The 65,138-nt window shown below is 38.6% G+C and overlaps 2 protein-coding genes across 4 annotated transcripts; both read right to left on the bottom strand.

Annotated features, from left to right (window-relative positions):
* Positions 1-15,040: 15,040 nt before the first annotated feature.
* Positions 15,041-22,944, bottom strand: LOC127639483 (uncharacterized). Its single transcript, XM_052121534.1, has 4 exons — positions 22,650-22,944; positions 17,309-17,587; positions 16,768-17,033; positions 15,041-15,346 (listed from the first exon to the last, which is right to left on the bottom strand). The coding sequence occupies exons 1-4, from the start codon at positions 22,942-22,944 to the stop codon at positions 15,041-15,043; spliced, it is 1,146 nt and encodes a 381-aa protein (XP_051977494.1).
* A 6,612-nt stretch (positions 22,945-29,556) lies between these two features.
* Positions 29,557-59,144, bottom strand: LOC127639579 (hepatocyte cell adhesion molecule-like). 3 transcript variants are annotated; one of them, XM_052121662.1, is made up of 8 exons: positions 59,073-59,144; positions 55,361-55,441; positions 53,100-53,182; positions 38,508-38,846; positions 35,014-35,322; positions 34,508-34,636; positions 34,320-34,387; positions 29,557-30,195 (listed from the first exon to the last, which is right to left on the bottom strand). In XM_052121662.1, exons 4-8 carry the CDS (start codon positions 38,800-38,802, stop codon positions 30,145-30,147), a joined length of 852 nt encoding a protein of 283 aa, XP_051977622.1. In that variant the 5' UTR covers positions 38,803-38,846; positions 53,100-53,182; positions 55,361-55,441; positions 59,073-59,144; the 3' UTR covers positions 29,557-30,144. The 3 variants fall into 3 exon arrangements, with proteins under 3 accessions (XP_051977622.1, XP_051977621.1, XP_051977620.1); XM_052121661.1 differs by lacking the exons at positions 53,100-53,182; positions 55,361-55,441; positions 59,073-59,144 and adding an exon at positions 56,649-56,665; XM_052121660.1 differs by lacking the exons at positions 53,100-53,182; positions 55,361-55,441; positions 59,073-59,144 and adding an exon at positions 51,711-51,988.
* Between the last annotated feature and the right edge of the window lie 5,994 nt (positions 59,145-65,138).

Here is a 65,138-nt window from a genome sequence, read left to right as displayed (position 1 = left end):
GTATACTATTCTGATTTTAGTGAAACTTTGTAGTATGGCACTTTTCGTACCACTGTCTCCTTAAGATGATTCGCTGATGTTTTCCTCTTTTGTAAGTCGCTTTGGATAAAAGCGTCTGCCAAATGAATAAATGCAAATGTGTTTTTAAAGCTAAGCTAAAATAAATTTGAATGACTCCAAAACAAACTAAAACAACTCGTCAGTAAGTCAGACAAAATCCTTCCATAACTTGCAGATTCACAAGATCAACAGACATCAGGATTTTATAATGAACAATTACTTAAATATCCAGTTGACTTTGTCACACCCAAACCTGTTGTATGGCTTCAGAAGACTTGGAATATGACACAAAAACTGCAAAGACCACTTTACTGATACTTTTGATGTTTTCAATGCTTCAAATACCATCCTCCACTGCCGTTGTGTGCAAAGATTCTCATTAAAACATCTTATTTTGTGTTCCGCATTAGAAAGAAAGTCATACGGGTTTGTAACAACACGAGTGCGAGTACATTTTCACAGTTTGGGTCGACTATCCCTTTAAATTAGCAGTAAAAATGTCAAACAAAATATTCAGAAAAATGAGAAACACTGATTACACTACAAAAGAGTGAAATGAAACATTTATAAATTGAAAATAAAATAGAGATTATATCTAAATAAAAAGTACAAAACTTTAATAACCTTGTTGTTAGAATCTCCCGCCAAAACTGACAAACCTGGAACACAGACAGACAAGGTGATCGACAGCAAACCATTCAAAAACAAATGCTTATACAGTCATGACTACTACAACATTACTATAGTATGTGTTACATAAAGCATACATAGTTACTATATACAGTTAAAAGCAGGAGAAGTTATTTCATTCAGTTTTGGATGAAAACAGACCAAATTTGTCTTCACAGCAGTCTCATGATTTCAAGTGTAATTAGACTTTCTGTAGCGCCATCTAGCGATCTGTGCATGTGTCAAGCACTAGGAAGTGTAAATGAGTTTGAAGGTGCCTAGAGACTGTAATGGCAAGATGTAAAGTGAAAAGGGAGTAATATTTTTGGTCTGTTCTCATCTGAAACTGGATCGCTTCAGAAGACATTGATTAAATCACTGGAGTCGTATGGGTTATTTTTATGCTGCCTTTATGTGCTTTTTGGAGCTTCAAAGTTCTGGTCTCCATTCACTTGCATTGTATGGACCTACAGAGCTGAAATATTCTTCTAAAAATCTTCATTTGTGTTCTGCAGACGAATTAAAGGCATACACATCTGGGATGGCATGAAGGTGAGGAAATAATGAGAGACTTTTCCATTTTATATGAACTTTCCCTTTAAATAACACCAAACAGAATAACAACTTTTAATGACAATTTGATGCATCGCTACAGCATTAAAACTGCGTTAAACATGTTAGATTAAATTAAACATTAGCCCAGACATCTGTGGATACATCAAATCATCCCTTGATGAAATTCTGGAATATAATAAACTTTAAAATAAATGTTTAATCCATGTTCGTCCATTTGAAAAAGTTACTCAGAGGTCCTTAGAGGACAAAATGTCTGTGTCAAAAAACTGCCATAATAATATTATATATTAACATTATTTTCCACTTCCAATAAGTTAATATTTAAACCAACATCAGTCCTGATCATAACTACCAAATATTCATTCATTTTCAGGATTTTAACCCTTTAAATGCCAGTTTGTTTATATAATGCCACTTTTTTTTTTACACTTATTATACTAAACCACACCAACGCACACACACACACACACACACACACACACACCACACACACACACACACACACACACACACACACACACACATTTTAGCTGCATCATTTATTCAGTTGTCCTGCAGTGCTCTATAATACAGCAAACAGATAACACAATTTATAAAATGGCGCCATCTGGTGGAAAATATAGATATTTATATATTTTATTGTATTTATTGTATTTATTTATTTATTTATTTACGTCAGGGCTCCAGAATGAAAGCATAATATCATATAATACATGATCTTACCATTTAATGGTACTGGGATCAAATATTGCAGTTTTAATGGGTTTCAATGGGGATATTTTTGTCCTGAAGGTCCCGAGTGTAACTATTTTCTGTACACAGTGTATTAAAGATGTATTACAGGAACTGAGGTTGAAATATCAAAATTCCCCAAAAATATTCACCTTTGGCAAAACTTTTGCTGTTGGCATTAACACAAGGGTTAAATGTTACATGTGTAATTTAGTAAATATTAATACCGAAACTAAAACTAAAAGGTCCAAATAACCTTTGTAAATTATTTACCAGAAGAAGCTTAAAAATATTATGTGATTTGATCTAGAGCTGCTTAACCTTTTCAAGACAGGTGATAACAACCAATATACACATTTTACAAGTTATAATACAAATGCTGAAACAGTTGAACTGAAACAATTTAAATTAAAGGGGTACTTTACCATCAGTGAGCCATAACAACAGAAAAAGCCACAGAAATGAGCATCCCATGTTCTTCAACAGTTTGACTAAATATGAGAATGCTCTCAATGAATAAATAATAAGTGATAGCGAACCGTGTTGTCTCAATAATTTTCTACAGTCTCTTTGGAAATAGAGGAAAACTGTGGACTAAAGCAGGTAGTGCAAGTGAAACAATCTGTCACGAGTCATCGGATTACCACATCTCTTGGATTACCACATCCGATAAGGCCAGAGGGCACAGACAAGGAAAATTATTCAATATCAGTTCCCCTTCTGTCACTCACTCGACGTTGTGTCGAATGAAGTGACACAAGGGGTCTTCCTGGGACGCCAAACGTATGTCAGCCAGCGTTCTCCCTTGAGCCCCCGGAATTGGATGATGATATCGTCGCTGCATCGGAGAACGTCACAGCGGCGTCTGATGCTGATGACTCGTCTGGGCTGCCACCTTCGAGTCTGCTCGCCCAGTCTGAGGCTGACGCGCAAATGTCCGCTATGCTTTCCCGGGCCGCCATGAGTGCGAGGCTGGACTGGAAACCTCCGTCCCCCCCTCACGGCTACTCGATCGGTTCCTTGGGTCAGGGCGCCGCTCATAGCCACGGCCCTCCTGATTGCGTTAGCCTCCATCAAGCGTTGGGGGACCTGCATGCGTTCTCTGTCAGCAACACCTGCCTGGAGTTCGGTCCGGCACATTCTCACGTTATCCTGAGGCCGCGACCGGGCTACGTGCCCAAGGTTCCTACGACCCCCTTCAGGGACCAGGTCGTGAGCCTGCAAGCAAGCTGCCCCGGGAGGAGGTAGACCCAGCCTTCTTGTTGCTGTGTCCGGTACGTGCCCTGCTGCCCCAGTCGCCGTGCTTGTAGAGTCCCCCCTCATTAGCCTGGACGTACCACCGCGCCATTTCCCACGTACGGCTTCACAACCCTCATGGTGTATTTGCCACATTACCTCCCCCTAGACTGGGCAGGATGTGGCCTACGTAGGGACTTTTCCCACTGAAAGAATACGACCGGGAAAGACCGCCTTCCCCGACGCATTTCATAGCGTTAAGATAGCCCCAGCCGCTTCACGTCCTATGTGAGAGACATAGTGAGAGAAAAGGCGTGGCTGCCAGGCTTGCTCCCATGCTAGTCATGTAGCGCCTCAGGGGTGTGGGCAACCTAAGGTCTGTATGTGACACCTCTTTGGGAGCATTGGGGAGGGCTACGTGCAGCCGACACAGTCGCCTCAAAGCATGCAGTAGCCTGCTTGAACCTGTCTCTGCAGTTCACGTAACACGGTCAGTGCGTGGCGTTTTTATATGGGACCCATTGTGTCACTTCACTCCACACAACGTCGAGTGAGAGACAGAAGGGGAACGTCATGGTTACTGTCATAACCTCCGTTGCCCGAGGGAAGGAACGAGACGTTGTGTCCCTCCTGCCACCGCACTAGACTTACCACTGTAAACGGCCGTACCTTATTTTCGGCTCCCCAGTGCAAAATCCTGACTGGCTCTCGCTGCCCCGTTTCCCTTTATACCCGTATGTCCAGGGCGGGGCATGCAAAATCTGTCTGCCAACTTCACATCGGCTTTTTCTCAGGTTCAGAGGTACATTTGGCATCCCAGGAAGACCCCTTGTGTCACTTCATTTGACACAATGTCTCGTTCCTTCCCTCGGGGAACGGAGGTTACAACAGTAACCATGACGTTAAAAACTAGCGGAGCTAACACACACTCTTTGGCGGAGAAGACCACCAGTTAATTAATTAATACATACTGGTTCATTAAGTTATGGTCAGCTAATCTTAAAAATGTGAGTTTATTAACCTTAGTTTTACTTTAAAGTTTTAAAATCCAACTTTAATTGATAAGTTTGTTCAACTAATTTGCCTCAAGTTGAATAAACAGCAGCAAGTGTCCTTATAGTTTTAAATTAAATGAACAGATTTATATTTAGTGCATGTTGTCAGCAGTACAGCCTGTGTTAATGGAAAAGCGCTGCAGCTAATGAAAGTAAAACTGTTTCTGTTAGTCACGAGGCAAACAGAGAATCTGTGACCACAACATTTTTACCCATATAGTTTTTTTTATATAACTATATGCTGTTTGTCCTTCACAATGTAATTGTTTTACTGTTCCAGTCATTCTCTCACACAAGCTAATTTCATCATCAATAATCAATACATCAAAAGGTTGATTTAGAGATCTGTTAAAACCTTTTAGATCCAGATTTGATCCAGACTAAATTTTAATAATGTCCCCTGATAATCCTGCCATGCATCAAAGTTCTTGCATCTCATTCGTGCTTTTATATATTCAAACATGAGGCCTCGAGATGCATCATACCACGATTGACACCATTGGTTTTCTCATGTCTTATGTTGCACACTTAAAACAGACTCCGTCTTTTCTTTTGCAACTTTATTTTGCCAGTTCTGTTGGAATGAGCTTTTTTGCACGAAGCAACACAACATCTTCTAACCTCAGCGATATAGCCTACGTTCACTTTACTCTGCTCCGCTCTCGACACCGCTACTGCGCAGGCTTATGACATCATCGTAACTGAACTTTCACCTTTCAGTAACATAAATCAGAATAATATCCAGAATATTTATCAAATGAAATTACAATGAAATTATAGTGATTTCCTTACAGAATTCTAAACATATTCCTATTCTAGGAAATTATGAAATTATAAAATAATACTTCTAGGTCGCAACACCTACAACCGAATGAGATGCGCCAATTTAATTAATACATAAAAACAATAATTAAAAAATACATAGGAATGTTCACCTACAGAACTTCCTGATCTGTGCTACCAAAAAGTAAATGTTATCATGAGCTCCCTCTAATGCTATGTATGTAAACTCCCCACTATATGCAGAAATGGAGGTAAACACACTCTTGTTGAAGCTAAAGACATTTTTAAAGATGTAAACCATGAACTGGAGATCTGGGACGTGAAGATAAAAGACACGTGATGCTCTTCCTACAGGAGAAACATCCACCTATTCACACTGATACTTTATACAGACTACATGTGACCATATTGTGTTGATCATTTCATGAAAAACTGTGAACATTTAAATTGAAATTATAATCAAATTGAGAATAAAACGCCCATGATATTTGTTTCAAACCAGAAGAAAAGAAAGCCATTAAAGAGAAAATGAAATACAAAGTAAAAGTAAAAATATGACGTGCAAATACCGTATTCAAATGACCAAAATTAATATTGGTGTAGTGTAACTAACATGTTGCCATTTTATTTTCATGTGACACAAAATACAGAAAACTGAGAATCCTCATGACTGTCAATGCCCATGCTAATCATGCTAGACTGAATTTGGTAATCATATTTATACAGTAGCACCCACCACCCACCCAGATAATAAAGGCACACTTTTAAACATGATTTGCTTGCTGTATTGACATTTGTTTTCAATTAAACAATGATAACATGAGTATATTTAAGTATGTCCAGCAGACAATAGAGATACAATGACAAAAGGTAATAACAGCTACTAAACAAAATGCAAGCGATTGACAAAATATTGGGAGCATATTGCACATTTTCATAATTTGATTTATTGATGAAGCACAGTACAAGATCCATATCTTTGGCATTTAAAAGAACACTGAGGATAATTCGTGACATATTATATAATCATTAAAGGGATATTTCAACCAAAAATGAAAATTCTGTCAATGTTAATTCATCTGCTATCCCATTAAGGAATTGTACCGTCCTTTCACACTGAATCACTCACCAAATCTTGCTGTTACAATTGAGTCCACTAGGAGGTGCTGTGGATGTGTGTCGTCAAGGTGTTGCATGAGAGAAGGAGATAGCGTGGCGTCTTTGCTATGTATGTTTACTGTATTGATATTCGGTTCTTGTTAGGGTCATACATACCATCTGATACAGATCTGCTTTTATGTGGACAAATAAATGTGAAGCGGTACAAGAAACCCTGAAGTTTATCATACTAGTATATGTGTGTGTGCATTATATGTCTGAACACAGACACAGAGCATTTTATAAAAAGCCAACTTTCACCACCAAAATGATGTGATAGCCTTTATATAGACTCCGAGTTTAAATATACGACCCTGTGCATACTCTTTATCCCTTCTGTTATGTTTAAAAATAATAACATCTGCAATGTCGGGGTCTAAAGTTACCCATATAGAGTTCAGTACACTGTAAAAAATGTCAGTAATTTTAACAGTGAAATTGTGTAAAAATGCTACAGAAATAAAATGGTAATTGATTAACAAATATTAACTGTAAAATATACAGTAAAATGTTTTAATATAGTTTAAAAGTCAATACAGTAGTTTTTACAATAAAATTATGTAAAAATTAAATAATTTAAATGTAAAAAGTATGATTTTCCTGTATAATTAATGGTAAAAAAAACAAGAGATTACATGTACTTTTTTTTTTTACAGTAAATTATTGTTAAAATTACTGTAAAAAACAGTAATCGGGCATTCCCACAATTCCCTGCATGACCCATTACATTTCATTATATTTTATGGGAATAGTTGTTTCTTCTTGTTTTTAATATCAGTTATGTACACTGGGGTGTTCTGTGTTATATATGATGTAGTTTAGTTCATGTTTACTGCATTATTTAAATCTCACATGTGTTACCATGACGGTGTTCAGTGTTTGTGTGAGTGATGTTGAGAGCTGTCACAACATGTTTATTGGTCATTGCTCCTGGAAGAGCCACTACTGATGACTTTCATGTAAACTTGTGCCCTTCTGTAGTTACTACGGTGATACCTCATAAAACAAATTCTTCATAAAGTAAACAACAGATTTTTACAGTTTAAGAAAGCATGTTCATTTTTATTTTCTTTTACTGTAAATTTAACAGAATATATATATATATATATATATTTTTATTTATTTATTTATTTTTTTACAGTGCCAGCATGTAAATAACAACCATTTTAAACTGTAAAATGTACAGGTTGTTATGTAAAGTGGTTTACATTTAACTGTGTTTTTAACTGATTTTCTTTTTCCTTACAATTGTTTACTAAGTGTACTATTTCTACTTTTACCCCGTAAGAAACACAGTATTAATATTATCAACGATGGAAAATCCTTTATCATCCTCTGCAATTACATTTGGTATAATTTGTGCCAATTTAAGTCCTTTATTAACAAAATACCCATTAAATGCATTGGTTATCCCATTCACATACATCGTTGTATTATAATTTTTTACAAAATAATTGGAATAAGCTAATTTCCCTATATTATTATTCATTACATTATTACTTTCTATGTCCCTTTCATATTATTTCTATTATAATTTTCTATAATATTTTCTATGACTGCTCCGGCCTTTCTGTGTGGAGTTTGCATGTTCTCTCCATGTCTGCGTGGGTTCTCTCCGGGTACTCCGGCTTCCTCCCACCATCCAAAAGACATGCAGGCTAGGTTAATTGGTGTCTCCAAAAAAATTGCCCTAGGTGTGGATGTGGATGTGGAGGTGAGTGTGAGTGAGTGTCTGTCTATGTGTGGCCCTGCGATGGACTGGCAACCTGTCCAGGGTGTCCCCCGCCTTTCGCCCAATGTTAGCTGGGATAGGCTCCAGCCCCCTGCGACCCTGTACACAGGATAAGCGGTTGACGATGGATGGATGGATTTTCTATGACTTCTAATTATACTTGATTTATATATATATATAATATTTTCTGCTGTTTTTGTTCTTTATTTTAAGAATTATTATATAAAATATTTTTCTTTTTTACAAGCATTTTGAAGACCTTTTGTCATCCATAATTATTTTCATATTTATATTTCTGACTATCATTAATTCTATTAATCTAACCATAAATTAATGATATGCCTTATTAACATAATTAATGTATCCCTCATCCCAGTCCTCTTTAAATGCATCAATGGCTTTCTTTGATCTATTATTATTATTCTTTTTATTCTTACTTCTATATTAAAGTTTATTATTCAACAGGTATTCAACAAGACAGCAGACTATGAAGAGTAAATATAATATGGTATAACATTTCTCTCACACTTTTTTTATTCATCTCTAAAATTGCTAGTTTTGCTTTCTATATTTTATTGCCATCTCATGCCATCTGTTCCGTTTGCTTTTGTCTTGGTGTTATTTTGTTGTTGCCCTGTTTGCATATTGTCTATAAAGAAGTTTTCTGGAATTTACTCGGTCTGCGTTTTGGTTCCTCGTTCAAACCCTGACCGTGTTCATGAGTGCATGAGAGAAGCATGTTTATATGGGATGCACATTCATGTGATCGGTGTTTTTAGTGCTGAACTACACAAGTTCTGGAGTGAACACTTGAGCCACATGATGTAGACTTTCTCATACCAAAACCAATCAATGACTTCAGAACAACTGGATTAAAAAACATTATGACAGAATTTTCAGTTTTTGGTGAACTGACCCTTTAAAGTTGACCACTAATGTGGTCCATGTAACAGAAGGTCTTTGCATTTTATTGGCTGAACAATTGAGGTAAATGTATGGATCCCTGTGAGGCAACTGTCGGTGAGATTAAAGGTTCCTCAACATCATCGTTAGTTCTGTTGTCTGAGGTATTCTCTCCGGATGTCCCTGTTACATAAAACACATCATTTTAAATGTCCAGTTATGATGATGTCATTTGACTTGTGCTAAGTTACAGCAGTCAGGCCTGGTCACTGCATAGTACGTCAACATCTTCCATTGTATTAAATAAGACAAGAAGGATGGTCTCAGTCACCATTCATTTTCATTGTATGGAAAGAGAATTCAAGAAAAGTGAATAGTGACTGGGATTGAACATTCTGCTGAAAATCTTTTATGTTCCACTGAAGATATATATATATAAATGAATATGGGTTTTGAACAACAACAGGGTGGGTAAATGATGATAGTTGTCATTCATGGCTGATCAATTCTCTCAATAGTGATGTGATGTATGTAACAGAAGGTCTGTGTGTAACCATTGGTGTTACTTTAGTTTAGTTTGAAAAGTATTTAAAAAGAAAAAAACTATATAGAAATGAATTTCAAGTGTATAATATAAAGTAGGGTGACATAATCTGCCATGCCAAAAAAGTCCCCACTATCCCCAATGTAAGTGACGCCTGTGAATAACACATTGGCAGTAAAGTTGGGAATGCTGTAGGGAATCTGTGGAAGAGAATGGAAAATCAAACCTGCCTTTTCCTCTTGATTGGAGCTGTTATTTAGGATGCCATTACTAGATCCCCCTAATACACACACAAAAAACATATTTATTCTTTCAGAATTCCAGTTATGATGATGTCATTAGTCAACATATGTTGAATGGTTTACACAAGAAAAATGTTTGAGATATATTAGAGTACTATTTCCCACTTTTTACCGACTAATGTAGGAGTTTCACTGGCCTCAGCTTGACTCCCCCCGGCATCTGAAATAACAAATGTAAGGTTATTATCAAACTGTTTAAGATCTTCCACTGTTTCACTACCCTTCTATTTGCTAATCAGCTGTGCTACAATCACAAAGTATGAGACTTCATGAACAGTTTTTAAAAAGTAAATAATGATGTGGACCAAATATGCCAAAACACTCCTGTATTTTATAGTTTATTCAGTAATACTTTATAGTAAGGTTGTATTTGTTAAAATGAGTTACCTACATAAGATAACATGAACAATGAACAATACATTTATTCATTATAAATGGGTTAATGTTGATTTTTCCATATATTAATTCAATTTTTTTTACATTGAAGGTGTTTATAATATTAATGCAATATGAACTGACATAAACTAACAACAAAAGTATTTTGATAAATTAACATTAACCAAGATAAATAATGTTTTTAAAAGTATTTGTTCATATTTCATGAAATCTAATGCATTTACTAAAGTTAACAAATAGAATCGTACTGTAAATTATGACGGTTTATTTATGTCTTTTTTTGTATTTAGTTTTTCTCATTCGAATTCAGTACTTTTCCATTGGTGTTATTTGTAACTGGGATGTCACTTAATAATATCACAATGCACATACAAATAAAAATAAACATGAACAGAAAGACTACATATTCCCCCTCCACTTGTGCAATAAATAAAACAGATATTAATTTGAGCAGCCGGTTTAACAGAAAGCAATAGAATATCTTCTTTTGTTATGAATACTAGATTATGTGAACAAACTATTGCATCTTCATAAATGTGTGCTTTAATAATAATCTCACTCACATTTTTACTTATAAAAAGTGTACTTGCAATGTAATTACATTAATATAATATAATATTAACATAAAAATACATTTTTATGAGTATGAAACTTTGATTATAAATATATTTTGGTAGTTTTTAACACTATTTTTGCACAAACGTCTCATACTATATCAGCTATAAGAGATACACTGCAAAAAACTAGAATTAAAGAAACGTAATTCTATTGTGGATATCAGTTCCACACACCGAAAATGTATTTGATTAATGAGAAAAGGAGTACTTACTTATGCTTCCATAACAGCGTAAAGATCTTTGTCTGAACCATATGATATGCTCTTCTCTTTCTCCATTTGAACATTTCTGAGGATCTGGGAGAGGGTGGAAAAGGCAAAAACAAATAATAAAATTCAAGATGAAAACGTAATGTTTTGGCAAAGCGTCAATGGTGTCTTATGACTGTTTGTAATTCCTGAACATGCTGAATGTTTATACATTATGCTACAGTATAGTGATACAGGGCTCAAAACAATACAAATTATTTAATATTCTGTCCAATGTAATGTATTTTCTTGTCTTAATAAGTCACTGATTAATTCTAGGACTATGAAATGGCGATTAAAGGGATAGTTCACGCAAACATTTTAATTCTGTCCTCATTTACTCACCCTCTTCTACCCCATGTGACATATTGGAGGAGATTTTAGGCTGTTAGCCTCAGTCACCGTTCATTTTTTTTTCTTTTTTTTTTCTCCATACAATAAAATCTTGCCAAATATTTTCTTTTGTGTTCCACAGAAAAAAGTCATATGGGGTTGGAACAACACGAGGGTGAGTAAATTATGACAGAATTGAACTTTAAAGTGAACTATTCCTTTGAAAAGACATTTTGGACACTGTATATTTTTGAAGAAACAACACAGATTGTTTTTAACAAAAACATCACACATTTAGCATATGTCAGCTGTCTGTTTTGGTTTGCTCGCCTACATTTCCAGCGGCGATATAATATCACTCCTCCAGCAGTCAAAATCAACAGAATAGCACAACCACTAAATATCCACACTTTATTATGGCCAAACCGGCTCTGATCTGTAACAAACAAATATAAACAGTAAAAAGTGTAAATGACTTCTGGCAGCATGATTTCAACCAAGACTGAGAGGAATTTACTAAAAAGTACCTCGATATTTACATACATTTCAGGATTCTGAAAAAAATGTGAATCTGTGGGAAACTCGGCACAACAATGTTAGGGTTACTAAGGTGTTCTGAGTGTTTTTTATTGTGTTGTTAGGCAGTTACATACATGTATAAGTATGTAGGGAGTTGACCGCATGGCACCGATCTCAGCTGAGTTTGTCTTTGTGAGAAACCAACAAAATTACATCTGGTAAGAAACCTCATTAGATTTTTACATTGAAATCTGTCACATCGGGGTCTAATGCTGATGACTCGTCTGGGTCTGCTCGCCCAGTCTGAGGCTGACGCGCAGATGTCCGCTATGCTTTCTCGGGCCACCATGAGCGCGAAGCTGGGCTGTAGGCGGCCCACAGGTACACGGAGATAGGGTGGTTGCATTCCACCTGCTCTCCGAGAAACCCTATAGCGCCACTGGACAGGACGCCTCCGCCCTGCATGCCATGGCCCTCCTGCAAGTACACCAAGCCAAGGCACTTAAAGATCTGCACTTGGGTATTCCTGATCCCGACATGCCGCAGGAACTGCGTTCTGCGCACTGCCACTTCGAGCCACGAAGAATCACAGCGCAGGCACTCGGGCAGGAGATGGCCACCCTCGTCGTCCAGGAACGTCACCTATGGTTGAACGTGGTCGAGATGCATGACGTTGACAAGGCATGCTTTCTCAATGCCCCATCTGCCTGCTGAGGGCGTCCCCCTGTGTCCAAGCAACAGGCAGCTCTGCCTCAACCAGGGCCCAGCTCTCAGCCCCAGCGCCGAGCAATTTGCAGGCGGCGCATGCCCCCCGTCTCCAGGACTTCCTCTAGGACTACTAAGCACTCCTGAGACGGAAGTCAAACGTTCACTCCGGAGCTGGTACCAAGACCACTCTGTTCCCCAGTGGAGGGCCAGCAGGAAAATCCTTGTTTTTCCACATTGTTAATAAAAGAGTGATTTCCCCACTTCCTGGGTCATCCAGCCAGTGCGTGCCTTTCTCACAGCACCCCGGCTCCAAAATCCTACAGTCCCGGCACACAAGCCTCGGGACGTGCTTTTGCCTCCCGACATGCTATTACCTGCTCTCAAACCCACGAAGCCCAACCCGGTATGTCAAAAACAATCATCCCTCTATTGCCCCTAGTGCGGAGTCTGGACGCATGGCTTTCACTATCCAACCCGTTGCATTGGTTGACCAGGACCATCCGACTCGGCTACGCGATTCAATTCCCCCAGCTCCCACCTCGTTTCAACAGTATTCGTTTCACCTCCGTACGTGGCTAAAAAGACAGCACTTTATGGGAAGAGATCACGACTCTGCTTCTCAGGATCGATAAATCCTGTCTGACCAGCCAAGATGAAGAAGGGTTTCTATAGCACTTACTTCATCGTACCCAAGAAAGTGGGTTGCGACAAATCTTGGACTTGCGAGTTCTGGCTCATTCTAGCTCACTCTCGAGAGTTACTATGCAGTCAAAAGGACCAGCCGTCTAGGGCTTCAGGTCAACTAGGAAAAGAGCAAGCTCGCCCCGGTTCAGAGCATTTCTTTTCTCGGCATGGAGTTAGACTCAGTCTCAATGACAGCATGCCCCATGAGTGCGCGCATGCAGTCAGTGCTCAGGTACCTCGGCACGGCAGTTCCTCTAAAACAATTCCAGAGGCTCCTGGGGCATATAGTCATCCTCAGCCGTGCTCACGCTGCTCAGATTGATGCGTATGAGACCACTTCAGCACTGGCTTCAGGCTCGAGTCCCAAGATGGGCATGGTGCCGCTGCACATACCTTGTGTTAATCACCTCCTCCTGCTGTCGGACTTTCAAGCCTTGGACAGACCTCTGTTTTCTGCAGACCGGAGTCTTCCTTGCCCTGCGGAGATTTCTCCCGATGATCCAGGGCAAGCACGTCTTGACAGCATTGCGACGGTAGCGCACATAAATCGCCAAGGTGGCGTGTCATATGTCACAACTTGCCTTCCATCTCCTCCTATGGAGTCAGCAGCGACACAAATCACTGCGTGCCACTCATATGCCGGGCAACTGCAACACGACAGTGGACATGCTGTTGCTAAAGGTTTCACTAAGCGGAGAGTGGAAGCTCCACCCCCAGGTGGTCCAGCTGATTTTGGACCAATTCGGCATGGCACAAGTAGATATCTTTGTCTCCCAGGACAACACTCACTGCCTGCTCTGGTTCTCCCTGACAGAAGCCCCTCTCGGGACAGACACATTGGCACACAGCTAGCCCTGGGGCTGCACAAATACGCATTCCCCCCAGTGAGCCTTCTTGCCCTGGTGCTGTGCAAGATCAGGGAGGATCAGGAACAAGTCACCTTAGTGGCTCCTTACTGGCCCACTCGGACTTGGTCCTCAGATCTCATGCTCCTCGCGCCAGCACCTCCCTGGCAAATTCCCCTGAGGAAAGACCTTCTTTCTCAGGGATGGGGGAAACCCTCTGGCATTTGTGCCCAGACCTCTGGAACCTCCACGTCTGTCCCCTGGATGGGACGCAGAAGATCTGAGTGACCTACCACTTGCAGTTGTAGACACGATCAACCAAGCCAGAGCTCCCTCCACCAGGCAACTTTACGCCCTGAAGTGGCGCTTGTTCATGAATTGAAGGGTTAGGGACCTGCAAGCATTCTCTGTCAGTGACACTTGCCTGGAGTTTGGTCTGGCACATACTCACGTTATCCTGAGACCGCGACCGGGCTATGTGCCCAAGGTTCCTACGACCCCCTTCAGGGAAGCAAGCAAGCTACCCCGGGAGGAGGCAGACCCAGCCTTTTGTTGCTGTGTCCGGTACGTTGATTTGCGTATCTAATTGGACGCAGAGCTCTAGATGTTCTGAGCAGCTCTTTGTCTGCTTTGGCAGACGGCAGAAAGGGAATGCTGTCTCCAAACTGAGGCTGCCCTCTGGGTCGTTGAGGCCATTTCCTTGGCCTTCCAGACTTAGGCTGTGAGACATACATTTTAAGGAAAACTATTTGCTCTTGAATGATTTTTTTTGTTTATTTGGTGCTACTAGTTACAAATCAAAAAGGAAATGGAAAATGCATATAGCAGTCGAGTCTCAGGAGGATATACAGGCACAACACATTTATTGTGGATAACATTTATGATGATTATTTACTAAGAGATCTTATGTGGAAAAAAATGCTTAATAAATAAACACTAATCATGCTACTGTCATACCTGAACATTTCTGACAGACTTCAGTAATGTTGATATGTTGAGCCTGGTTGGTGTATAAACTGGACACCACACAGCTGTAGGTGTTGTTCTCCTGATATTCCACCTCCAGAGGTAGAGAGAGACTGCTGTTGAGATCAGACACACTGATGGAGGACAATAAACTGTTTCCTTTGTACCAGGAGAGAGTCACATGTGTCACATTCACCACTGAACACAGCAACACACATTTAGAGCTTGAAGAACATTGAGACAGAGACTCTGATGATGATGGGAATGGAGGACAAAGGATCTAGAAAATACATGACAAAAAATATTAGTATTATGCATGTATTACATCAATAAATATCAGTAAGAAAAGATAAAGATAGTCTCGACTAGGCAGACTATTTGCAGTGTTGCCAACTTTTCTGCATGGGAAAATGGGACACTAGAGCTTCAGTGCGCTTCTATATGGGAACTTTCACCTTCAGATTGGGGTGGGGGGGTACCAAGTGATCATCAGAATGTCCTGTCACTCGTTGCGATCACTACTGTTTGGGACACAAACTTGAAATAACATTTAACACCTCATACTACCGATCACTATAATGTTATTCGTTGGTTATACAACTGGCAATAGATTTTGTAAATCTGATCACATAAGATAGGATATAGGGCTGTCGATTTAACATGTTAATTTAGAACTATTTACATTTTACTACATGTAAAAACTAAAATTAATAGAATGAATCATGCCCCCAACCTGTACATTAAATCCGTAATAAGGATTGTTTCTACTGTCAGATTAATTCAAACCTGATGTATTAACATGATTCAGTAGTGGGCAGTCAGTGCAACACCAGCTGTACAGGCAGCACAACAAAGTGCAGGGAAACTGCACTCTTTAAACTACGTTTAACTTGACACAGCATCCTAAAAACACAGCTCCTGTGACTGGAAGCACTGTAAAGTAATGAGATGTGACAAACCAAAGTTAGATACTCTAAACGCCCATCTGATGCATAAATACATAGACCAACAATAAAAACAGAGGGAAGTAGGTCAATAATAGGGCTATATTCAATTATATAGAAATATTTCTAGCATAATTTTGACTTTTAAAGTGGATTTTTGTTCAGTCTGAATGCTTTAATTTTCTGCTCCCACAATATTATGTTACATATTTGAAAAATCTTAATTGTAATTACTAGCCCTTTATATAATTTTCATTAATAAGAAACTCAGAAGTATTATAACACTTCACTTGACACTAATTGTTAACTACAAGTTGACTGACTGGTCGCACAGATGTTGTAACGAGTGCTAACAAAAATACAACCTGCACATTTCCGCTTTAAACTCTAGACTTCCAAGAGTAAGTGCATTACTATAAACACAATTTTTGTTTGGTTTTACAAATTGCTGGACGAGCTGAACTTTATTTTCTCTGGTATGCCAAAAATGTGAAGGCAACTGAACTTGTCAGAACATTCCCTTAGTAACACTTCTGGATGAACAAATCATTCCATCTAGCAGCATTACTGGATACTTCCTGCCTGCTGCTATCAAGCAGTACAATGCCTTGTGCCCTCAAATATATTGTTTTTAAAAATGTGTGTACCAACACCATTGCCAGATAAGATTCAAATGCTGTACATATGAACATGATTCAGTTTACCCACCATTGACAGTTACATCAAAATTCCAGCATTTTGCATTTCTTGGCAGTACTCGTTTGTAGAGTCCTGCATGTACTTTGCTGATGTTGTTGATAGTGAGTGATCCAGTCTGACTGTCCAGAAGCGTGTCTCTGAATATCCCTCCTTCATGGTCACATTTGAAGCTATAATTGGTACTTTTTATTATGTCAGCTATACACTCCTCTTCATGTCCAAATGTCCACCTTATGTGATTCTCTGTTTTTATGTCAAAAACATCCGCTTGAAGAGTGATGGTTTCTCCCTCATTCACTGACACTGTCTTCATTCCAACTACCTCTGCATTGTATAAAAAAAATTCCCCAGACACAAAATTAATCTAAATTTCAGATTGAATTTAAATTTGTGTGTTGAATGCATCCTTGCTTATAAATTTACATTTACTTTTTACAGTCACTCAAACAGAACAAAAACAGATGGGAATAAATAATTTGCCTGAACAGAATGTCAACAGACAAGTAAACACAGTTAGGCATGAACAAGTCTGATATAATCATTACACAGAATGCAAGTCACATTAGCAGATAGAAATAATATCATCAATGCAGACATACCTTTACAGTAAGTACAGGGATTGTTAATGTCAAGATGTTTAGTCTGGTTGCTGATTGTATGGGACACTATACATCTGTAGGTGTTTCTAAGTTGATATTCATCCTCAAGAAGAAGATGGAGGTTCCTGCTAAAATCATAGTTAATGACGGAGGAGAATAAACTGTTTCCTTTATACCAGGAGAGAGTCACCTGTGTCACATTCTCCACTGAACACTCCAACACACATTTAGTGCTTAATGCAGAAGAGTGTCTGGTAATTTTAAGAACAGGCAGTGGATCTGGAAAATGATAAGTAAAAACAACACTAAAAACTATTCAATTTGAATGTAATCATATTTGAAACAGAAGATAATATACCAGGGTAAAGCTGTAGTAATCTAAACATGATAACTGCAAATATACAGTATAACTGGTTTAAATAAACTTAGCAAAGTCAGATCATAAACACACAACTTTACTTTCAACTCTACACTTCACAAAGCAGCAAGGTTATTGAGAAATTCATCAAGGTAGATTATCAGTGTCAGGATTTCTGGTTGATCTGATGGTGAGTCATTCTGTTTTGTCATACTTCCTGTTTCCCCAATAGTTTCTGTGTGTTTGTTTACAAGCGCCATGTGCTCGTCGGCGCTGCAGGATTTCCTTGCAGGGCTGACGAGCTTGTTATTCTGAACAACCAAACCTGTGCCCCATTTTCCATTCCTTTTATAATGCCCTTGTTTTTGCTGTCTTGTGCCAGATTGTCTTGGGACTCTTCCTAGTAACCAGTCTTGGTCTTCTTTCAGTCGGTTCATGCTGTGTCTGTTCCTGTGAGTGTGTGTCTCATCATTGCCAAACTCACTCTGTTCCCTGCAGTCATTACATCACTCACCTACCTGTCTTGGAGTTACCAGTTCCTTCGGCTCACCTCCTCAATCTCGCCACTCTGCACTGACATTGCCTGGATGGATTTTCCCCTCTGCCACGTGCTTTAGGGCCGGCTGTTCTGTCTTCCTGAGTTGGTTTCATTTTGATTGTTTGACTTTATTACTTGCTTATGTCCATAAAAAGCACTAGAATTTTTGCTGTTGGTCTCTGGGTCCATCTTGAATGGTCCTGACACTACAATCTGGCCAGGATGGACCACTCAGAGCAACCAGAAGCCCTACTGGGCCACCATGAGAAGCAACTGTTTTCCACCAACCAGGTTCTTGAGGCTATGGCACATCAGCTCTCCGAGCTTACTGAGCAGATGTGGCAGCTGCGGAGCATGGCTGAATCTGCCCTTTCCGTTGCGTCACCTCCATTTGTGCCTCTGCCTAACACCTGCTTCTGTGACCAGTGGAGATCTGAATCTCGACTCAATCCGTCTCCTTCGTATGACGGTGATTCCAAGTGCATAGAAACCCTTTCTATCTTAATGTTCCATGATCTTCTCACTTCAGCCGTCTGCCTTCCCCAATGCTACTTCGAAGATTGCCTACATTATCACCCACCTAATTGGATGGGTACAAGAGTGGGGAACAGCTGTCTGGGAAGTTCAGTCCGGCTGTTGTTCCAGCTATGGGGAGATTGCTTTCGAGATAAAGAAGGTCTTTGATCAGTCTCTGCCATTGAGAGAGGTGACCCATCAGCTGTGTGATCTCCGCCAGGGGGAGCAATCGGTAATGGACTATTCAATTGAGTTCCGCACCCTCACCGCTGCCAGTGGTTGGATTGAGGAGGCACATTGGGATCGCTTCCTGCATGGACTCAGGGATCGCACTCCAGCAGCATTCTGCGGCACCTCATCTGAGCCTCCTGAAGCTGAACCCATGCAAGTGGGTCAGATTTGGCTAACCGCAGAGGAGAGGCGACGGTGAATCTCACAAGGAATTGGCTTGTACTGTGCTAAGCCAGGAAACTTTCCAATGAGTGACCATTAAAGCTGCCGCTCACCCATAGATGTGGCATACTGGTGAGCGCTATGTCTGTTTACCCTGCCCCTGTTCGTCGCACTCTCCTCCCTGCCATGCTCCGCTGGAGGAAAGGCCAACATCATTTCTTGGTGTTCATCCACTCTGGGGCTGAGGTGAACTTCATTGATTCCGCCTTAGCCGCCCAGAGGAGATCAATGGAAAATGGCTTTCAACACCTCTATGGGGCATTTTCAACGCCCTTCGGCATGACCACTGCCCAACCCATCTTCCAGACCTTGGTGAATAGTATGCTGTGTGACATGGTGAATCAGTTTGTCTTTGTGAACCTGGATGACATAATGATTTTCTCCCAGTCTCTCCAGGACCACACCCAGCATGTCTGCCAGGTTATCCAGAGGCTCCTTGAGAACCAGCTGTTTGTTAAGGCAGATAAGTGTGTTTCACACGTGGCCAGTTCTGTTCCTGGAGTTTGTAGCCTCCTCTGAGGGAATTGGTGTGGATCTTGGCAAGGAGAAGGATAAGGAGAGTGTTTCCTAGACCCAAGGAGGAGATTGAGCTTAACTTAATCAGGTCACCCTTTGCTCCTGTAGTCTTGGGGCATCCTTGGTTGATGAAGCTCAATCCTCAGGTTTGTTGGGCTAAGATCTCCATCTCTTCCTGGTGCTCCTATTGCCCTGAGCATTGTCTAGGAGCTGCATCCTCTCCTCTCTAGTCTTTTCCTGTGTTTAAGGTCGAACTGGTGAATCTTACGGGGGTTCCGGCCGATTACCATGACCTGGCAGGGTGTGTTCAGCAAGTCTCAGTCCACATCTCTTCCTGCGCATCGCTTGTATGACATTGCAGCGGATCTGCTGCCAGGAACTTCTCTGCCACATGGTTGTCTGTACTCTCTGCCCAGTCCCGAGAGGGAGGCCAAGGATCAGTACATTGAGGATTTCACCTCATCCATGGCTGGCGCAGGGTTCTTCTTTTTGGGGAAAAGGACGGTTTGCCCTGCCCCGACATTGATTATCGTGAGCTGAATGACATCACCATCAAGAACAGGTATCCTTTACCGTTTATGTCTTCAGCCTCTTCATGTCTTCAGGGGCCAACCATCTTTACTAAGTTGGACATGCGCAACAGCTACCACCATGTGTGGAAGAGGGAGGGGATCAATGGAAAACAGCATTCAACACCCCTATGGGGCATTTTGAATACTTAGTCATGCCCTTCGGCTTGACCAATAGCCAAAACACCTTCCAGACCTTGGTCAACGATGTGCTGCGTGACATGGTGAATCTGTTTGTCTTTGTGTACCTGGATGATATATTGATCTTCTCCAAGTCTCTCCAAGACCACACCCAGCATGTTCGTAAGATTCTCCAGAGGCTCCTCGAGAACCAGCTGTATGTTAAGGCGGAGAAGTTTCAGTTCCACATGTGGTCAGATCCGGTCCTGGAGATTGAAGTCTCCTCTGAGGGGATTAGTTTGGATCCTGGCAAGGTAAGGGCTGTATACAGTTAACCAATCCCTGAATCCTGCAAAGCCCTGCAGAAGTTTCTGGGATTTGCAAAATTTTACAGATGCTTTATCAAGAACTACAGTCAAGTTGCTCCTCCTCTGACGGATTTGACCTCTATCAAGAAGCCGTTTCTGTAGTCGGCCCAGAACCAGGTGGCCTTTGATAAACTTAAATCTCTATTTACCTCAGCATTCATTCTTATTTTCCCTAACCCGTCTTGTCATTTCATGGTGGTGGTAGATGCTTCAGAGGTAGGCATCGGAATATTCCTTTCACAACAGTCCCCTTCAGATGGTTTGATTTACCCCTGTGCCTTTTTCTCCTATCCTGTCATCCAAGAGTCAAGCGCACACTGGCGTTTGTGCGTCAGAGGTTCTGGTAGCCAACGATGTTGAGAGATGTCCATCGGTTTGTGGTGGCCTGCCTGGTCTGTGCTCAAAATAAATCTTCCAATTGACAACCTGCGGCCTCCCCTACCCATCCCCTCCTGTCCTTGTTCTCACATTGCCCTTGATTTTGTGACCGGTCTCCCTCCATCCCTGGATAATACAGTGGTGTTAATGGTGGTGGATGGTTTCTCCAAGGCTGCCCATTTTATTTCCCTTCCCAAACTTCCTTCTGCCCGGGAGACAGCGACTGCTGTCATAGACCATGTCTTCCTTATCCAGAAGTGGTGGATATGGTCTCCGACAGGGGCCCGCAGTTCATCTCTCATATTTGGAGAGAGTTTTTCCAGCAGTTAGGGGCCTCCGTTTGTCTGTCATTTGGGTTCCATCCACAGACTAATGGCCAGACAGAGTGGGCCAACCAGGATTTGGCTCTCAGAATCCTGCCTCCTGGAGTCGCCATCTATCCTGGATAGAGTATGGCCACAATTCTTTGTTGATGACATTTATGGGTATGTCGTCTTTTCAGTCGTGTCTGGGGTACCAGTCGTGTCTGTCCCTTCTGCCATGGCACTTGTCAGATGCCACTGCAGAACCCCTCTTGTTGATTACTTTTATCTGATTACATAACTTTGTTGAAAAATTATTTAGAGGGCTCTCGTTGATTACTGTAGCTTCAAGCCATCAACAAAATGTGCATGCTTGTGCTTCCCTGCACACTCTCACACTATGATACACAGGGCTATGGTGCTGAGGAGAGTTGTTGGGTCCCAGCCCAGGACATTTTGAATCCATCCCTCATCGACGATTTCCACCCTTGTTGTAAGTCGACTCATCAGGGAACGTCTGGAGGAGCTCCTGATGGGGGAGGTAATGTCGTGATTTCTGGTTGTTCTGACGGTGAGGCGTTCTGTTGTGTCATCCTTCCTGTTTCCCCAATAGTTTATGTGTGTGTTCATAGGCGATATGTGTTCATCGGCACTGTAGGGTTTCTCGCAGAGCTGATGAGCTTGTTAATCCGATCAGCTGCACCTGTGCTCCATTTTCTCTTCCCTTTATACAGCTCTCGTGTTTGATGTCTTGTGCCAGATTGTACTGGGACACTTCCCAGTTACCAGTCTTGGTCTCCTGCCGGTTGGTTCTTGTTGTGTCTGTACCTGTGTGTGTTTGTTCAGCTCCCAGCCTCTTCCTTCTCATCATTGTCATACTCACCCAGTTCCCTTCAGTGATTACATTGCTCACCTACCTGTCTTGGAGTTTGCGGTTCCTTCGCCCTTGCCATCAGCCACGGCTCACCTCCTCACTTGTCACTGACATTGCCTGGATGGATATTCCCCTCAGCCCCATGCTTCAGCTGCTGGCTGTTCTCCCTTCTTATTTGGTTTCATTTTGACTGTTTGACTCTATTACTTAATTGTGTTCATAAAAATGTATTTATGCTGTTGGTCACTGTCAGCAGTTTTACACTTTACTTTAGCATTTTATTAGCTCTTTAGCCTATAGCAAATTAATATTGTCAATGCAACATGTGCTGACAAAATATAACACATACCAAAGACTATAACGCTGAAACTCTTGTATGCAATATCTTCCTTAATGATCTGTAGTTTATAAAGTCCAGAATCTGTTGTGGTGGTGTTCATGATAGTGAGAGATCCAGTCTTATTGTCCAGCTGTAGCCTACCTCTGAATTTACTGTTATCAAAAAATATTGTCTGCTCATAGATTACAGCTATTCGAGTCTGTCGAGGTCCAAACATCCACAGTATCTGATCATCTCTCTGTATTTCAGTAACATCAGTTTGTAGAGTGACAGAATCTCCCTCCATCACTGACACTGAAGTCATTTCTTCAGTCTCTGCAAAAACACAGAACAAACAATACTCTTTTACAAAACTGCACATAATTACTACAGATTAATAGTTTCAAACTATTAGATAGTCCAAGTGATTTAATCTGAAGACTGTTGCATGAAGAGAATAGCTGTAGTATAAGAAACATTTAGCACATTTTAATAAAATACTGAAACAATTGAAGCAAAATGTAAAAATACAGGCACAATTTACCACCGATGAGCCATAAAAATGGCAAAAGCCAAAAAAATGAGCGCCCCATGTTCTTCTACAGTGAAATAATACACTCTACACTTTGGTCCACACAATGGATTTGTTCAGACCGAACACGTTCTTGCTTTGATAAAATGCAGAGAAATGTACACATGTCTCAAGATACTTTGTTAACAGCTTAACAAAGTGCGTAATGGTCAAAGACGTCAGTCCAGTTTTCACATAGAAAAACAGATGTAGGGCGTGTCAATGGTCCCTTAATCACAAGCTAAGCATTTTTAGTGAAAGTGAAACAGTATCTTGCCATCATGCATAGCCATTGTGTCTGTTAGTCATGAGTTACAAACCCACTGAGAAAATACATTTCTTTTTACTGGTTTTACTATTCTTTTTAATGTAAAAGTCCCCCCCATTTGTCAACGAATGCAAATACTTTTGAGACAGCAGTTTGCTTTGTGAGAAGCTAATGAATTCAAAATAACCACAAAAGGGTGCATAACTTCTCATTCATTTCAATCACTTTTTAATTACATGAAGTACCCCTTGATCTTTTAAGTAATGTTAATCTTTTTTAATATAATTGCTTGGACATCTTTGCACTTCATTTTTCTTCTTATTTCAATGAACCTTAATTAAAAACCAATTCTTATAATAGTTCTACATTTTAGTTCATTTAATACATCATTGACATTACTAACCCAGTCCGAGATTGCACTACATATAATAATTGTCGGTCACGGTAGTAAAATTTACATCAAAATGTTAAACAGTGCCAATTTTAACCTTAGCGGTTACCAAAGCACTTTACACTGTAACTCATTCACCCACACCAATGACGGAAGAGCTGCTATGCAAGGTGCTAGCCTGCCATTGGGAGCAACTTGGGGTTCAGTGTCTTGCCCAAGGACACTTCGGCATGTGGAGTCATGTGGGCCAGGAATCGAACCACTAACCCTGCGATTAGCGGCCGATCCGCTCTACCACCTGAGACACAGCAGCTTTGTTCACACCAAACAGAAATTGCAATATTTTCAAAATGGCGCATTCAAACAGGACTTCTAAACAGGAAATTGCAGGTAATTTTCAGGAAAGGGCTGCATGTGTGAAAGTGATGTATGTCAGTGCAATGTAATTTGGTATGTTGCTGCAATGAATATGGTCAGGTCTGTTTACGTCATCACAACATAACTAGCTGGGTCGCCAATGACAAGTTTAATATTTGGAGTTAGGGGTTTGCTCAAAATGTTAACCCCATGTATGAGCAGTAATAATGATGCTTGCCTTTGCAAATTACACTACTTACAATAACACACTACAAATTGGAAAACATGTTATGTTTGAATGCATCCTTACGGATAAATGAAAGACTCAAAAATAGAACGGAACAGACAGGAACAAAGTGAGCAGAGATCAAGATATCCAGATACAGTAAACAAAGCAAACATGTAATGTAATACAAAAGCCAAAGGTATGTGGTGCGATGGGATCATGGGAATATTTGGGATATAGGTTTAAAAGTGAGCTACATTGGATATCTGTAACGGTAGCCAGCTGCCCCTTTAACAATGAAACATAATGAAACTTTAAAAAGTATGTTCAGTTTTTCAAATGTTTCAAAGCCAAAATGTTACTGAAGTGTAGGAATGATCCATTTGTTTTTATTAATATATGCATTTATATTTATATGTTTATTAATTATATATAGGATGAAGGTCATATGGTCATAGCTATTTTTTATTTTTTTTTGCTATAAATTGAGATTAACAATTTAGATAATCAATTTAGAATGACATTGTAAGATACTTATAAACCAAGTCTTTTCTTTTTCTAGATTGTGTCCGGTTCATCTTCCATCCTGAGGGGGTGACCCCTTCACTGGTTCATGCTCGGACGGGTGCTGCTGTCATTGCATTTCTGGTTTTTCACTTCAGATCTAGAGGGTTTTCAGAGAAGACAAGAACTCTCTGGAAGAAAAAAAAAGCTTTGAACACTAGGTGAGGATGTTGTTTAAAACAAAATCACTGCAATGAAATAAAACTGTAGATGATTCACCAGCTTTACTGTAAAAATAGAAAAACATATTGCTAAATATAGATAAAGAAGTAGCATATATATGATAGCATCACATGAGTGAAGTGTTAATATATATGCACTATTTGCTGCTCAAAACACACTAATGTCATGGATAAAATCGCCAAAGCCATTAATTAACCAAAATAACACAAGAAGACTAAACAACAATGTGAGCAGAAACAAGTAAAAGTGAAAGACATTATTTGTGTTTTAATGATGTTTGTAATGTGAGACATGAAAACTGAAAGTGCTCTTCTATCAAACAGGACAGACGAGTAACGACTGCAGAGAGAGACATGAAAACACAATATCCAGTGATATTACTGTGTTGTTTGTGATGTAAAGATCAGACTTGGTCTTTTTCACAATGAGCTTGTGCTCAAACTTTAATGTATATGAACCAACATTATCAACACCAAACTAACGTCTAGCTCCTCTTGCTCGTCTCTGCGCTACCCCTGGTCATCTCACCAGACCGCTCCCTCTGCTGGACACATTAGGTATTACAGTTGATTCATTACATATCAACACAATTACAATGACCTTGAGAAACAGTATCATAAGATTTGAGGTCATGCTAGTGTACTCCTAAACATTGACAACATGTACTATATGATTACGCATTTAAAATCTATCAGTAAAAATATGGACAGATAATATTGATTATTCATACAGCATTCACACATGTGACCAGCCACATAAGTGATAGTCAGACACAATATGATTGATAAAGTGATTGCGAATTTAATGTATACTATGTCCATTACCCTTCATATGAGCTGACAATCTCTGTATATTCACATCTGAATGAATCTCATTGTCATAAACTGGACCTCTCCCTGGCTCCAAACCTGTCAGGTAAATCAAATAAAAACCCTTGTGCAACTTACACTGAAAATTTTGATTGTATTATTACAACAGAAGAGTTCAGGTGTGACCACAAACAGACAAAACGAAAAATCAAATAAACTTCAGGTTGTTAAATCTTTATACACATTAATAATGTATAATAAGATGTTTATCTTGTGCCTTAACCTAACCGTACAGACATACACAAAACATTTTCTGTTTGTTGTAAGTGCATTATGGGAACCCAAACTGGTAAAACCACTAACTGTAACTGACTGATCAAGGTTTAACTGTAAAATAATGCAGGAACAGGTTAGACAAGGGATTTCTCTTTCTTTCTTCTGTTTGATGATAAAAACTTCTTCTAATCTGCTTGTTATCTGAAATGTAAATATTTTTTTCGAACATGATACAGAAAGATATTTTTGACCTGCTCCTTTATGACTCACATCATAATGCACATATGCTCAGAATTGAACCTAAAAAGGAGAAAAAAATAATTTGGGATTATGTTAATATCAGCTACAGAAAGCAAGGTGGAGATTTGTGTCAATCTCGGTTAACACTTTAACACATGGTGGTCAATAGAGTGGACAGCTATTCAATAGTCATGTTCTTTAACGGGTTTCAATGGTGTAACTGCATATCAGCCACTACACTGGACACTACTGTATCAGCCACTACACTGGACACTACTGTATCATACACTACACTGGACACTACTGTATCAGCCACTGCACTGAACACTACTGTATCAGCCACTACACTGGACACTACTGTATCATCCACTACACTGGACACTACTGTATCAGCCACTACACTGGACACTACTGTATCATACACTACACTGGACACTACTGTATCAGCCACTACACTGAACACTACTGTATCAGCCACTACACTGAACACTACTGTATCAGCCACTACACTGGACACTACTGTATCATCCACTACACTGGACACTACTGTATCAGCCACTACACTGAACACTACTGTATCATCCACTGCACTGGACACTACTGTATCAGCCACTGCACTGAACACTACTGTATCATCCACTACACTGAACACTACTGTATCAGCCACTGCACTGAACGCTACTGTATCATCCACTGCACTGGACACTACTGTATCATCCACTACACTGAACGCTACTGTATCAGCCACTGCACTGGACACTACTGTATCAGCCACTGCACTGGACACTACTGTATCAGCCACTGCACTGGACACTACTGTATCATCCACTACACTGAACGCTACTGTATCAGCCACTGCACTGGACACTACTGTATCAGCCACTACACTGAACGCTACTGTATCAGCCACTGCACTGGACGCTACTGTATCAGCCACTGCACTGAACGCTACTGTATCATCCACTACACTGAACACTACTGTATCAGCCACTGCAATGGACGCTACTGTATCAGCCACTACACTGGACGCTACTGTATCAGCCACTACACTGAACGCTACTGTATCAGCCACTGCACTGGACGCTACTGTATCAGCCACTACACTGAACGCTACTGTATCAGCCACTACACTGAACGCTACTGTATCAGCCACTGCACTGAACGCTACTGTATCAGCCACTACACTGGACACTACTGTATCATCCACTACACTGGACACTACTGTATCAGCCACTGCACTGGACACTACTGTATCATCCACTACACTGAACACTACTGTATCAGCCACTGCACTGGACACTACTGTATCATCCACTACACTGAACACTACTGTATCAGCCACTGCACTGGACACTACTGTATCAGCCACTGCACTGGACACTACTGTATCATCCACTACACTGGACACTACTGTATCAGCCACTGCACTGGACACTACTGTATCAGCCACTACACTGGACACTACTGTATCAGCCACTGCACTGGACACTACTGTATCAGCCACTACACTGGACACTACTGTATCACTCCATAGACTTCTACCCAGTGGCCAGCAGTTGTAACTGCAACTAAAATTCCTTTAAACCAAGATGGCCAATGGACAGCCACAAAAGTTGATCACAGCAGGAATATCTTGCCAATCCTTCTATTGTAGAAGACCATCGCAGGTAAAAGGAAATTCAATAAAATTATATGATGACATAAAGTAACATCTAAGGAATAAATATAATTGTTTTATTCTTCAGGTCAGGATGCTGAGGGAGCTGAAGATGCTGAGGGAGCTGAAGATGCTGAGGGAGCTGAAGATGCTGAGGGAGATGAAGATGCTGAGGAAGCTGAAGATGCTGAGGAAGCTGTGCATGTGCTAACTGACTGAACTCAAGGGCAGTACAAAACCAGGAATGTCTGGAAAGTCAAATACAACCAGTTTGAGAGACTTGCCTCCTTTATTTGGAGAGTGGAAAGTGAATGTCCAGGGAAAGAAACCAGTTGATTTATTTATGCATCTTTTCCCCACAGATCTGATAGATGAAATGCACAACACTAATCCACAACACTAACTTGTATGCACACCAAAAAAGGAAAAGAAAATCTGGCCATGACAATAGAAGAAATGAAGACTTTTCTAGGAATATATATGGTCATGTCATACCTAGTATAGGCTATACAGTTCCACATTGTTGGTTTTTCCAACCAGTGTTTGTTAAACAGCATTAAACCCAATAAAGTTTCATGATTTTCACATAATACAGTTTTATTCATGAGTCTATTAACGACATATTGCTTCAAGTTGAACGCTCAAATACATGCGAATAACTTCCTGAAAAATGCATGTTAAAATAAAAAATCGTTTTTTTTTTCATAACTGGAGAAGAATACAAACACAAAAGGAAAAATAAATCCTGACTCAGGTTGTAAAATGTATTGAGCACAAACTTTCAAAATGATATTTGTTGTCCCCATTAAATATTGAATCCCAATAAAGGAGGGAATTAAATCCTTTTGTAGAGAAACGTATGAAAATGTAAGTCCTTATTCAGTATAAATCGTAACATCTGGCACGTTTACACCAGGAAGATGGAGCTCACATGTACATAACACAGTGAGAATGGATTGCATCACTTCAGAAGACCTGGATTAAACCACTGGAGTTGTCTGGATTACCTTTGTGCTGCCTTTATGTCCATTTTGGAGCATGAAAGTTTTGGATCATATTAACTTGCATTGAACTGACAAACACATCTCAGACATTCTTCAAAATATCTTTGTTTTCCACAAAAGAGAGAAAGTCATTTGAGTTTAAGATGGCATGACAGTAATTCAATAATGAGTGGATGTTCGTCAATAGATGGTGCTGATATATTATAATCTAATATACTGTAATGCATGTTTCCAGCATGAAAAGAAAATGTCAGAAGCAAAGAATGAAAATGGGGGCTGGAACATTCCAGTTTTCCCACCTTTGGGTCCAAATGTGTGTGAACATGTTCTGACATTAGAGAAAAGTAACTGGTATTAAGAAAGACTACTGGATTGAAACCAGGGTTCTTCGTATTAACAGAGATTTATTTGGTTAATAACAGTATAAAAACAGTATAAAAACAGTATAAAAGAAGTTCTACTCCACAAAGTCTATTAAAATGTTATTCACTTACATGTCAAAGCAACATCAAACAATAATAAAATAGTCAGTAAATAACGGAAACAATTGAGGATACAGACACAATACTTAATAACTCAAATACTTAAAAACGACACATCTAGACATCCAGTGCAGTTCTTGTGTTGTAAAACTGATTCTGTGGCTTGTTAACTATTTGCTTTGAAATACGAAAGTGTAAAGAAACACTGATGCTTTGTAAGGCAGATATGACATGAGGAACTCAAAGTCTAGACAAGATCTTATCTTAGCTCTGTGTGCAGTTCTTAAGGTGTTTATTATGAAGATGGTAATAAGGTGGATCAGATCTGTCTCAAGTCTGGGCAGGACAGGATTGTGAGATATAGAGTTGTTGAAATGTGGCTTTATGTGCTGGAATCCGTCAGTAACTTCCTTTGAAAAGTGTGCTGCAAGTTTGACTTAATGTATGTTGGTAAAATGAATAACACAGAAATCCTGCAAAGTCGAGTTGATGTGGTCTTAGCTTGTCTTAACACTCGAGTATTCGGTGAGATCTGCTCCACTAGTTTCCTGTAAGAAAACAGAAACAATTACAGATGGAGAGAAACAGACAGGAACTGTATTGAAGCTCCAGATACTCTATTCAAAGCTGCAAGCGAGAGAAAAATATTTCAGGAAATAAAAACGGCACCAAAGTGCAAATTAACCACAAAAAGATCCTTAATTAAAGTTTAGTGTCAGATGTTTAGCTCCAATAAAATCTCCATCCGTCCCGCCAACTCAATTGTCAAAATCATGTAAAATGTGAGCTGAAGATCTTTCAGTTGAATCATCATAATTTCTACATCTAGTCTAGGGATGTTGCGATACCAGTATCTGTGCATCCCTAATCTAGTCAATTTAACAAATGCAGTATATGGTCAAGTATGTGGACACCCAAACACCCCTAATGTGCTTGAGCATTTCATTTGAAAATAGTTACAATACCAGGAAGTTTGTCCCCCAAACAGCTTCCACTCATCTGTTTTTCTCTAGATGTTGAACACATCAGCTGGGACTTGTATTGAGACACAAGAGCATTAGTAATGTTAAGCACAGATATTGTGTAATGTGTCTGACTTTTGGCCATGTAGTGATGTAATCTGCATGCACAAACATGCATGATCATGTCAGTAGATGCACACTATGCAAAGAAAAGGGCACGTAGCATTTCAGAGATACAGTAAAGCAGCAGACAGAACAGAAAGATTTCCAACCGGGTCTCATAGAATGAATGTTACTCTATTTACATTTCTGCACACTGACTTATATGTGCCGCAGCAGTTTCCTGGTGAAATGAACACTAGAGGCGCTACAACTGTGTGGTTTAATCACGGTCACACAAATCACAAGTATAATTGCTGATTTTGATTTGATAACTTTTCACTCTAATACTCACCCTCCGCTATGTTCTGATATAAAACTATTTTACTTACATACATGACTTGAAAAACGAAACATTTTAACACTCGCATCAAAGATCCACCTACATACACATTTATAACCATGTTATTGGCTTACTTGGTAGCTCACCTGATTTAATCAAATCTATTTTTTATAAATGAGTTGTAAATCATAAACCAAACCAGTCAGTTCTGAGGTGAAAAACAACATCACAAACACTGATTTTAAGCAAAAAGTTATTTGATAAATCGGACAAAAAGACAAAAGGTACAAGACTGTGTACTTAATGAGGGAATGGACAATCATCCCATGAAGCGTTGGAAATTATATAATCAAATTAAAATGATTAAATGAAGAATACAAAAAGAAAACTAGCTTTTTAAAAAAGTTCTTGATTATACAGTAAGTATTGAATCAATATATTTAAAAGTGTATCTCAAAATATTCAGATATATACAAATATATTGTGGCAGGGCGGAGGGCGGGGCCGGGTCATGATCATACACACCCGGTCCCTTATCAGGCTAATCAAACCTCCGAGAGGGATAAAGGCCGACTGCGGAGGATTGTGCGGGAGAGAGAGATTGTTTACGGACATGTCCGTCATGTGTGTGTGTTTGTCCTTTGTTTAAGTTAATCATTAAAATATTATTCATGTCGTCAAGCTGGTTCTCGCCGCCTCCTTTCCACATATATAATCAGTGTAAGTGTGTCGTGAGAGACACTCATTTGCGTCATGGGAGCGTGCGGTCGCTGCAGAGCTCTTTTGTTGCACTTTGGCAAAAAAAAGAAAAGAAAAAAGCTAAATGATTTTCTTTAAAATGTAAATAATATGGACTTCAACAGAAGCATAAACCATAGGTGAACAACTTCTGAGCTCACAGTAGGTCTGTCTTTAAAGGATTATTAGTTATTGTTAAAATTCAATTCCTTTATGGAGAAAGTGAACGGGTAACTGCTTGTCGCCATCAACTGCAGATCTGGGAGTAAATATATAAACAGTGACATTAAACAATATGAGGGAAACTTACGATGACAACATGTCTTTATTTACATGTCATCATGCTTTTCTTTAGAGACTGTAAACAACAGGTGTTTAATGTAACTGCGCTTGAACAAACAGATAATCCCGCCCCAATCTCCTGCCATTGGTTGTGTCGGGCGGGGCGCCACAGAGTGTTTAGCTTACAAAGATTACATCAACTTCGACGACTTCTAGTTGTCTCTGTATTAATCTGTGATAGGAAAAAGTAGTTTAATATTAAAAAGTTTCACAATTCAGTTTTAAAGAGCAAAAATAAAGAGCAGTGATTGAGGTTTGAGAGTAGTTTGAGTCTTTAAGTTATTGTCTGCACATTTCCACTGTAAGACCTAAAGCACTTATCCAATATTTATCCTGCTGGTATCCATTGACAACAGACAACAGACTGTGTTTAATTTAATACCACACACAACAGATATTTTAAACATGACTGGCATTTAAACTTGTATAACCGGATTCCCGTGTGAGCTCGTCACGGACATGCAAATACGAGTGTCCGAATGAAGGTGCCTCTTGGTCAAACACGGAGCGGATACCAAATTGAGTCGGTACTCATACTACTGAATCGAAGACGGGTATTGTTACTTTTATTTTATTTTTGTCTTGATACCACAGTACGTTTACTTTTGACATCCGTAAGTGCTCGTGAAAATCTCCATTGCGCTACTTTGCATGTTCACGAGTGAAAAGTGAAACTAAAACAACACTTTTGCTTTTCACTCAAGATTTTCACTGTAAAACAACTTAAAATTCGGCTTTTTCTTCACTAAAACATATCGTATATCTTCAGAAGACTTGGAATATGACGCACAAGCTGCATGGATTACTTTTATGACACTTTTGGATCCTTGAAGCAACTATTGTTGAATTGAAATCAGGAAGCAGAATTCCTTATTATTCCTACTTTCAAGTTTCACAAAAGAAGAAAGTGGAGGACAAGTTGGAGCAACATGAGGGTGAGCTCATTTTTGGCTGGACTTTTTCTCTATAGTTTATTTCTTTTCTTCACCACTAATACCATAAACTCATTTGTTTAAAAGTCAGAAGCAATAATTACACAGAATATTTGCTCAGGCTGTCGTCGGAAACAAGCAAGAATAAATAGATACTAATGTCAAATATCCAATTGACCTTTATCACATTTCCGTGTTCACAAAACTTAATCTTCGAGATGTAGCATTAATCAACAGGAGTGTGGAATTATTATGGTCTATTTATGTACAATTCATCTCAAATACTAAATCTGAAGAGACGATTCACCTTTAAATCATTACATTTCCATTACTCAGAATGATGAAACATTATGATGCCTTCTATATGATTGATATTGTACATTTATTGATAGATGTTATTTTAATGGGGTGTATCTATAGGATTATGCAGCACTTCACAGAGTAAAACTTGTTTAGTTTAGAAAATATGTACAAACAAGAGTACATATAGCACATTAAAGAGCATTAGAAGGGGTTTAAATCACAAAATATGAGCAAAAGTATGATTGAATTGTTTCATGTCTTAACTTTTCTAAATAATCTCCAGGTTTGATATAAGATCAGTTCAGATGAAGGAATATTTCCATCTCAAGAGTCCAATTACAGAAACAAACGAGTTTAATAACTTTAAACATGAGTAATATTCTCATGTGATGATTCAGGAAGTGTTTACTGATGACAAGATCTGCACAGTAAAATGAATTAAAGTCATAAAGTTTGAATGTAATGAATGTGTCAATAATAGAGATGATAAAGTGTCTCCAGCGATATTAATATTAATATAAATGGGAGATTAACATGATGCAATAGTGAAAACAACGTTACAAGCACAATTGGGTTTAAACACGTTGAGTTCATTAAAATAAAAGATGACACATAATAAAGTGCTGCTGTGTCAAGATAAACTGTTTAAACTGTTGAAGTTTATTGTCAAGCACATCTCAGTTAGTTTAATTGATCAACACTGATCGGCCATTGATAGAAGGACGTTTGATTGTGCTACTGTTCAGAGATGGACGTGATGACGCGGTCTGTGATAAAGGTCGATTCTTTCAAAAAGATTATTATTTTCTTGATGCATGAATGGTGGAAGCACACACTGAATGCATCAATACAAGCAGACACAAATATTATTTCTCTACTGACGCTGAACTTTTAACAGACAGACAGACAGAAAGACAGACAGACACTGTGCACACAGCAAACTGGTTTCTTACCGTATTGTGAACATAATGTGCACAAAGGTTTGGTTGAGCATAATGTATCTCATCTTCATGAGATTGGACTGTTTGAAAAATAAGTTTATATAATATAAGTTAACTATAAAAATCATTGATGAGATTTGATATTATATTTTGGCAGTTTTTGGAAAACAAAAAATTTATTTGGTTACAATAATACTTGCCCTCTTGACTTGCTTGTTTACGATCTCTGATGTACCAGTAAATCACTCCAGAAACTGCAATTATCACCACCAGTGCCACAACTCCAGCAACTATCAGTGATGATATGAGATATGAACGTGATATCTGATCTGTAATGGACAAACAGAAAACAGTCATTAGTGCAAATGAGTCCAGCCAAGACACTATGAATCATCAGCAGATCAGGGAGAGAAAATATGAACAAACTAACATTTAAAACATTTCACCACTGAAGTCATAATTGTGAAACTCAGATCTGCCTTTGATCAGAGTGTTTGATCTAAGAGTCAAACAAGACATTGCAGGAAGATTCCCAAAAAACTACTAAAACTGTGTTCTTGAGTTCTTTTTGAAAATATATTTGACACAGTTCTAAATCACATGACGAGTTACAGCTCATTAAGATAAACCTGCACAATGTTCCTGATGTCCTGCATTATTAATAATCAAGACAGACCAAGAGACTCTAATATCACCACTGACACACCTGAACACATCTGACAGACTTCATTAATGTTGAGATGTTTAGTCTGGTTTCTGATGGGATTGTTGACCACACAGCTGTAGATGTTGTTCTCCTGATATTCCACCTCCAGAGAGAGACTGCTGTTGAGATCAGACACACTGATGGAGGACAATAAACTGTTTCCTTTGTACCAGGAGAGAGTCACATGTGTCACAGTCACCACTGAACATTGAAAGACACATTTTGGGCTCAATGATCTTCCTGATGATGATGATGATGATGATGAACAGATTGAAGAGTTGTTGATAATGACAGGAACAGGCAGAGGAGCTGGAAAGAATGAGAAAAAAAGTTCAAAATGTCATTTTGGGATGAACTATCCCTTTAATATCTCTATTAGTAAATAAACTTCTAGTGACTAGTCAGTGGTGGTTTTGTATTTTACACTGTGACCTGCAGGGGGAGCAATCGCAGTTCAGTGATCAGAAAGAAAACATTGACTGGAGGTGCGAGACGGGCAGAACTCTTGTAGCCAGCGCACCAGGCCAACACGCAACTACCCCCAATGCAATTGTAGACATCAAACGGTCCACTGCACCTCGGGGACAAGCCGACTGCTCAAAAAATAAGAACAGGCTGACCCAGCCGCAGCCTCTTCTCTTTTTTTCTACCCAAAAGGAAAGAAATAGTTCAGCTGGGGGCCATATAAGGTCCACATCAGGGGGTGTCCCTTTAAAGAGGAAGACACATCAGAGACCACACCCCCAGAGAGGGGGGGCTTTAAAATGGGAATAAGACGTATGGTCTAACAGAGTTCAGTCGGAAGCACATCATGTGGAAGGGGCCCATGGTACATCCTACCCGAAGGGGGGTAGGACTTACTATAAACATGGTGACAAAGAGGCCTCTGTCCAAGGAAGATGCAGTTTACCAATGGGGAAACTGTTTTGCGGAAAAATACATCACACAGGGTTATCAACGGGATAACCAACGCACGTGGAGCACCTAACCCAGTACAGAGCCTAACTGAAACAAGTACTAGGCTAGTGGCGAGTTTCTCCAAAAACTCACCAGCCACTGGGCTGAGGAGGAAGGACATCCAGTGTCCACACTCTTGTCAACACGACTGGGAGAGGGAGCGCACGTCTTCGCTTCAATGGAGGGGAAATGCGCTATATGCAAGCAGTACACCCGGCCAGCTGTCCCAAAACGTACCTGTTTGAACTTGACAAGGCACGGGATGAAACCGGCTCAACCCGGAGGTTGTAGAACCTCGCAAAGGTGATAGGTGTTACCCAGCCTGCTTCCCTGCAGATATCTGCTAAAGAGGCGCCGTAGGTCAGATCCCAGGTGGAATGGTCGCGCAGCCCAGCAGGGGGCGGCACGTCTTGGGTATGGTATGCCATAGCAATGGCGTCAATGAACCAGTGGGCGATCCTCTGTTTGGAGACAGCGCTTCCTTTTCGCTGTCCACCAAAGCAGACAAAGAGCTGCTCAGTGCTTCTAAAGCTCTTCGTGCAGTCTAAGTAGATACGCAAAGCACACACCGGCCACAGCAACGCCAAGGCTAGGTCTGCCTCCTCCTGGGGCAGAGCTTGCAGGTTCACCACCTGATACCTGAATGGAGTCCTGGGAACCTTGGGCACATAGCCCGGTCGGAGTCTCAAGATGACGTGAGATTAACCCGGACCGAACTCCAGGCATGGTTCGCTGACAGAGAAGGATGGGTCAGAGAACCAAGTCCGGTTGGTTCCAATAAGGAGCCACTAGCACGACCTGGTCCTCATCCTCCCTGACTTTGCACAACGTCTGAGCAAGTAGGCTCATTGGGGGAAATGCATTTTTGCACAGCCCCAGGGGCCAGCGCTTCTGTGCCGAGGGTAGCCTCGGTCAGAGAGCACCAGAGCGGGCAGTGGGAGCATTACCGGAAAGCGAACAGGTCTACCTGCGCTTGACTGCATCAACTCCAAATTTTTTCGACCACATGAGGGTGGAGTCTCCACTCTCCTCTGAGTGTGACCGCCACAACACCGCGTACGCTGTGCTGTTGAGGTGGCCCGGGATTTGAGTGGCTCGCAACGACTTGAATTTCTGCAGACTCCAGAGGAGGAGACATGGGCAAGTTGCGACATTCGACGAACGCGTAGGCCATCTTGACGGTTGATGTATGCAATCGTCGCTGTGTTGTCCGTCCGGACCAACACATGCTGGACCAACACATGCTTGCCACGAATCAACGGGAATAGCCTCCGCAGGGCAAGTAATACCGGTAGCAACTCGAGGCAGTTGATGTGCCAACACAGTCACGGGCCAGTCCAAGGACCGTTGGCTGCGTGCCTGTTGCACACAGCGCCCCAGCCACCCTTGGAGGCATCCTTCCGTGAACCCGCCATGAGATGGGCCGGTGGTCTCATCCCAGAACTCGACCGGGACATATGAGCGTGCTGGGGAATGGATGGTCCGTGGGGGGTTTCACTAACCGACTCTGCCTCATACCCGTAGGTAGATGGACCGAGCCGAGCTACCTCAACGTAGCCATGGTCATACTCTCACAATGAGGGCATGAACCATCCACGAACACCATCTCCACGCGGCAGTGATCATGGCCGTCAGAAGCGGAGAGATAGCAACCGCAACCAGGAACAATACACAAACGAATAGGCATCTTGAAAAAGACACTTTCGTAGTGCCACTCATTTAGTAGAAAATATTTCTCTCTTAGAGAAAATATACTCTTTTTTTTGCTGCTGAAGCGCCCAGGGGTGTTTCTCTGCACAACACCAGTGCGAGAGGGAGAGAACCGCAGCAATGCACCATAGATACCAACAGCTCGTTAGAGCGAGAGATGAATGGATCGGCAGAGTAGATGAGCTCTGTGAAATACAATCGCTTGGCTCCAAAGAAGAAACCTGAATGTGGCTTGCATTTCCGTCTCCTTATGTACCCGTATGTCCAGGGGAGTGGCATGCAAATTTCACTCGCCAATTTTCATTGGCCTTTTCTCAAAGATCAGAGATGTCTGGGGCTCCCAGGAGCGACCCTTAGTGTCACTACATCGACACAATGTCAAGTGAATGACAGAAGGAGAACCTCATTTGCTTGGCTCACCCTGACCCTGCAGTGTATATATTCTCAGTTATGAAAGTCTTGGTCCATACTAGTTTATTCCACTATAGAACTCCACTAATGGGGATCTTTCTTGTCCGCTGCTTTTAACCTACATTGAGGCTCTTTCTCATGTTCCCCACACAACATCATCCTGGCGGGAAATTCAGTGAAGAGTGATGCCATTACATTAGGTTACTCCCAAATAATTCATTCATATTTTGCATTATTTATATAATGACATATCGCTCCATGAATTGACTTATTAGCTCATTAATGAACTGAAGAGAGTGTCCGATTAATGAGAACTCAACTGTGCAGGACTGAGAAACTCTTATTTTATATTTATCCATTTTTGTTCAAGAATTGAAATCAGTGAACACAAATGACACATGACGGGTCGAACTCACCGTATACAGTAACACTGAATCTCTTGTATGAAGTTCCTTTCTTACTGATGATCTGTAGTTTATAAAGTCCAGAGTGTTCGATTCTGATGTTTCTGATGGTGAGAGATCCAGTCTGATCATCCAACTGCAGTTTGTCTTTGAATCTTCCATCATCATCATCATCTATAGAGCTTGAATTGAACCGTTTAATGATTTCAGCTATACGAGTGTCTTGAGGTCCAAACATCCACAGTATCTGATCCTCTCTCTGTATTTCAGTAACATCAGTGTGTAGAGTGACAGAATCTCCCTCCATCACCGACACTGACTTCAATCCATCCGTATCAACACCAAACACACCTGAAGAACAAAGAGAAACATTTAAATGAACAATCAAACAAATCTTGTCAATGACTAAAACTACATCTTAAAATATCTGGGGTTATTTTGTATCAAAATGCAGTTTTGTGCCTGTTGGGTCATTTTCACTGACAGTAGAAACAAAACACCCCAATAAACACCTGCAACTGTCCAAAACATTGTTAAAGTGGATCATTTTTAAGAGTAATTTTTTCTTCTGTCCCAAAAGAACATTTCTGAGGTGCATGAATGAAATTAATGTTCAGATTGAATCTGTATCTTTCATTCATTACATACCCATTATAAATACAAATGAAAAAGCAACTTGTCTGTTTTTAGCAGTTATCTGGTGAATTATTTACTAAAACAAAGTGTTTTTTCTTTTAAAAGAATGCATCATGCATTAGGAATATCATCAATATCAACTTTTTCAGTCAACGATTATTTCTCTCTGATCTGTATGAAGTGAAAGTTCACGTAAAACAACAGATTAACTAGAATGATGATCTCATTTTAGTCCGCTGCATTAAAACATACCTTAATTACCTTAATGCCAGTTTTCATCTGTGGAACACAAATGTAGATCCTTTAATGAAGATATGCCTGTTTGTCCATACAATGCAAGTGAATGGTGACCACAATTTCAAACTCCAAAAATGACATAAAATAATCATAATCTGTACATCTCCAGTGATGTAATCCACGTCTTCTGAAGTGATCTAATCGATTTTAGTCGAGAACAAACCAAATTATAACGGCTTTTCTACTGAACATCTTGTCATTGCAGTCTCTACACACCTTGATTTAACTTTCTCTTGACATGCACCGAGCGCTCGATGAGTAACTGCAGTCGAGCTGGAGATCATGACTGCTGATGTAAGGATTTATAGTGAACAAATGGTTCTCATCCAAAACCGGATTAAACCAGTGGAGTCATATGGATTACTCTTATGCTGCCTTTATGTGCTTTTTGGTTTGCAACCACTTAAAGGCAAAGTTTGCAACGACTTAAAGGCGAGTAAATTATGAGAGAATTGTCATTTTTGGGCAAACTATTCTGTAAATATAATTTAGCCACTTTCAAAGAAATAAAATGGTCAGAAAGAGTCTTCAGTTTTTACTTGAAGGAGATTTTATATTAATTAAATAAGTATATTAACTGTGCCATGGTCATGGTAACAAGCCATGGTCATTTTTATTAAGAGATATTCTTGTATTAAAATTACATTCTGATATAAAAGGTCACAGATGATGTCGACGTTTGATAACAGATGCTTAGTTTTTAGATTTTAAAGGGGTCATGACATGATGAATCAAATTGTCCTTGATCTTTTAAAATATAAAATTTTATTGCACTGTAAAAACATCCTGTAAGTTTCAGAACTCAAAACTTCCTCTTCACAGCAAAAACAGCGTTTGTTGAAATCAAGCTGCCAAAATGGCTTGTTTTTTATTTCCTCCAAATTGTGATGTCACTATGGTCGGCATTTGCATCTAACCGCCTCCACAACTACACAACAACGCCTACTTTACCTTTAATAACTTCTGTAGCCCCTCCCAGTTGTGCTGAGCAATGAGATGGTCAGTAGTGATGGGAAGTCTAATTCATTTCCACGATAAGGTTCTTTCGGACAGTTTGTTTCAATGAGCCAGTTTAAAAAACAATTCTCGAGACCCATTAGCAAAGATTTTTGTAATTATTTAAAAACTAATGGATACAAACATCTGTAGGTTTATGAATGTTTTATACACTACTGCCATTAACGTTTCAACACACAGCAAGTCCTCGGTAATCCTCTGGAAATTTCAACAGTTAGTGGGACCGGCCCATTCGGTTCTTTTTGAGTCAGACACTTTCAATTCAGTGTGTAGGTTTGAAATGTACATTTCAAACAGGTTCTTTGGTTCAATCCAGTATATTAACTCATGAGAGTCACCTAACCTGTATGAGGCCAACTCGTTCATTTCTAACTCTGTCTCAGGATTCAGTCTTCTACTCGTCTGCATTTAGTTTCATTTTAGTGTGTTGTTTCTGATACATAAGTAAACCGTAAGTTAATGAAATTCAGATTCTTTTAAATATCCATCACAGTTAGCTACACAAGTTACTACTGCAACTAACTTCAACACACAGCAAGTCCTCGTTAATCCTCTGGAAACTTCAACAGTTCATGGGACCGGCCCATTCGGTTCTTTTTGAGTTGGACAGTTCGACGTGCTGCGTTGCCAGAACAAGTGATTCAGATGTGCATCTTGCGTCATCAACCTGGAACTACATTTCGATTCAGTTTGATTCTGTGAACCGACTTGATAAGTCACGTATTGAATCATCTCAAAAGATCAAAATCACAACAGTGGGTGTTTACTGTCAAGTCTTAAAGGAGAGGCATCAAAATTGAGCGTTTCTGACAGAGGGTCAAAATTAGGGTGGGAAATTATATATATATATATATAAATTAATGTTTTACCAATATATGAATGTTTTTTGTGCAAACAAAACCCCCTTGTAATATTAATTTTATTAATATAATGAGTGAACCTCATAATTTTATAAAGGCATGTCATGACCCCTTTAATGTAGAGAAAAACACTGACAGTAACAGATAACTGAATGTCACACACTCGTCTGCATATATGAATTAAGTATGATATTAAATAACAGAAGGCTAAATTGTATTGATTCCTGTGGAGAAGAGAACTGCATGTTGCAGCAGCATTACCAACAAAACTATCAAACCAAAAATACACCCAAATATCAAAGCAAATACTTTTAGATTAGTTGGATAAATAGATTGTGATACAAATCTCACTGAAGTCTCAAAAACACGGCGTTATTTCTGCACACATATCAGGGACCTTTGCAGAATTAAGTGTGTAATTTTATTATTGATCATCTGAACAGTTTAAATATGGGACAGAACACATGTTGGGCTAAACTAACACCGCTAATGGGTTATTAAACCCAAATAATGGTTCAATGTTACAGGAATATTGGGTTAATTTGATCTCATAAGTGGGTTAATATTTTCAGATTGTTTTATCCTGAAACATTGTAAAATAAACCACACCATGAACAATTAAACATGTTCATGTAACATGTGTAAACATGTTAGCTCCTTTATTTTGCATTAATATAAATACATGCAATAAGTACAATTAAACACATTTTACAAACGTTTTAATAAACAGCATCTAGAACAATAAAGTAACATTTATAATTCATGTTAAATACAGTAGGCAATAAAAACATGAAACATCCCAGATGTGTATGACTTTCTTCTGCTTCTAAAATTATTTTATTTTGTTCAGAATATTTCAGCGGTTTCATTTAATTTGAATAATGGCCAGAAATGTGACGCTCCAAAAAGCAGATAAATTAAGCATTAAAGTAATCCACACGACTCCAGTGGTTTAATCCAGGTCTTCTGAAGTGATATGATGTGGGTGAGAAAGATCAATATTTAAGTCCTTTTTCACCATAAATCTCCACTTTCACATCTGAAAGTAAAACAAACTGGTGCCACGTGTGACTTTCAGATGCTAAAGTGAAGATTTATAGTAAAAAAGGACACAAATATTGATCTGTTTCTCACTCACACTGAACATATCGCTTCAGAAGACATGGATTAAACCACTGGAATCATATGGATTACTTTTATGCTGCATTTATGTGCCGTTTGGAGCTTTGCGGTTTTGGTCACCATTCACTTGCATTGTATGGACCAACAGAGCTGAAATATTCTTCCAAAAACATTTGAGGTGTTCTGCAGAAGAAAGAAAGTCACACATATGGGATGGCATGAGGGCGAGTAAATTTTAAACTCTCTCTTTAAATATTACTTATAATTTTAGCATCTATTACTAGAAAACTCTTTATGTAATGATTTAATCAAATCTATCAAATAAATTAAATCAAAATAAGCATTAAAATGATCTGTGTGCAGGCTTGTCTTGTTGAGTTTAGGATGAAGGGAAATAAATCCGAGACATCTCAGTCTGAAGGAGGTACTCCACCAAATTTGTTCCAACCTACAAAAACACAATAAATAAAGTAAAAAGGTTCAAGAAAGATGTAAAAACAATCTGACAGTCATCTGAATGTTTTCCACCGAGGATTGACAGAAAGAGCAATTTACATCAATGTCTGATTTATATCGCTTAAGAAAATCTTTAGTTGGGATGAACTTATGAATCAATTTAAACAATATTTATTTTATTTGCAAGCAGATACTTTTGGGGCAAAGTCCATACTTGATCCCAAAACACATTCTCTACAATGTTATTCCAGTAAGGTATTATGAAAGAAACTGTTACTATCTCTCTCTGTAAAAGAGCTTCATTTTACCATTATTAAACTGCACAGTTTAACATATATTGTCAGATAAATTCAAAGAATGTGGAGATGGCCATGGAAAATTCACTTCATTGCAGCAGCAATGACACTCCAGAGGGAACTACATCAAAAACAATTGCAAATTCTTTAGTACTTCTGTAAAATAAATCTGTGTAGCTATAATGTTTAGCACGTGGGTTAAATTGTTTCCCAAATAAAATAAGATTGTTGTTAAACCAATTATCAAAAAAGAGTGATTTATTTTTGTAGAGAATGTTCTTATTATTCCTAAAATAATTTCTGTTGTGTTTGTATATCAGGGACAAAGCCAAAAACATCTGCTAATGAAAATTGGACAATTTATTTGGGATCTTTGTGACGTCATAATTACAAAGTAAAAGAAAACTCAAGCCATCAACTTTAGAAAAAATATAATTAGGGATAATGTTCCAAAGAGAGTTATTAAAAAAGTGCTTGAGCCAATTAATATAAATGTATCGTTTAAAGTAGAGAAGTCCAAAATAATTAAGTCCCAGCTGCTTAATTGGCTTCATCATCACATACTTATTAATAAAGTGGGTTTTAATTTTCCAAACAAAATGGTATAAAATTGTACCAAAATTTGAACACCCCTTTATCAACCTCCAAGGACAGAGATGCGTAAGTGAGTCTGGACAAACCTTCAGCTTCATTTAATTGACGAGTTTAACTTCTTTTGGGTTTTCTCTATAATGGGGTCAAAATTTAATCTACACCTTGTAGTTTGGTGTTTATTAATTATTATTCCAAGGAATGTAATTTGATCTTTCACTGGATAGTTACATATAGAGGGAACATCACACTTTTAAAGGACATTAGTTCACATTTATTAACATTTAAATAGAGACCTGAAGCTCTGTTAATCAATCTTAAAGCAATAGGGATTTGGGAAGCATCGTTCAAAAACAATGTGGTGTCATCAGTCAACTGGCTAATAATAATTTGTCAATTGTCACACGATATAAATTACTATTGGAAATCTGAGGAGCCAAAAATTGGGGATATAGGACAGCCTTGTCTTATATGGCACAATACATTGAATCTTGGTGAAGTTCCAAATTTTAATTTAACAGAACTACTATTATTCCAATATAATGTTTTAAAAATCTTTTGCAATAGTTTTAAAATATAAGTTGATCAAGTGAATCAAAGGCTTTATAGAAATCTAAGAAAAGCAAGTAACTCTCATTAGTGATGAGTTCATTATTATCCAGTAGATCTAAAACTAACATTATATTGTTTGCATTATGATGCGTTTCCATAAATACGGATTGTGATTCGTCAATTATAGAATAAAGAACATCTTTAATTATTTTTGCAAAAATCAAAGCTAAAATTTTATAATCCTTATTTAAAAGAGTAATCGGTCGACAATTATCTAAACATGCCTGGTCTTTATTAGTGTTGTCACTGTACCAAAATTTCAGTAGTCGGTACCAATACCAGTGAAATTTCACGATACTCAATACCATTTTAAGTACCAAAGCAAAACACAAAAACAGGTTACTAAACAACACGTGGACGTTTACTGTCAAGTCTTAAAGGAGAAGCATCAGAATTGAGCGTTTCTGACAGAGGGTCAAAATTTGGGTGGGAAATTATAATGTTTTACGTATATATTAATTTTTTTGTGCAAACAAAAACCTTGTAATATTAATTTTAGTAATATAATGAGTGAACCTCATAATTTTATAAAGGCATGTCATGACCCCTTTAATGTAGAGAAAAACACTGACAGTAACAGATAACTGAATGTCACACACTCGTCTGCATATATGAATTATGCATGATATTAAATAACAGAAGGCTAAATTGTATTGATTCCTATGGAGAAGAGAACTGCATGTTTCAGCAGCATTACCAACAAAACTATCAAACCAAAAATACACCCAAATATCAAAGCAAATACTTTTAGATTAGTTGGATAAATAGATTGTGATACAAATCTCACTGAAGTCTCAAAAACACGGCGTTATTTCTGCACACATATCAGGGACCTTTGCAGAATTAAGTGTGTAATTTTATTATTGATCATCTGAACAGTTTAAATATGGGACAGAACACATGTTGGGCTAAACTAACACCGCTAATGGGTTATTAAACCCAAATAATGGTTCATTTTTACAGGAATATTGGGTTAATTTGATCTCATAAGTGGGTTAATATTTTCAGATTGTTTTATCCTTAAAACATTGTAAAATAAACCACACCATGAACAAATGTGTAAACATGTTATGGTACATTTTCGGTACCAAAGCAAAACACAAAAACAGGTTACTAAACAACACTCTTTAACCTCTTCCCAATCCTGTAAAATTAGCCTAAAACGCCTAATCAAGGCATACCCGAAGTAAATTTAAAGCTGTTCTTGAACCGTTTGGAGTACATGCATGGTTTTGGTCACATTTGAAAGGGGGCACTCTGAAGTTTTTTCTCCAGCTGTCAGAATTACTGTAAGTGCTACTGATTTTGAGTAATAGAAGTTTGAACACAATGAAATAGAATTTTTTTTTTCCGCCTGAAATTTTTTTTGCATACAGATGCCTGCAGATGACTATAACTTGTAGCTATTAGCTTGAGAACACAATGGGATCACAGCATGAATCCTTACCTAGTCCAGGTTCAAATGTTATAACAATATCATAAAAATGAATATTTTACACATGTTTTTCTAAGGGTACACCCAGGCGTTTTACAAAAGTGCCTTTTGGATACTCCAAAAGGTCACTTTGGAAACCCTAGGACAAAAGGCTGCAACTTTTGAGCGCTTCAGCGTACAGTCATAATTTTGGGCTCTAATGAAAGATGACACTTAGAGCTATCATATTCCATATCCAGATCCACTATTAGTTTTGCTGACACAGAGTAACTGATGCATAAACACATTAGAGTGCCTTTTCCCTTCTTGAAACTAAATGTTGTGCATATAAAAGAGTCAAAACTAGTGCTATGGTGGACAATTTGTTTATATAAAAATACACAACAAACTATTTACATTAATTTTTACATAAAGTATTTACAAACCATTATAAAATTGTACATGTTTCTAGCAACATGCCAGTCATTGTAGCAGTCACATTTGTGTACAAAGCACATAGGCACAACACAGGAGAGTACTTCACTGGTGTCTTTGCATGACACTGCCTGCACTTCAGGCGACCAGCGGTGCAAGATTTGGTGATGTGCAACGGCCTGTGATGTGCTCTTCAGTGGAGCAGGAGATACTGGGTCTGGCTGTGGAGTGAGACCCCAACTCTGCCATGCTCCTCAGCAAGGGTCTCTCTGAAAGCCCTCCTCTCTTGATGAGGTGCTGTCCTGCTGCTCCACTTTATGTGGCCGCTTGCTGAGTGGGGAGAATAAATAAATGTAATTTACAAAGCTAGACACAACTTTTCCATCTTTTCTGTATTCTATATATATATATATATATATATATATATATATATTAGTTTTTCTTTTCGAGTGTGTAAAAATGTATTATTGTATGTATATTTACTGTAAATACTGTATACTTTGCCAATGTACTATGGAACAAAGAGATGGGCCTACACCTCCCCCATCAATTCAGCATTGTAACAAATAGATGGCCCTACACCTCCCCACCTCCCGCATTGTAACAAATAGACTCTCAAACATATATTCTTATTTTCAACTTATATTTATTGATTTATTTACTATATATATATATATATATATTTACAGTAAATATACAAAACATCTATATAGCATGTCAATAGATCTGAAACAAACAATGAACTAAAAACACGCACAAGCGGTTCAAACACTCACTGAGGAAACACACGACAAAGGGTAATTACAAAATGTGTATTCATTATTCAAACTAAAAGCTTATTTATCGCGGAATATACAGTAATATATGTTATAAACACAAGAAAACACTTACTTGTCCAGAGCCATGTCTCATCTCTCCATCTGCCTCTGAATCATCTGTATTGTTTTCAGAAATTTCATCTCCAAACTCAGAATTTTGACAATGAATGCCTTCTTATATCAGCATCCTGGGGTGAAAATCCTGTTTTTAGATCCGTTTCACCATATTTAAATCGCCAAATGTGTAAACAGTTCCAAAGCAGCTCTGCATGCATTTCTGCTGAGGCCTACAGCAGTGGGTAAACTTCGAGGAAACTTTGCGCTAGGAATAACAGAGCCGTACTCTAATCGTTCCACTAAAGCCGCATATCACTGTTTTCAGAATTTCATTGGCTATCACGATCGTCAGTCATTTCCACTCTTCAATGTAATTGGTTTGATCAGTAAACAAAGGAAAGTGGGTATGCCCTTACACTTCGACACAGATGGTGGTTGGGTATTGAAGGCTGTGGACAGGACATGGAAGCTCCTATTGGGTCAAATGAGGTGTCAATCGAAAGGTCAGAGTGCGTGCTTCCATTTTGATACGGATATAGGAAATGTTTACATCTGAACTGAAGTTATTACGGTAATATGTGAAAGATTAGGCACAGCTGCCAGGTGCTTTGAAATGATGCAACAAGAGTCTGTGGATATTTATTGATGTAATAATGTGATTTGGACTAAACATTTTACTTGATTTGATCATTTGGACATTTGACAATGAAACAACACCGTTTTTGTCGGGAAGTTATGGCTCAGTGTACAACTATGAGGCATCATAGGTGAGTTGCCTAAATTTTGTTATTGGTTGTTTATATGTTGGTGGTCTGACAAAGATATAGATTGTACCTGCTGTTGTGATTGTATCTTAAAATGGTTTATATCAATAGAAAATCAAGAAATGTAGCTTTCCAAAGATATGTGGCATGTGTACCAATGTAACACACAGCTGTTTTGTTTATCGCATACTTTTATTTTGTACATTTAAGGGCCCGTCCGCGGGCCTAGATTTCCATGGTGTTAAATAACAAACTTAACAAATTAACAGCTGAACTATGAACAAAAATATGCCATTGTTCAGTTTTGTTATAATTCAAAAATAATATATTTAAATTAAAGTGTTCTCAATGTATGCTTAAAGTATTTTTGAACACTTATATAAGATTTGCTTCAACTTTTGCAACTTTTAATTTAAATGTTTACCAAGTACTAAAAAACAAAACCTAAATAAACAAGCATACAATAGAATTAATAAAAAACAAATTTCCAAACTAATGTGCAAAGTGCTCTCTTATTAATAAAGCTGCATTTTGCCATTTTTCTTCATGATAAGAAATGCATATGGACATATATATAGATATTCTGATTAAATAAGTTCTAATCTAGCGGCATTAAGCGTGCGCGCGCGAGGGACGAGTCTCTCTCAGCCAGGTACAGTTTCAATCTCTCCCCCTTAGATCGGGACATTCGCGCAATTTATAGAGAAGCACCGACCACACAAACCTAACCTATGAATTTCCAAACCTGGCTTTTTCCACTTTTCTGTTCGACAAAGCCGCAGCAGCTTTGCTTGTCGTCATCTTTTGCTTGTAGCGTTCGAAAGTTCCTGCCTCTGCACTCGGTACTCCGGTACCTCCAGAAATTCTGGTATCGCAAATAATTTTTTGTTTGAGTACAGACTTGTTACTGGAGTACCGGTATTTTTGACAACACTAGTCTTTATTGGGTTTTGGTACTAAGGTATTGATCCCTTGTGTCATACTTGGTGGAAGTGCTTCCATTTCAATACTCTGCAAAAACCTTTAACAAGAAAGGGGATAAATGTTCAGCAAACATCTTCTATAACTCCGGAGAGGTTAAAACATCACAGACCAGACTTTTATTATTTTTTGAATTCGTAAGGGCCTGTAAGATTTCCCTTTGGGAGATTGTTATCGCAAGCTTCATTATCTTCTGCTGAAATACATTTATTTTGACTAATTGAATCAAAAAATAATTGCGTGATTTTTCACAATATCTTGATTATCTAAATTATTATAAAACTTGGAGCAAAAAGATGCTTTAGGGTCATCAAGAGCCCCATCATTAGTTCGAAGATGGACAATTGAAGCATTCAAAGCATTAGCTTTTCCCAACCTAAAACAGTAGGATGCATTTTGTTCCCCTTCTTCTAGCCATTTGTTTCTAGATCTAACATGGGCTCCCTTAGCTCTTGATCTATACAGTTCATCTAAGTTATTTTGTAGTCTGAAGTATTTATATGTTTGACTGCCAGATAAGGGCTCCTCAAAAGATTAAGAGTTAGTTGTGAAAGAACTTCTATATTGCTTCCAAACCTCCTTAGAAATTTCCCTAATTCATATTTTAAAAGCTCCAATTTCACACATGAGCCTTTTGTGTCTCTGTTCCAGCACATTTTGAGTTCATTAATTTGCTGCTTCCACTTATCATCATTAAGGAGGGACCTATTTGACCTCCAGAGCGATGCTTTTGAGATTTTCAAGGTATTATTTTGGGATAAACATACTGAAATATAAATGGCTTTATGGTCAAAGGACTGTTGCTAATAGTAACTGAATATTGTTTCTTCTTAATATTTTAGAGATCAACCAATAATCAATTCTAGATTGTTTCGAACAGTCCTTGTTACTCCAGGTGTTTTGAGATTCATCTGGATACATTTTTCGCCAAATTTCAATCAATCAAATTTGTCCATAAATGTTTTTGAAGATATTGTTTTCCTTGGTGGGCACCTATATAACATATTATTTATTGCTATATTAAAATCACCACCTAGAACCAGAGAGGCAGTAGGGGATTTGCTTAACGTGTATTAACTTTTTTGATCTAGAACATTAAAATGAATACCGTTTTCTGCAACAGAATTATACACATAGATGTTAACAATAATCACTATAAATGTATCCACTACAACTACCATTAACACAAAGTGTCCTGAAGAATCGTTATTAGTTTCCAAAATGCTCCCATTAAAATTGTGTTTCAAAATCCCTACAGCAGAATATTCTGACCCATGTCCCAGCCATATAATAAACATATTCTGGGTCCAATTGGCATTATACAGAATAACAAAGACAAGCTCACGAAACTAACAATAACACTTGATGTCATATGAGCCGTCCAGTTCTGATTCTGGAACTGTATCTTTATATTTGCAGGTGTACAGTCATGATGTAATAGATAAAACACTGGCACGAACCTTAGTTTCTGTCCTTGAGGAGATCCTCTCACTTCTGAAGATCCCAAAAGCCCGAGTCAGGTGATCCTCAGATGGGCTGTTCAGTCTCGTCGGGAGGAGAAAGATATAACTGCAGGTATTGATCCTAAACTATGGAAGATATAGGGAGCCCCTTACCCAGGGGTGCCCAATACGTCGATCGCAAAGGCAATGCTGGGCAGTAGCATCGCAATTTCGCGCTCTTTTCTCAGAAGCCCTTAACCTGGTTGTCATGGCAACTGAATAAACATACTCGCCATCAGAATAAGGTAAATGCGCTGGCTATTGTAATCTATTGTGCTGTAGGTGTTTTGGGTTTAGATAACTATATCAACATTGAACATTATTATATATTTTTTTTATTCATTAGAAGATGAATTCCATGTAGGGATACATGCAGTAGTCCCAACAAGCATTTTCTTATTTTAAATGAAACTGTGCTTTTTTAGTTGGTAGATCTTATTGAGTTGGTCATTTAAAAGTAGATCATCACACAAAAAAGTGTGGGCACCCCTGCCCTTACCTAACCGTGAGTGATTTAAAAGCAATTTCACGCTCTTTAAGGGACATTCAAAAACAATCCGTCACCGGATGAAGATGTGAGATGTAATTAAATCATTTACATTTAAATTGTTCTTGGACATTTGTTTTATTCCGGCATAAAACACGGCAACTTCTGAATGTCTGTCCGGAGAAACATGTTTTTGTGATCGGATGATGTAGTTCCAGCATCTACCAGCAGGTGCTCATGATCAGTGTCCCACCGGCCCAACACTGAGATTAGATGAAACTGAAACCAGCATTGGGTCAGTTTTACATTTCCTTTGTCTTCATCACCCCTGCTGGGGACTTCTGGAAGTGTCGATGAGTCGAGATTGATTTGAGTTTTGAGAAAGGGGAATGGGAAAGAAAATGTGAAAGTCTTGAGAATCGGATTGTGTTTTAGTATTTTCTTTATCGAGAATTAACAAGAAAATACAGATGATTTTCATTCTCCGAGTTTTGATTTAATTTTTCATGTCACGTTTCTCTTATTTTTACTTGTGTTCCTATTAATTAGCCTTTAAATTGTATATATTTTTAATTAAACCTTTTTATTAACCCATGTGAGCTTTCCAATACGAGTTTGTGCTAAATGACCCGTCCGGCTGGTAAATGTGTCCCAACATGTGTTCAATGTCTCCTCAGCGCTCACAAATATTGATAATCCTGCAGTTCTAGAGTTTATTCTCGATCAACAGTTCAAATGCAAAATAATAGTCTGAAAGTAATCTTTTAGTTGTTTTAAAGGTCTTTGTGTAATACACTTCTGTTTTGAATAAAGAGTAAAACATTTGTTTATATTTGTTTGGCTCATTTATTGAAAATACAAATTTCTCACCTTTCGCGAAACACAGGAACAGACCGAAGAATTCAAATATATGAATCATATCCAGAACAGTTCGCCACAATTCATCTTCATCATGAAACTCTTGTTTTCTTACGTGCGCGTGTTTAATAACATCCAAACAAATATTTGATCAGCGGTTTCATTTCTCAAACCGATTAAACTTCGACTGGAGAAGTGTCCATTTTAGCCAAGTTAGAAACTGCACACTTAAAACAAAATGCATTAAAGAGCGCTGAGCGTACCGCGACCTGCGTCCCATCTGCCGCTCAAACTGTGTGAACCGCCAAACATTATACAATCCACTGGGAGTGCCAATCCAAGTCTCGCGAGAGTCTCAATCGCTGTTACTAAGTTTAGTTTGGCTAAGGTTAGATTTAGTGGTAGGGTTAAGGTTTGGGTCAGGTTTAGGATTATGGGTTGGTTGAAGGTTTCTGTTGTTTTCAATAGTTTGGTGAAGTTGTTTATTCACTAAATGTTTAAATAGGTTTACTATTAAAGGTGCATTCAGTAGTTTGGAGCCAATTGTGTAGATACACTTGGTTATGCTTAGAACATTGTTGTTTGGTCACACGAACAGCGAAAAGAAAAAGAAAGAGCTTTATTGCCAAGAATGCGTAAAGACACACAAGGAATTTGTCATGGTGACAGAACGGTCTTTAGAAATAACGTGAAACGTAGACAGTCTCCAAAGATTATTGATATGTACAATAATAATCTGTTCTTAACAGCAGAATAACGTTCACTTGATTTCTGACATTTGTTTTTGGGCAAAACAATTATATTATAAGAGTAAAAATAACTTTAGAAATTACCTCAAACTCTGACATTTTCCAGATGCAAATGACATTCCAAAGCTGACGGGGGCAGCAGAGACGATCATGCTGATCCACAGCAAAAGATGGCAGTATAGCGACTAACACCACTGTCGTATCGTTACTTAAAGTACATGAAGAAGAGCGATGCTAACACTCAAATATAAGAAGGGAATAAATGTATTATGAAGCTTGGCTGGGACAGATTGGGGGGCTCGTCACCCTTCTCTAAGGAGAGTATATAGTGTCTTAATAAGATCCACTATAGATTATAACATTTGTATATATAGTTCAGCTTCTGCATCTTTGAAAGAAGGAAGAAGTTATCCAATCCCAGGCATTAAGAATTTGTTGTGGTGCATTCAGATCTTCACCAGCAGCTGCTCTTCATGTGGAAGTGGGAGAAATGCATTTGGAAATTCGCTGGTTACAATTGAAAATGGTTTATTGGATATCAATAAAAGCACATAGTTAAAGTCATCCTGTAAAGAAAGTTCTGGACAACTGTTGGGAACATGAGTATTCCCAGTTGGTGATTTTCAGCTGGAATGCAAATAATGAGGCTCACCGAATGTTGAAGTAAGCCCAACAGTGGCACTGCCAGTGTTACCTCACTGGATGTTTCCAATGGCATCACTCGATTTACAGTTGCTGGAAAAAATAAACGACAAACAAAGATGGGTTTCTAAGGACATGGTAGTGAGGCAATATACACTCACCTAAAGGATTATTAGGAACACCATACCAATACTGTGTTTGACCCCCTTTCGCCTTCAGAACTGCCTTAATTCTACGTGGCATTGATTCAACAAGGTGCTGAAAGCATTCTTTAGAAATGTTGGCCCATATTGATAGGATAGCATCTTGCAGTTGATGGAGATTTGTGGGATGCACATCCAGGGCACGAAGCTCCCGTTCCACCACATCCCAAAGATGCTCTATTGGGTTGAGATCTGGTGACTGTGGGGGCCATTTTAGTACAGTGAACTCATTGTCATGTTCAAGAAACCAATTTGAAATGATTCGAGCTTTGTGACATGGTGCATTATCCTGCTGGAAGTAGCCATCAGAGGATGGGTACATGGTGGCCATAAAGGGATGGACATGGTCAGAAACAATGCTCAGGTAGGCCGTGGCATTTAAACGATGCCCAATTGGCACTAAGGGGCCTAAAGTGTGCCAAGAAAACATCCCCCACACCATTACACCACCACCACCAGCCTGCACAGTGGTAACAAGGCATGATGGATTCATGTTCTCATTCTCTTTACGCCAAATTCTGACTCTACCATCTGAATGTCTCCACAGAAATCGAGACTCATCAGACCAGGCAACATTTTTCCAGTCTTCAACTGTCCAATTTTGGTGAGCTCTTGCAAATTGTAGCCTCTTTTTCCTATTTGTAGTGGAGATGAGTGGTACCGGTGGGGTCTTCTGCTGTTGTAGCCCATCCGCCTCAAGGTTGTGTGTGTTGTGGCTTCAAAAATGCTTTGCTGCATACCTCGGTTGTAGCAGTGGTTATTTCAGGCAAAGTTGCTCTTCTATCAGCTTGAATCAGTCGGCCCATTCTCCTCTGACCTCTAGCATCAACAAGGCATTTTCAGCCCACAGGACTGCCGCATACTGGATGTTTTTCCTTTTCACACCATTCTTTGTAAACCCTAGAAATGGTTGTGCGTGAAAATCCCAGTAACTGAGCAGATTGTGAAATACTCAGACCGACCCGTCTGGCACCAACAACCATGCCACGCTCAAAATTGCTTAAATCACCTTTCTTTCCCATTCTGACATTCAGTTTGGAGTTCAGGAGATTGTCTTGACCAGGACCACACCCCTAAATGCATTGAAGCAACTGCCATGTGATTGGTTGATTAGATAATTGCATTAATGAGAAATTGAACAGGTGCTCCTAATAATCCTTTAGGTGAGTGTATAGTTTAAGGGTATTATTATTGTATACAAATCTATACTGTTGGTTCAAAGGATCCAGAGTCTGGACAAACAGCAGCAGTGGTAGTTATTCCTCAGTTTGACTATAAAATAGGGAAAATAACATCTAATCATTGATCTGTTTACTCATCGGAAATGACAGCAAAACTGTTGGCTCTTCAGTGGGTGGAAGAGGTTCAGCCACTAAATGTGGTGATCTGTTCTGACCCTCTTTCTGGCCTTAACAGCTTAATGAATGGGAAATCTAATTCTAGACATGAAATTATTTTTGAAAACATTCAGACATTGTTTAGAATACAACAAAAAGGGATAAACATTCTTTCTGTGGCTGCCGGCACACGTGGGGTAAAAGGTAATGAACTAGCAGATGAAATGGCTAAACTGGCATTAAAGTATCCAAAAATAGATATTAATGCACCACTGAGTAAAGCGAAATTAAAGGATTAATTAAAGAGAAGATGTGGGAAGAAATGTGGACCCAGGAGACAAAGGGAAGACATCTATATGGAAAGAAAAAAGATGTAGGAAATGAGAGAGTAGTTTGTAGCAAAAGTAACAGTAATTGCATGACTCTGTATCGGACACACTGCATTGAACCAGTTACTATTTAAGATAGGAAAGCAAACAATGGATTGTGCAATAATTGTGGATTACCAGAAACTGTTGAACATACTCTATTTGAATGCATAAATTATTACAAAGAAAGATCTCTGCTCGGAGAAGATGTTAAAGCCATATCCATAAATAGTTTAACATTACAGAACTAATTGAATAACAATTCAAAAGTGACTAAGGCTGTATTAGTTTACCTAAAGTCTAAAGGCTTTAGAAAAAATGATATTCAGATTAATAAATTACATTTTATGTAGGCGTTCTTACCTCTCTCTTTTCCATCTTTTTATTTCCTCCTTCATCAATGCCTCATACTCCATCCCAGTAGGTGGCGTAACTGCACCTGTGCTGCTTTGCCAACCGCCAATAAATCCAAAGAAGAAGAAGAAGAAGAAGAATGCTAACGTTAGCTAGAGAAGTACTTTAATGTTGTTGAAGCTTATATTGGTCAATATTTACTCGTCATCAGAATGAGGTAAATGCGCTGGCTATTGTAATCTATTATGCTGTAGGTGTTTTGGGTTTCATTTTAAAACTGAATGATATCAACATTGAACATTATTATATATTTTTGTATTAATTAGAAGATGAATTCCATGTAGGGATACATGCAGTAGTCCCACAAGCATTTTCTTATTTTAAATGAAACTGTGTTTTTTTAGTTGGTAGATCTTATTGAGTTGGTCATTTAAAAGTAGATCATCACACAAAAAAGTGTGGGCACCCCTGCCCTTACCTAACCGTGAGTGATTTAAAAGCAATTTCATGCTCTTTAAGGGACATTCAAAAACAATCCGTCACCGGATGAAGATGTGAGATGTAATTAAATCATTTACATTTAAATTGTTCTTGGACATTTGTTTTATTCCGGCATAAAACACGGCAACTTCTGAATGTCTGTCCGGAGAAACATGTTTTTGTGATCGGATGATGTAGTTCCAGCATCTACCAGCAGGTGCTCATGATCAGTGTCCCACCGGCCCAACACTGAGATTGAAACTGAAACCAGCAGGTCAGTTTTACATTTCCTTTGTCTTTATCGCCCCTGCTGGGGACTTCTGGAAGAGTCGATGAGTCGAGATTGATTTTAGTTTTGAGAAAGGAGAATGGGAAAGAAAATGTGAAAGTCTTGAGAATCGGATTGTGTTTTAGTATTTTCTTTATCGAGAATTAACAAGAAAATACAGATGATTTTCATTCTCCGAGTTTTGATTTAATTTTTCATGTCACGTTTCTCTTATTTTTACTTGTGTTCCTATTAATTAGCCTTTAAATTGTATATATTTTTAATTAAACCTTTTTATTAACCCATGTGAGCTTTCCAATACGAGTTTGTGCTAAATGACCCGTCCGGCTGGTAAATGTGTCCCAACATGTGTTCAATGTCTCCTCAGCGGTCACAAATATTGATAATCCTGCAGTTCTAGAGTTTATTCTCGATCAACAGTTCAAATGCAAAATAATAGTCTGAAAGTAATCTTTTAGTTGTTTTAAAGGTCTTTGTGTAATAAACTTTGTTTGTTTGCCTTATTTATTGAAAATAGAAATTTCTCACCTTTCGCGAAACACAGGAACAGATCGAAGAAAACAAATATATGAATCATATCCAGAACAGTTCGCCACAATTCATCTTCATCATGAAACTCTTGTTTTCTTGCGTGCGCGTGTTTATTAACATCCAAAAAATTCACAAATATTTGATCAGCGGTTTCATTTCTGAAACCGATTAAACTTCGACTGGAGATGTGTCCATTTTAGCCAAATTAGAAACTGCACACTTAAAACAAAATGCATTAAGAGTGCTTAGCGTCCTGCGCCCCCATCTGCCGCTCAAACTGTGTGGAACCGCCAAACATTATACAATCCACTGGGAGTGCCAATCCAAGTCTCGCGAGAGTCTCAATCGCTGCTACTAAGTTTAGTTTGGCTAAGGTTAGATTTAGTGGTAGGGTTAAGGTTTGGGTCAGGTTTAGGCTTATGGGTTGGTTGAAGGTTTCTGTAGTTTTCAATAGTTTGGTGAAGCTGTTTATTCACTAAATGTTTAAATAGGTTTACTATTAAAGGTGCATTCAGTAGTTTGGAGCCAATTGTGTAGATACACTTGGTTATGCTTAGAACATTGTTGTTTGGTGACACGAACAGCGAAAAGAATCAGAAAGAACTTTATTGCCAAGAATGCGTAAAGACACACAAGGAATTTGTCATGGTGACAGAACGGTCTTTAGAAATAACGTGAAACGTAGACAGTCTCCAAAGATTATTGATATGAGGAACAGTAATAATCTGTTCCTAACAGCAGAAGCAGGTTCACTTGATTTCTGACATTTGTTTTTGGGCAAAACAATTATATTATAAGAGTAAAAATAACTTTAGAAATGACCTCAAACTTGGACATTTTCCAGATGCAATTGATATTCCAAAGCTGACGGGGGCAGCAGAGACGATCATGCTGATCCACAGCAAAAGATGGCAGTATAGCGACTAACACCACTGTCGTATCGTTACTTAAAGTACATGAAGAAGAGCGATGCTAACACTCAAATATAAGAAGGGAATAAATGTATTATGAAGCTTGGCTGGGACAGATTCGGGGGCTAGTCGCCCTTCCCTAAGGAGAATATAAAGTGTCTTAATAAGATCCACTATAGATTATAACATTTGTATATATAGTTCAGCTTCTGCATATTTGAAAAAAGGTAGAAGTTATCCAATCCCAGGCATTAAGAATTTGTTGTGGTGCATTCAGATCTTCACCAGCAGCTGCTCTTCAAGTGGAAGTGGGAGAAATGCATTTGGAAATTCGCTGGTTACAATTGAAAATGGTTTATTGGATATCAATAAAAGCACATAGTTAAAGTCATCCTGTAAAGAAAGTTCTGGACAAGTGTTGGGAACATGAGTATTCACAGTTGGTGATTTTCAGCTGGAACGCAAATAATGAGGCTCACCGAATGTTGAAGTAAGCCCAACAGTGGCACTGCCAGTATTACCTCACTGGATGTTTCCAATGCCATCAGTTGATTTACAGTTGTTGGAAAAAATAAACGACAAACAAAGATGGGTTTCTAAGGACATGGTAGTGAGGCAATATATAGTTTAAGAGTATTATTATTGTATACAATCTATACTGACGGTTCAAAGGATCCAGAGTCTGGACAAACAGCAGCAGTGGTAGTTATTCCTCAGTTTGACTATAAAATAGGGAAAAGAACATCTAATAATTTATTTGTTTACTCAACGGAAATGACAGCAAAACTGTTGGCCCTTCAGTGGGTGGAAGAGGTTCAGCCACTAAATGTGGTGATCGGTTCTGACTCTCTTTCTGGCCTTACCAGCTTAATGAATGGGAAATCTAATTCTAGACATGAAATTATTTTTGAAAACCTTCAGACATTGTTTAGAATACAACAAAAAGGGATAAAAACATTCTTTCTGTGGCTGCCGGCACACATGGGGTAAAAGGTAATGAACTAGCAGATGAAATGGCTAAACTGGCATTAAAGTATCCAAAAATAGATATTAATGCACCATTGAATTAAAGAGATGATGTGGGAAGAAATGTGGACCCAGGAGAGAAAGGGAAGACATCTATATGGAATGAAAAAAGATGTAGGAAATGAGAGAGTAGTTTGTAGCAAAAGAAGGGATGACAGTAATTTCATGACTCTGTATCGGACACACTGCATTGAACCAGTTACTATTTAAGATAGGAAAGCAAACAATGGATTGTGCAATAATTGTGGATTACCAGAAACTGTTGAACATGTTGTATTTGAATGCATAAGTTATTACAAAGAAAAAATTCTGCTCGGAGAAGAAGTTAAAGCCATATCCAAAGGGATAAATAGTTTAACATTACATAACTTATTGAATAACAATTCAAAAGTGACTAAGGCTGTATTAGTTTACCTAAAGTCTACAGTCTTTGGGGAAAATTATATTCAGATTAAAAAATTACATTTTATGTAGGCGTTCTTACCCCTCTCTTTTTATTTCCTCCTTCATCAATGCCTCATACTCCATCCCAGTAGGTGGCGGAACTGCACCTGAGCTGCTTTGCCAACCGCCAATAAATCCAAAGAAGAAGAAGAATGCTAACGTTAGCTAGAGAACTACTTTAATGTTGTTGAAGCTTATATTGGTGTTGGATATTGTGTTTGACGTTTGAGAACAATCCATAGGAAATAATTGTTACATTAGCCCATTAAACTGATAATTGAACACCTTTACTGAATCATCCATACAACATGATGAGGTCATGTGATACAGTGTAACATACTGATCTTTGTTATTTTGATGTGTAATGTGTTCAGTTTCTCATAATATTAAATATTATTAGAGAGCTTTTTCTTGGTATTAGACCTCCTTAGATGTCAATTGGTATTATTAGTTGACTGCCACATAATGTATGATATGTATGATATGTAATGTACAGAGTCTTATTCATTGTGAAACTGTGTTTTCTTAATATCATGATTCACACTGAAGGCCTAGACTGTAAACGCACAGGCCGCGGCTGTTAAAATCTAACATCATATTTTCATGAATCGTTGGTATATTGTGCCCACATCCGCATGAGATAAGATGTAATCTGAGATGAATAAGATGTATATGGACCTGAAATACCTGAAAGTGAAAGAGAAGTCATGACATGACCACAAGATGAACTCTTAGAAAGACAAACTGACACAGCTACATTAAAATATACAATAATTTAGCACACTTTTATCTAAAGCAACATACAAATGAGGAATGATAAAACACAATCGATTCACTATTAAAAGTTACTGGACTATGAGCATGCAAATAAATTAAGAAAGCGCAACGGACCAGGATATGATGTCACACGCGAGTGCTTCTAATTCTAATAAATAAATAACAAATAATAGCACATTCAAATCTTTAAATATCCTATCTACTCACTTTTATAAATAAAAACAGTAAAGAGTGTCTTAATACAGAAGCTTTATATCAAGCAACAACTCATCCACCAATGCCCCACTGCATTAAATAAATAAATCATTCTTAAGACAATTCTTATAATGCATTTTATACAGCAGATTATAGTCAGACTTTCACTTCCTTTTTCAACGTCTCTCATCATCGGAAAGCAACAGATGCCGTGAGAACATTAACAATGAGGAACAATCACCACCTGTACCTGTTTTTATCTCCCTCTGACAATAACTCACACCTGTCATGACAGAGTTAGTGCAATCTAAAATTCTGTTATCATTTACTCACCCTCATGTTGTATCAAACATTTATGACTTTATTTCGTGGAACACAAAAGGCAGAATGACCGCCTCGGTCAGCATTTATATTCATTGAAAAGATGCAGTTCAAATGAATTGTGACTGAGGTTAACATCCTGCCTAACATCTCCTTTGTGTTTCACTAAAGAAAGAAAGAAATTCATACATGTCTGTCTATGTTTCTACTCAGTTCACACCTTCTAGAGATGTTTTGACACTTTGGGTTCTGATAGGCCACCATTTCCTGAAAAACAATATGGCAAGATGCCAAACAGTGTCGCCCCTAGCAACTATAATTAACAGCCATATTGAGCTGATGATGCACCTGCTCCACATTTATACAGTACAGTGATGATGCTGGTTAAGCTAGATTGAAATCCTGGGAGGGTCACCATCACACCAGCATCCTTTGCTGAAGGATCAGCAACTAAAACACAAGATTAGCTGGTGAGCAACAATGCTCGTCTATTCAGCAGGGAAATTATCAGTTCATTGTGAGTCATGTTCGGCCGCTGTATGAAACCCCAATTCCATTGTCCAATAAGAGACGGTTTGTTTATGGAAAGTAGGAAATTTGTTTTTGTTTGTGGGTTGGATATCTGTTGCAGGAGAGGAAGTTAGTCTGTCTTCATTTAACAACACCTGTAAATTACTGTAATTACAAATGTCTGGAAAAACCCAACAGATGATTTATTTGTTCTGTTTTAATGTTTATATATAGTTAATTAGGTGGAGGCCAATGTTAAGAGTCTAATTCTGGGGCCTGGGTATCTCAGCGAGTATTGACGCTGACAATCACCCCTGGAGTCGGGAGTTTGAATCCAGGGAGTGCTGAGTGACTCCAGCCAGGTCTCTTAAACAACCAAATTGGCCCGGTTACTAGGGAGGGTAGAGTCACATGGGGTAACCTCCTCGTGGTTGCGATTAGTGGTTCTCGCTCTCAATGGGGCGTGTGGTGAGTTGTGTGTGGATCGTAGCATGAGCCTCCACATGCTGGAAGTCTCCACCATGTCATGCACAACGAGCCACGTGATAAGATGCGCGGATTGACGGTCTCAGAAGAGGAGGCAACTGAGGCTTGTCCTCCATCACCCGGATTGAAGTGAGCAACGGCGCCACCATGAGGACCTACTAAGTAGTGGGAATTGGACATTCCAAATTGGGAGTCTAATTCTGTCTGGGGTCTTTCTTATCTTTCAAATCATGATTTACTTCTACAATTTCCCTGGATTTATATTAAGCATGTGTTTGGATCAAACAGTAGATTATATGGAAATTTGGGCTTACCTCTCTTTGGTGTGATACTGCTGTTTCCAATTGTACAATTTTTGTTGTGAATTTCTCACGTTCTTAAAGCCTCCAAGACACCAATATTTTTGCACAAAGAATGGCATTGACTTTACATCTTCTGGTTTTGCATGCCAACCCTGGGATAAAAAAAGACTTTGTTCTTTGTACTCTCAGTTCACTCATGGGAATTCAATACTAAGAAGAGCCACTAACCTCATCTAATCTTCAGTGGGGACTTTTATGAACTCTGTGTCATATTGTAGCTCTGACTTTTGATGAAAAATAGATTAAATCCCTCCCAATAGATAGTCCTAATAGATCAGTACCTGTAACATTAAGTATGTTTTTCCCAAGTAGATATTTCAAGGGGAACTTTTACTGTAATAAACATTTCATCAGAGTATCAAAGTACAGGATTTGTGTACTTCATCCATCACTGGAAAATAGTGATGGATATTGTTTGCATCAAGAGTAAATAGCAACAAATAGCATCTTGTCCACACTAAGTCCAAAAACTAGATGAAAATTGAAATAATAAACTATTTGTATTAACAGTAAACTGTCTGAGCAATAGTGGGCGGAGTTAAAACAGCCTTATTTGGTTCTTGAGCTCTGACTTTAGTTTCCAGTAAAGTTGTTTACTCTGGTGTTGAGGTAAGAAGGGTTCATGTGAGCTCTTACACCCACATACACCATATGTTCATCTGCACATTTACTTGCACGCATACCTCAGATGACCAATAATAGTCCCATTCTCCTACATCTACTCTGTATGTAGGTAAAAGAAAACCACATAGATTTAGCACACGGTTCATACATATACTAACCTAAATAAACCAAACCACATTCTGACACTGAAACTGAGCTGGTAGTGTGTCACAGTGCATGAGGCATCTCATTTGTTTCTAAAATAAGTTCATTGGTATGGGAAATTAGCAGGTTTGCTTAATGCAACTTCAGAGATGAGTGCATTGCATCATCAATGGGAATTTGACTGGATGATTTAATACTTGCATTTGTTATTGAGTCAATTTGACTTTTTTCAAAAGACTGTTTTCAATATTGAAATCATGCTTATAAAAACTGTTGATCTTTTTTTGAACAGAGCAAATCCCTGCAGCCATGATCCAACATTTAGTGGATTGCCTGGAGAGATGAGTGCAACCAAAAGTTGGATAAACTCTCCATTATTGCCCATTTTAAATGAAATGTTCAGCAAGAACACAGAGTTATGGTGTGATGTTCTGGTGTCTAAATCCAGTACACAGGGCCGTATAGTGAATGAGACTGATGACCTCACTGATGCTTTACTGTCGATTTCAAGAGTCACAAGAATGAAATCACATTGCTATCTGTGTTTTTATCAAGTTATTGTTGGATTAACATCAGACAAAAGCTTCTTATTGTCAGTAACTGGCACCATATTTTGTTCATTGCAAATCCAAGCCATAATTCTTTACAGTAAATGAAGTTTGTGATGTTGATCTCTAGACTGTTTTCTTAATTCTCAAGTTGCGGGCTCGTGGCATCATTTTACGACATACTGCTATATCTTCATATATTTGTGCTGAGTTGTGTATTTTTCTGCTGGTGTGTCCTGATACAGAGCTTTTAATGCTGATTTCATGATCACATTGCAGCTATCAACTGTGTCAGCAGTTATTTTTATCTTGTATTGCATTTAAAAACAGGATAATATCATGTGGTTGCCTCTTTGGCTCAATGCTGCCTCTTTTATTTTAGAGCACAATTTAATGAACACATATATATAAATAACTGACTTTATATTTGACCTGTTTCCACTTCCACACCTTCTCGAATCTATTTTGTCTCTTCCCGAAACACATTAGCTTTCTGAAACTCTTGAATGTTTTATTTGGATCGTATCAGATATCGCACTGATGCTCTCCAGCCAGACCGACTAGACGCTGCAATCTTTCTAATGGTGTTATTGTCTAGGACACAGGAAGGGCTCAATTACTTCCTACTGGCTGAAAATAGCAAATTATTCTTTACATTATCGTTTTAACATCCTCTTTTTCTTTCAGAAGTTTCACGTTTATTTCAAATATCTTGATTGTGACTAAATTTAATGGCTATTTATTAAAACAAGCACAAAAGTATCACAGGTAATTATGCATTTTCTAATTTTTTTCTCCCATTAATAAAGTTAATCAAGTTTTTCACACCAAAAACAATATTTCGTTTTCATGGCCATTTTCACCTTCTCTCTGGAGTTCAGAGTTAAAGTAATTTTTTGTCTGCTGTGCATTTAAGGAACGCCCCTTTCTCGTGTGAAACGCTCAAGAGAGCTTTGTTCAAGCTGTGGGTTTGTTGTCGAGTTAAATGTCATTATTAACTGCCCAATCCTTTAAAAACAGGCTTTTTGTAAAGGCTACATTACAATGTGAGTGATTCATAAAATAATCTGTGCTTAATTGTGCCAAAAAAAGGATCAGTCACGGGGATTTCTCAAAAAAGATCTGCAGATCTGTAGGTGCTACACACAGACACGAGCGTTGAGAGACTTGACCACATTTTACTCTTCTTGTTCTCACAGTACAATGTGTCTCTAAAGATCAAGGACACTGTGATTCCCCATAATATGACCTATTTAAGCACTCTGTAAAACATGTTATTCAAATCAAACGATATTCGTATTTTAATAGTGCTGTGATCTCTATTAAAACATTTGTCTAACAAACAGATGCAGTTCATGAGATCTCTGTTCTTTCAGTGGTTTCATGTCTGTCTTTCCCCATCTCACGCTTTCAAACCACATCCGGTGAAACCAGTACAGCTTTTACCACACTTTAACTGAGAAAAACAGAATCACATCACATGACCAATAAATTATTCTAAAAAGAAATTAAAAATGACCCTAAAATACGCTTGTGTCTCTTTACTATGCAATGGTTAATATGCAGTGACTCAGAGAATCAGTCAGCACCAATAATAAGACAGTAAACAGAGTGTGACCTTCTTACCTCCATCATTGTAGTTTCATTGAGCGTGTGACCAAAAGGGGAAGCTTTAATGAAACACTGTTGAAAGCATTGTTCTCAGTCTTTTTCACCAATCATATAACAGTGAAAGAGGTCTCTAGCTCTAGTTTAATGGTTATCTGAACTCTAATGAAGAAAAAGTCACAAAAGAAAAATTATAAAGTCAACTTTAAGGCGATTAAACATTTCCGACTGAGGGGACTTCAGTGTCAGTCTTGGTTGTGGAAATAGAAATGAGATGTTACTGAGCATGCTCAGTTTGATCACTGGTGCTCAGTCATAAGTGAACCACTGGGCCAGATTATTTCCTCATTGCTCAAGTCATGGCTTGTTACTTTAATGCGTAATATTTATATTTTATTTAATGTGCAATACATTTATGGTGTCTAAGTACTGAAAATGTATATTTACTTTAGTTTTATGGGTGTTTGTCATTTGGACATGTCCAATACTTTTGCAAAAAACTGTTTAATTGAGTTAAATGGTGTTTTTTTA

The sequence above is a fragment of the Xyrauchen texanus genome, chromosome 48 (genome assembly GCF_025860055.1).
Source record: "Xyrauchen texanus isolate HMW12.3.18 chromosome 48, RBS_HiC_50CHRs, whole genome shotgun sequence".
Taxonomy (NCBI): Eukaryota; Metazoa; Chordata; class Actinopteri; order Cypriniformes; family Catostomidae; genus Xyrauchen; species Xyrauchen texanus.
Note: the sequence above shows the minus strand (reverse complement) of the source record. Positions and strands in the feature narration are given on the sequence as shown.

What these genes read in the sequence shown, in the direction of transcription:
- LOC127639483 (XM_052121534.1), bottom strand. Translation starts at nt 22,944, where the DNA reads ATGACTTCAGTGTCAGTGATGGAGGGAGATTCTGTCACTCTACAAACT. An exon ending in TCCCTGTACTTACTGTAAAG is followed by an intron (nt 17,034 to 17,308) that starts GTATGTCTGCAT and finishes TATACAATGCAG; the next exon opens with AGGTAGTTGGAATGAAGACA. An exon ending in ATGCAGGACTCTACAAACGA is followed by an intron (nt 15,347 to 16,767) that starts GTACTGCCAAGA and finishes TGTATTTTCTAG; the next exon opens with ATCCTTTGTCCTCCATTCCC.
- LOC127639579 (XM_052121660.1), bottom strand. Translation starts at nt 51,759, where the DNA reads ATGATTCATATATTTGAATTCTTCGGTCTGTTCCTGTGTTTCGCGAAA. An exon ending in GTTCCTGTGTTTCGCGAAAG is followed by an intron (nt 38,847 to 51,710) that starts GTGAGAAATTTG and finishes TTTGTTCTTCAG; the next exon opens with GTGTGTTTGGTGTTGATACG. An exon ending in AGTCTGTCAGATGTGTTCAG is followed by an intron (nt 34,637 to 35,013) that starts GTGTGTCAGTGG and finishes TGTCCATTACAG; the next exon opens with ATCAGATATCACGTTCATAT.